This window comes from Aegilops tauschii, chromosome 3 (genome assembly GCF_002575655.3).
Source record: "Aegilops tauschii subsp. strangulata cultivar AL8/78 chromosome 3, Aet v6.0, whole genome shotgun sequence".
Lineage (NCBI taxonomy): Eukaryota > Viridiplantae > Streptophyta > Magnoliopsida > Poales > Poaceae > Aegilops > Aegilops tauschii.
In genome coordinates, this window is record NC_053037.3 from 87707386 (window position 1) to 87773526 (window position 66141).

The 66141-nt window shown below is 46.2% G+C and overlaps 3 protein-coding genes and 1 long non-coding RNA gene across 4 annotated transcripts; 1 reads left to right on the forward strand and 3 right to left on the reverse strand.

Annotated features, from left to right (window-relative positions):
- Positions 1-4065: 4065 nt before the first annotated feature.
- LOC120976505 (uncharacterized) lies at positions 4066-6277 on the forward strand. The gene is made up of 2 exons (XR_005772077.3): positions 4066-4439; positions 6050-6277. It is a non-coding gene; the product is annotated as an uncharacterized lncRNA (long non-coding RNA).
- Positions 6278-33852: 27575 nt separating this feature from the next.
- LOC109787164 (UDP-glycosyltransferase 1) lies at positions 33853-36181 on the reverse strand. Its single transcript, XM_020345717.4, has 2 exons — positions 35421-36181; positions 33853-35094 (listed from the first exon to the last, which is right to left on the reverse strand). Exons 1-2 carry the CDS (start codon positions 35912-35914, stop codon positions 34056-34058), a joined length of 1533 nt encoding a protein of 510 aa, XP_020201306.1. The 5' UTR covers positions 35915-36181; the 3' UTR covers positions 33853-34055.
- A 3852-nt stretch (positions 36182-40033) lies between these two features.
- Positions 40034-54327, reverse strand: LOC109787163 (chloride channel protein CLC-c). Its single transcript, XM_020345716.4, has 8 exons — positions 52805-54327; positions 46069-46359; positions 45396-45596; positions 43686-43863; positions 42548-42810; positions 41920-42189; positions 40684-41815; positions 40034-40498 (listed from the first exon to the last, which is right to left on the reverse strand). The coding sequence occupies exons 2-8, from the start codon at positions 46326-46328 to the stop codon at positions 40385-40387; spliced, it is 2418 nt and encodes an 805-aa protein (XP_020201305.3). The 5' UTR covers positions 46329-46359; positions 52805-54327; the 3' UTR covers positions 40034-40384.
- A 3553-nt stretch (positions 54328-57880) lies between these two features.
- Positions 57881-60681, reverse strand: LOC109787165 (chloride channel protein CLC-c). Its single transcript, XM_020345719.3, has 4 exons — positions 60390-60681; positions 59762-60031; positions 58526-59657; positions 57881-58345 (listed from the first exon to the last, which is right to left on the reverse strand). Exons 1-4 carry the CDS (start codon positions 60593-60595, stop codon positions 58232-58234), a joined length of 1722 nt encoding a protein of 573 aa, XP_020201308.3. The 5' UTR covers positions 60596-60681; the 3' UTR covers positions 57881-58231.
- Between the last annotated feature and the right edge of the window lie 5460 nt (positions 60682-66141).

Sequence of the window (66141 nt, forward strand, 5' to 3'; positions counted from 1 at the left end):
ACCGTATTTGCATCACCGGCACTGATTGTCTCCTGCTTATTAGCATGGCAGAAATTATAAATGTCCCTTGAAAGAACATGCGGTGCCCCCATGTTTGGTTTTGGTAATTGATGACAATCTCTATGGACTAATGGTTGCCTTGAGTTATATTTGAAGGATTTGTCCATAGGCAATTCTTGAAGTCCATGTGTTGGTTTCAAGGAGTTTATGTGGTGACCAAGGTGTTATTAAGGAATTATCCAAAGATTGGTCATGTGAGAGTAGAGCTTATTGCAAGCATGTCTTGAAGAAGAAGATTGTGTGATCATTCATGTTTACCTTCAAGACATCATCCAAATGAAGAGAGTTGGAAAGAGTCAAGGTTGATCAAGACTAAGTCAAGAGTGAATCAAGTTGATCAACACACAAAGCGCACAAGATGTACCGAGAGGGATCAAGCGATCCCATGGTGTGGTAAGCATTGTCAATTACGCTTTGTGTACTAACCCATGATCTTCGTGAGAGTTCTTTGTGGGGTTAGGTTGCGGTGTGCAAGTTCAAGTGAAGTATCATGAAGAGATCAAATGCTTGAAGCTTGCCGTCCATTGTGGTGACAATGGACTTGTGAAGATGTGCGGAAGAGTGGCTCACCCATAGTGGAGTATGGGGGAGCAATCAACTAGTCTTCATCGAGCCAACACAACCAAGAAAGGTGGTCCAACTTGAGGGAGTCAAGATCGTCATCATCTAGCTCAAGTGGACCATGTGCAAGGCAAAGGTTTGCTCTTGATAGGTTTTCTATTTTACCGGTCTCATGATGGTAGTTGGGAGACCGGGTTATAGGATCGATTGCCGTACTATCAAGGGGGGCTCTCGATGAGTAGCTTGATCGTATCGTTCATAGAGAGCTCAAACCATTGCATCCTTGCATCATCTTTGTTGGTTCTTGTTTGGTTCTTCTCTTTGTGAGTTTTGGAGCTTATGGTCATCGTGATGACAAGCTCGAGTTCATCGAAAACGGAGTTCACTCGCATCTTCTATGATGTTTTCGATGTTGGAGGTTATGTCGGTTCTTCTCGGTTGGAGGTTTCACTCCTCTATTTGTTGGCATACCTCCCCTGCCTCTTCTTACTATAACCTTGCTGTGTTGATGCTACTCATCTCGCTGTGTTGATGCTACTCATCGTCTTGTATCCAACAAGCTTGAGGTTGCTCAATTCGGAGCTCATATGAAGAAGTTATGGCAGTTCTGGTTTTCTCCCTGCGGTAGTACCGCGGCCAGAGCGGCAGTACCGCTTATCGCCCCAAGCGGTAGTACCGCTGTCCTCAGCGGTAGTACCGCCTATGGCCATAAGCGGTAGTACGGCTACGGTTCCGCGCTGGTACCGCCTCGATTTTGGGTCTTGCATTTTTCGTGTCGAGTTTTGCAGTAGTTGCACGGCAGTAAGGCACGGCAGTTCCGCCTATAAGCGGTAGTACCGCCCCGATGGGCGGTAGTACCGCCTATAAGTGGTAGTACCGCTCCGGTCGGGCGGTAGTACCGCCCCGGTCGGGCGGTAGTACCGCAACTGCATTTTTGGTCCTGTGTTCTGCTCCTCCAGCGGTAGTACCGCTGGGGTGCGCGGTAGTACCGCTTATAAGCGGTACTACCGCCCCAAGGTTCATGTTTGGTTGCTCCTTTTCCCTGCTTCTTCCGCCAAAGCGGTAGTACCGCTCGTGGAGCGGTAGTACCGCTCGTGTGCGGGCTGAGCACATAACGGTTGGATTTTTCCCCTTCTATAAAAGGGGGTCTTCTTCCCCATTGAACCTTATATCTTGAGCTCGTGTTCTTCCCCCATTGTTGACCTTCTTCGAGCTTGCTAACTCTCAATCCCTCCATGGATTCTTGCTAGTTTTTGAGGGAAAAGAGAGAGGAGATCTAGATCCACATTTCCACCAATCACTTTCTCCTCTATGTGAGGGGAACCCCTTGGATCTAGATCTTGGAGTTCTTGGTGTTCTCCTTCTTGTTCTTCCTCTCATTTTCTTCCCTAGCATTAGTTGCTTCGGTGGGATTTGAGAGAGAAGGACTTGGGCACTCCGTGTGCCCTTGCCATGCATTTGGTGCATCGGTTTGAGTTCTCCACGGTGATACGTGGAAGTTACAAGTTGAGAAGCTTATTACTCTTGGGTGCTTGGTGCCCTTGAGCTTGTTCCTCTTGGGTGCTTGGGCGCCCTAGACGGTTGGTGGTGTTCGGAGCTCAATCATTGTGATGTAAAGCTCCGGGCAAGCGTCGGGGTCTCCAATTAGGTTGTGGAGATCGCCCCGAGCAATTTGACGGGTACCGGTGACCGCCCCCAAGGGTTGCCAAAGTGTACGGGTTCGGTGACCGCCCCCAAGGGTTGCCATTTGTACGGGTTCGGTGACCGCCCTCAAGGGTCCCTTAGTGGAATCACGGCATCTTGCATTGTGCGAGGGCGTGAGGAGATTACGGTGGCCCTAGTGGCTTCTTGGGGAGCATTGTGCCTCCACACCGCTCCAAACAGAGATTAGCATCCGCAAGGGTGTGAACTTCGGGATACATCGTCGTCTCCGCGTGTCTCGGTTATCTCTTACCCGAACCCTTTACATATGCACTTTACTTTGTGATAGCCATATTGTTTCTTGTCATATATCTTGCTATCACTTAGTTGTTTATCTTGCTTAGCATAAGTCGTTGGTGCACATAGGTGAGCCTAGTTGTTGTAGGTTTTGTGCTTGTCAAATTAACCGCTAGGTTTATTCCGCATTTGTTCAAGCCTAAACCGTAATTATTTTAAAACGCCTATTCACACCCCCCCCCTCTAGGCGACATCCACGATCTTTCATCCCTCTTTATGCATCCAACCTTATCAAATCCACCGTATTGAAAGCACAAAATATCCATAATACGGTATTTGCGGATCCCACATTTTTCCATGTCCGCAATGTCCGCTTTCTGCTCATCGCTAATTCGTCTGTGCGAACGCAGCAGACAAGAAAGATCCCGTGGGGCTAGAGGATGGCTGTGCTCATCGATGAAATCCTTGACAAACCACCGACCGGTTTCCTCCTGTCTCGTAATGACCAATTTAGCATTACACCCAACACGAGTTAAACTTCGTGGCCTCCTCTTTCTATCTTCCATCTTTCTTTTCATGTGCTTCTCTTCGCGAAACCCTTGACGACTACACACAATTTTCCTTAAAATTTTGTATTTGTTGGATCCATCCCACTCAACGTAGCTTTTCCTCACACTAAAACCTTTTTCAAGAGCATATTTGTTGTAGAATTCATAGCCTTCAGCCTCACTATCAAACATCTTGCTGACAACATTTAGATACTCGAACATACTCTCATCACTTGCATACGCCATGTCTTCCTGCATATGACATGTGTGGGAAACCAATCATCAACATCTTTCTGTTTATCAATGTTGCAGGTGTAAAATAGCTCATAGGCAAAGAAAAGTGCATGGAAAAGACTTTGCTCGTTTGACATGTGAGGGAAACCAATCATCAACGCCCAACAAGTAGTATCTCATCTTCCTTTAAACTATATTTCATGCACTATGCAAACCTAAAGTGATGATGACTTTAATAAACTAAATTAAGTCAACTATGGAACCAGTATCTCATCTTCCTTTAGTATATCTCATCTCAAACGTCAAGTATGTCACTTTTTTTCTGCGGCACCAAAGGAAGTAAGCAATGCCCTCAACATCTTAGTTAAACTAACATGATGCGATTAGCTCAAGAGAAACTATGCCACGATGAAGCTTTCCATTCGTTGTTCTAGTCCGTACAAATCTCGCATACTGCTAAATTACCCGGATCTTGTGGGGTTGAGGTTGTACTGCATGCACGGTGGAGGGGCGCAACGGCCAAGAGAACGAGCAGAACGCCAAGCCGAATTCATACCTTAAGGATGGTACACGCGAAGAGATGGGATCGCCCGCCGCCGTCGCCGCCGATTCAGCCGGCGCAGATCCGGCCTTCTTCTTCTTCGGTGACGGCGTGGGGGCTGGGGTTGGTTGGGTGGAGGACGAGGAAGATGAATTTATTCCTCTCACCAGGCAGGTCGAGGACGGAGAAGGTCAGGAGCGGCGAGGGGCGACGAATACATCGGAGGAGGATTCTGAACTGGATCGAGTAGACATGGATCTGGTCCTCAGGTGATCGGTTCAAGAAAAGATATTTCCCCTGGACCATTATGCCCTTATCGCAATTAACATATTAAATTTAATCAATTAAAATTCCCCGCAAGATCGGACGGCTAATAAAAATCAGACGTGATCAGACATGTAAGTACTGCTAAGTACTCCAAGTACTAACCCAATCACCGTAAAACAGCTCGTATGTCTTATCTTATGAAATTTTGCTTTTGATTTCTTTAAGGTGTTGGCTCTTCTTCCACCGTTGATCAAGTTAGGAAAGACACTATGAAGCAAGTCAATGATTTGGTACTCTTTTTTATCGTGTATTGCTCGTAGTTTTTGTTATCTTTTTATGTATTTTGAGTTTAAATTCTAAATTTCCGGTGCAATTGAGCCACATTTGGGGCATTCTTTTGAGGTAGCTATAGCGTGATGGACGTTAAGTTTTTCTCTCGCCTCGAAAAAAAAAATTGGGCCCGGGGCTTGCTCCAATCCTGGATCCGCCACTGTATCACCTGATATTTTCCCTACCACCAGGACCGTGCTTGTGGAGTTTAACAGCCACGTGGACATGTGGTACCATGCTTCTGAACTCCAAATGGATATTTGCAACTAGTGGCTTCCCAAACTACTACGTACACAAGATATTTCCTCTCGGCTATTCCGGCATATTTCCTCTGGCGTATTCCGGCGTGCCAACAAAATTTGATAAATACAATAGCAGTTTGCTGAAAATTTGACTGGTTGTTGCTAAAAAAAATCCCTTAGTTCTAAAATAAATACAAAATTGTACTAAATCGATGACGCTTATTTTGGGACGAAGGGAGTAGAAAGCAGACTAGGAAGCAATGCATGACATGACACTTGTTATTCAAGATTAGCCATGTTTAGAAACGTCCGCAAGGCTTCACACGTGATGATTCCAAGCCTTCTCTATTCTTTTATATGAAAAAAGAGGCTAACATACATTGACATCGTTCATCAGACCTCGGAGGATATTACCTAGAGGACTATGGCTTTTGGTATGTTCCCGAGTGTGTAATACGGGGCCGCGAGTAGTAAGTGTTGTGTGGCTGTAACAGGTTATCGTTATGTGTCTCTTCAAAACATATCTTTCTCCACTTAAAGCACATGTAGTTAATTATATGAATTTGTACATTTTTTTTACCATTCCTGCATTTATATGCTACTTAATTTTTGAGAATATGTATATGCTAATTTTACAAAAAAGTTGGGTAGTCAGGGCATCTCCAACGTGGACCTTCAAACGTCCGGACGTAGATTTCCGGATGCAGTCTATGGACCAGTCCGGTTGTCCCAAATCCCCAAAACCGGACGCAAACCAAGGGGACTTTGCGGGCGCCCGGACCACTGCATGTACGCGTCTGCCACCACAGACCCACTCAAAACCCTCTCCGCGCATGAATGTGGTCTGGTTTAAATGAAAATCATCTGGTTTACATGAAAATCGTCTGATTTGTTCAAATCCCTTATGAGGCACACCGGCGGATCTTCGATGGCATCTAGCATCGGAGCAACGGCTCCAACGCTATGGTGGATGATGTAGTGTGACTTGCGCTAGCGTAGAGTGTCAACAACCAGATCCGCGCGAGACACGGGCTCCCCTTGACGGCTATGACTGTGGTTTAAGGTGGGAGTACGTCTGACCAATTTGCTATTGTCTTTCTGGCCTGGCGTGAAGTACTGATAGATGCGACTATAGAATGATACATCGTCAAGATGCTGACTGGTGTCTGCACTGAAAACCCTTTTGTTGACCTTTATTGGTCGGGTTCAACAACGATGAATTTGTGTCGTTAGCTTATTAAGGTGTTGTCTACTTGTTGTTGTGCTGATTTTCATTCGTTAGTCTTGGCAACCATGATGAAAATCCTTGTCTAAGCCGTCTTTGGCAGGATGTGGCACGATGATGCAAGAAAGACGCGACGACGACGATGCAAGGATGTTTATCCCTTCTTGAAGGCGTTAGTAGACTTTGTCGTAGGTATTTAATTGGGAGAGGATTTGTGGCAAGCAGGTCTCACAGCACGCAGTCCCTCGGGCGTGCTTTTATTTCATTTTACTTTCCGATTTTCAAACTTTTATATCTTTAAACAAAAATTCTAAATTAAGTTATGTTTTCATATTCGTGTTTCTCGTGACGAGGGCTTTCAAATAAGATCCATTTTGAATACGTATTGACCAATTTTGAAAATAAATGTTAAGTTTCAACACTTGAAACTTAGTACAGGCAAATAATAAAATCACGTTTTTTCCTACGACCAGCAAAAAAACATCTTAAAATCTTGTCTACAAAACTTGGTAAAAACGACTGAGAAAATCGCAAGTTTCATATAAAAAGTCGTAAGTTTCAATGACTGAAACTTAAAACTTATTGTGCCCTCATGCGGGATCCAACTACTCCGCGGATCACCAGCCAATCGAGTTGCTGGGCAGGGCTTGGCAGGTGCGTGCCCCTGCGAATTCGCAATATTTATTTCATATTTTGTAATTGTTCGATCATGGTTGTCTTGTTGAGTAATTTATAAGAATGTTGATGTGCATCATAATCAGAGGCGGCGGGAGTTTCAACCTCCATATTTTTCGAATACTAAATCAAGTTTGCTACTCAGAAGAAGTGGGCATATCTACACTGGGTTTTATGCAAAGGGCCGTTGAGCAAAATTTATTTTGAACTTGCAATTTTTTTTCCTTTGTGAGCAAGCCAATGCAGAGTTGTACCACGTTATCGTTCTTCTGGGTCAAAGACAGACGGTGGACCCACCGCTAGATGGCCATTGCCCAATAACGTGCAGACACAGCAGATCGAGCTTGGCTTCCTCCCCCCTCCCCTGCCCTTCCCTCTCTCCCTCCCTAGCCATTACCGAGATTCAGATCAAGATGTATGTTGTGTTGAAGCAGCGAAATGATACGGAAAGATATGGTTCGGGGAACGCAAATCAAAACCCACATATACAGGGAACAGAGGAATAGTACTGCTTTATACTACTACTAGCTCAGCCATGAATCTGCAGCAGGGCCTAACAAGGAGAATTTCTAAAGAAAGAAAAGCAATCATAGTCCGACAAGCTCGAACTTAACCGCAAGGATGGATGGATGGATCGCTTACCATAGCTATGAAGAAAATTCGAGCTTGAGCTGCTGACGAGGCCGAGGACTTGCGGTGATCATGCAGAGCACGTAGACGTAGCACGGCAGCTCATCGCCTACTTGACTCGACCCGACCCATCTGTGCTTATATACACAGCTGAGCGGAGCCGGAGCCGGAGCGACATGGGCGTGATGCACAAGTTGCGGATGAGCAACATGGGTGTGATGTTACAGGTTGTGTGGAAGGGACCATTCGGATACGGGAAAAGCCGTGGCTTCTCCACTCCTGTTTTGTCGCTTCACTCCATTTTTTTTCGAGGGTAAAAGGGTTGTATTACTCAAGAGCATAGAAGTTCATCCCTACACAAGCTAGGGATGTTAGCTGGGCCAGAGCGGAGCCAAACCACCGTACGGTCCTCCGTTCTACCAAAATTTGCTAAAACATGGCTTACATTATTTTGCTCTCTAGAGATATGAGTAACACTAGACTCCCTAGAACCCAAAAGAAGCTTGACCTCTGAAACCACCATTGCATGTTCGGATCGGTCTTGTCCCGTCGCCTTGATCAACGATATTGCATGCAGGCAATCGCATTCGAGGGCGATCAGTAGCTCAGTCCACTGTAAGGCCAGTGCGAGTCCTTCCCGTCACCCTTCCAGCTCGGCATGAAGTGGGTTAGGGCACGAACGCAGGGCTCTGCATACAGAGAAGATGATGGCGCCATCATGACCACGTAGAACCATGCCGGAGCCCGCCCTACCATCCTCGTGGGCGAAGGAACCGTCGACATTCAGCTTAGCCCACCCATGCGGCGGTGGGTGCCACTTCCGAGTAAGCTTTGGTCCCGTCGACACATGCGAAGATCGCTGCACCGCCCCTTCATGCTGCAGAACCATCTTCCCCTTATCCCAGTCTCCTGTTGGGTATTGTTGTACACCCAACAGCGAGCAAAACATAGCTCTGTAGGAAGCGTCGAGAAACCTTCATAGGCGGTGGTTTCTTGTCATGTTGGATCTCATTACGTATGAACCAGCACCTCCACATCACCATGATGACTCTGAGACGGTCACCCTCGTCACACTCCGCCATGAGGTTCAAGAACCATTCCAACCCCGTGTTCCGTATGGATGTGACTTCGGGAATTCTCCAGACCTCCGCCATGGTACGCCATAAATCCACAGCCCGTGGACACCTGCAAAACACATGATATGTGTCCTCTCACTCGAGACCACATAGTGGACATATATCAGATACCTCCATATGGCGATCAAATTTGTTAGCCCAAGTAGCAAGTGCATTTGTAGCCACCCGCCAACTAAAGACACGCACCTTCGGAGGAGCAGGGCACCTCCATAAAAATGCCCAGACGGCACGTCACCCGTCCGGTGCCCTGCTCGCCGCGACTGAAGAGGGACGCAACTTGTCCTCGAGCGCCAGCCGGTATGCGCTACGCACGGTGAAGATACCAGTGCGTTCGGCACCCCACGCAATAAAATCATCTCCCAGCCTTGGGGATGCCTTAATCTTCAAAATTTGTTGTACGTCAACCGGCCAGAACACCTGCTGGAGCAACTCAACGCGCCAAGCACCATTGTCATCCAGCAGCTCGCTCACCCTCCTCAACCTGCAGCGCCCTTGTTGAGTGATTGGAGGACGCCCAATGGGGTGGGGGATCCATGAGTCTCTCCAAATGCGAACTGATAGCCCCTTACCAATGCGCCAGACCAAGCCCTTCTTCAATAGATCCAAGCCATGCACTATTGACAGCCAAGTTTGCGAAGCGTTGGTGGAGAAGACTGTGTCCTGTAGTTTGCCATTAGGGTAATAGCGCGCTTTCAAGACCCTGGCACACAAGCTGTCCGTGTTCACCAGCAACCTCCAAGCTTGCCTAGCCAACATCGCTTGATTAAATAGTCTGAAGTCCTTGAATCCCATACCACCAGCAGATTTGGGCCGCAGTAAGTGATCCCAAGCCCTCCAATGCGTTTTCCTCTTATCTCTGTATGCTTCCCACCAGCAGCTGCGGATCATACGTGCAAGGTCGTCACATGTGCTCCTGGGGAACTTGAAAATGCTCATAAGAAACGTCGGTAAGGCCTGCGCTACAGCCTTAATGAGGACCTCCCTTCCTGCCTGCGACATGAACTCCCCCCACTGAATAATTCTCTTGGTAAGCTGTTGTTGCACATTTTTTAGTTTCCCTTTAGATAACCGACCACTAGGGGTAGGAAAGCCAAGGTATTTTTCTTCAAAACTTGCATTCACCACCTCCAGCGTGTGCATAACCTCCTGTTTTTCGCCTCCGGACACCTTGGCCCAAACATAATGGAGCATTTATTTGGGTTAATAATTTGCCCGGTTGCTGTAGCGTACCTCTCCAATGCGTCTCTGACGTGATTAGCTTCTGTAGCATTAGCACGGAAAAACAGTAGTGTGTTGTCCGCAAACAAGAGATGCGAAATTCCCGGTGCTTGAGGACATACTCGCATCGGTGTGATCCTTTGTCCCTCAATTTCCTGTCTTAAAATAGCATCCAAACCATCAGCCACAAAAAGAAACAGAAAGGGTGAAATAGGGTCTCCCTGCCGTAGCCCACAGGCCGGTGCGAACGAATCTGAGAGGGCTCCATTTAATCTAACATTATATCTCACCGAGGTGACACACGCCATTATCCAATTCACCCATCGGCAAGAGAAACCCAACTGTTGCATCATCCGCTCCAGAAATACCCAGTCCACTCTATCATATGCCTTCGACAAGTCCAAATTATACGCACAAAAGCTCTGTTCAGGGTCCTTCTCCTGTTTTATTGCATGGAAGCATTCAAATGCAATTAGTGCGTTGTCCGTAATCAACCTCCCCGGCACAAAGGCACTCTGTACCGGGGAAACGATCTCATCCAAGATGGGGCGCGATCTGTTCACTAAACATTTGGCAATGACCTTATAGATCATATTACAGAGGATAATTGGCTGAAAATCAGAGAGCCTAGTTGGAGAGTCAACCTTTGGAATTAACACAATGGTGGTGTTGTTTACCCCTTCCGGCATTACCCTGGTGGCAAAGAATAGTTTCACTGCAGCAACAATCTCATCCTTCATCACAGACCAATGGCGCTGGAAGAACCTTGCCGGGAAACCGTCCGGTCCCGGCGCTTTCAAGGGACCTATTTGGAACAAAGCATTTGATATTTCATCATCAGTGAACTCCTTACACAAGTCCTCATTCATTGCCGTAGTGACCTTTGGCTCAACTAGCTGTAATACGTCTCCAGGGTCAAGTAGATGGTTAGCGGAAAACAGGTTTTGAAAATAATCATTAGCCAAATGTAACATGGTACTCTGATCGGTGTGAAGCACCCGTTGGTCATCTACCAATCCTTTTATTCTATTTTTCTGGGCTCGCCACACCGCCTTGCGGTGGAACATCTTGGTGTTCCGATCCCCTTCCTTGAGCCACCGAATCCTCGACCGTTGTAGCCATATCATCTCTTCCTTGTATAATAATTCATTCATTTTATCCATCTCCGCTCGTATCTCCCGTCGATCTGCATTCATGTTAGTAAGTTCTTCCAAACGAGACCGAGACTTTTCAAGCTCTCTCGTTACATTGCCAAAGGTTCTGTTGCTCCAAGTATGCAGGTCATGCATTACCTTGGCTAGGGCCTCTCTGACATCACCAAGATTTTGTTTCGTACCTCGGCTCGTCCATGAGTTCGCAATGATGGCTTCCAGCGCCGGTGACCTCTCCCACATCAGCTCATATCGTCGGACATTGTTGGGCTGAAAGATCGTGGATGTCGCCTAGAGGGGGGATGAATAGGTGCTTTAAAATAATTACGGTTTAGGCTTGAACAAATGCGGAATAAACCTAGCGGTTAATTTGACAAGCACAAAACCTACAACAACTAGGCTCACCTATGTGCACCAACAACTTATGCTAAGCAAGATACACAACTAAGTGATAGCAAGATATATGACAAGAAACAATATGGCTATCACAAAGTAAAGTGCATAAGTAAAGGGTTCGGGTAAGAGATAACCGAGGCACGCGGAGACGACGATGTATCCCGAAGTTCACACCCTTGCGGATGCTAATCTCCGTTTGGAGCGGTGTGGAGGCACAATGCTCCCCAAGAAGCCACTAGGGCCACCGTAATCTCCTCACGCCCTCGCACAATGCAAGATGCCGTGATTCCACTAAGGGACCCTTGAGGGCGGTCACCGAACCCGTACAAATGGCAACCCTTGGGGGCGGTCACCGAACCCGTACACTTTGGCAACCCTTGGGGGCGGTCACCGGTACCCGTCAAATTGCTCGGGGCGATCTCCACAACCTAATTGGAGACCCCGACGCTTGCCCGGAGCTTTACACCACAATGATTGAGCTCCGAACACCACCAACCGTCTAGGGTGCCCAAGAACCCAAGAGGAACAAGCTCAAGGGCACCAAGCACCCAAGAGTAATAAGCTTCTCAACTTGTAACTTCCACGTATCACCGTGGAGAACTCAAACCGATGCACCAAATGCAATGGCAAGGGCACACGGAGTGCCCAAGTCCTTCTCTCTCAAATCCCACCGAAGCAACTAATGCTAGGGAAGAAAATGAGAGGAAGAACAAGAAGGAGAACACCAAGAACTCCAAGATCTAGATCCAAGGGGTTCCCCTCACATAGAGGAGAAAGTGATTGGTGGAAATGTGGATCTAGATCTCCTCTCTCTTTTCCCTCAAAAACTAGCAAGGATCCATGGAGGGATTGAGAGTTAGCAAGCTCGAAGAAGGTCAACAATGGGGGAAGAACACGAGCTCAAAGGATAAGGTTCATTGGGGAAGAAGACCCCCTTTTATAGAAGGGGGAAAATCCAACCGTTATGTGCTCAGCCCGCACACGAGCGGTACTACCGCTCCACGAGCGGTACTACCGCTCTGGCGGAAGAAGCAGGGAAAAGGAGCAACCAAACATGAACCTTGGGGCGGTAGTACCGCGCACCCCGGCGGTACTACCGCCGGAGGAGCAGAACACGGGACCAAAAATGCAGTAGCGGTACTACCGCCCGACCGGAGCGGTACTACCGCTTATAGGCGGTACTACCGCCCATCAGGGCGGTACTACCGCTTATAGGTGGAACTGCCGTGCCTTACTGCCGTGCAACTACTGCAAAACTCGACACGAAAAATGCAAGACCCAAAATCGAGGCGGTACCAGCGCGGAACCGTAGCCGTACTACCGCCTATGGCCATAGGCGGTACTACCGCTTTGGACAGCGGTACTACCGCTTGGGGCGATAAGCGGTACTGCCGCTCTGGCCGCGGTACTACCGCAGGGAGAAAACCAGAACTGCCATAACTTCTTCATATGAGCTCCGAATTGAGCAACCTCAAGCTTGTTGGATACAAGACGATGAGTAGCATCAACACAGCGAGATGAGTAGCATCAACACAGCAAGGTTATAGTAAGAAGAGGCAGGGGAGGTATGCCAAAAAAATAGAGGAGTGAAACCTCCAACCGAGAAGAACCGGCATAACCTCCAACATCGAAAACATCATAGAAGATGCGAGTGAACTCCGTTTTCGATGAACTCGAGCTTGTCATCAAGATGACCATAAGCTCCAAAACTCACAAAGAGAAGAACCAAACAAGAACCAACAAAGATGATGCAAGGATGCAATGGTTTGAGCTCTCTATGAACGATACGATCAAGCTACTCATCGAGAGCCCCCCTTGATAGTACGGCAATCGATCCTATAACCCGGTCTCCCAACTACCATCATGAGACCGGTAAAATAGAAAACCTATCAAGAGAAAACCTTTGCCTTGCACATGGTCCACTTGAGCTAGATGATGACAATCTTGACTCCCTCAAGTTGGACCACCTTTCTTGGTTGTGTTGGCTCGATGAAGACTAGTTGATTGCTCCCCCATACTCCACTATGGGTGAGCCACTCTTCCGCACATCTTCACTAGTCCATTGTCACCACGATGGACGGCAAGCTTCAAGCATTTGATCTCTTCATGATGCTTCACTTGAACTTGCGCACCGCAACATCTTCATAAGTCCATTGTCGCCACAATGGACGGCAAGCTTCAAGCATTTGATCTCTTCATGATGCTTCACTTGAACTTGCACACCGCAACCTAACCCCACAAAGAACTCTCACAAAGATCATGGGTTAGTACACAAAGCGTAATCGACAATGCTTACCACACCATGGGATCGCTTGATCCCTCTCGGTACATCTTGTGCGCTTTGTGTGTTGATCAACTTGATTCACTCTTGACTTAGTCTTGATCAACCTAGACTCTTTCCAACTCTCTTCATTTGGATGATGTCTTGAAGGTAAACATGAATGATCACACAATCTTCTTCTTCAAGACATGCTTGCAATAAGCTCTACTCTCACATGACCAATCTTTGGATAATTCCTTAACAACACCTTGGTCACCACATAAACTCCTTGAAACCAACACATGGACTTCAAGAAAAGCCTATGGACAAATCCTTCAAATATAACTCAAGGCAACCATTAGTCCATAGAGATTGTCATCAATTACCAAAACCAAACATGGGGGCACCGCATGTTCTTTCACCGGTCCTCCTCCAGAGAGCATTTGAGTAGTAGAGGGCAGTGGTCCGACGCCGGCGAGACTAAGTGTGTCACCGACGCATGCACGAACATGTCCCTCCAGCCATTTGAAGCCACGGCTCTGTCAAGCCTCACCTGGACATTTGCCCTTCTGCTTCTTCTATTATCATATGTGAAGGGGTGACCTGTAAAACCAATATCAGTCAGTTCACAAGCCTCTAGAGCGTCACGGAAATTAAGCATCTGGCCTGGCGATCTCGGGGTCTCTGATTGGTGCTCGAAGTCCCACATAGCTTCATTAAAATCGCCAATAACAATCCGTGGCAGCGAGCTTTGTGCATGCAGACTCCTGAGTTTGTTCCACATAAGGTGCCGGTTCTCCACACGCGGTTCTCCGTACACAAATGTAGCCCGCCAAAGTGGTGCATCAGCCGAGGCACGAAGGTACACATCAATCGATCTTTCATTGGCTTCCTGAACATCGACGTACATAGACTCATGCCAAAAAAGTGCTAAACCACCACTACGACCATTACAACTGACAGCTTCAAAACCGGACAGACCTAACCTGTTTCTAAGGCGATACATCTTATCTTTATTTTGCCTAGTCTCACACAAGAAAACAAGACTTGGGGAATGCGTCCTAACAAGAGACGCGAGATCACGAACTGTCAAGGGGTTCCCCGCCCCACGACAGTTCCAACTAAGCCAATTCATTGCTCCTGACGGGGCGGCACATCCGACCCCATCAGTTTACCGGCGGCCCCAAGGTCGGTTGCCTCCAGTCCATCCATGCTATCCGAGTCCATCATCTCCTCCTCCTGGTTCTTGCCTTTGCCACTCAGCTGAGTCTTCCCTCGTTTCTGCTTGTTGCCAGCGCCCCTCTTTGCATGCACCACCCACTGGTAGAAAATAGGCCTTTAGTCCCGGTTCGCAAAGGCCATTAATCCCGGCTGTGCAACCGGGACTAAATATGCGCGACTAAAGGCCCCCCCCTTTAGTCGCGCCTCTTACGAACCGCGACTAAAGGCCCGTCCACGTGGGCGCTAGGAGTCCGTCGGGGCGGAGGACCTTTAGTCCCGGTTCTCGTGGCTAACCGGGACTAAAGGCCTCCTCCGCAGGTTTAGGGTTTTAGCCCCCCTAAACCTGGTTTCTTTTTAATTTGTAGTGTTTTATTTCTTTTATATTTTATTTTGTGTTTTATTTTAATTTTGATGAAGTTTCAGTACACATATTCTACGCTACTATATACATGCATATGAAATTTCAAACAAGAAGAATTCAAGAGGAATATATAATATATATTCAATCTCGGGTGACCATATACAACTTCGAACAAGTTTCCATACACAATTAGGATGGATGACCATATACAACTTCGAACAAGTTTCAATCTCGGGTATGCATATAAATTTCTTCGTCCTCGGTATAGTGTTCTCCTTTAGGATTGATGACTTCCCTCATGAAAAATCCTGCTAATTCATCTTGAATTGGTCGGAAGCGAGCTTCTGGACTAAGCCTCCTCCGCAAGTTATCCGTCGCCTTCCGCACGCTATCCGATGCCTTCCGCTCAGAGGTGTGTCTCCGGATGTTCTCACAAACATAGTATCCACATAGATTGGTCCCCGGTGGCTGCTTATCCACATTAACTAACCTTCTAAAATCTAGCTCATGTTTGAATTCACCGACAATTTCTTCTGAGAACCGTCTCCAAACCCTACAGGGCAAAGAAAATTAAATGAACAAGGGAGTTATTAGTTACTTGATATTAGGAAATGAACGAAAGAGACCGATCGATATAGAGCTCAAATGATTGAAAATAATTACTTTTGCAGCATTTTTCTCATGTCGGCCCAACGCTTTGAATCCGAATCCATAGAGTCCATGATTAGAACTCTGGAGGTGTGAAGTTCAATATTTAGCAGAATCCAGTGGAACCTGCGGACACGGCACATGCGGAGTCATGCATAACTCATCGATTAGACATACCATGCATGGAGTAAACAAAAGAGAATGGGCACAAGAGAGAAACACTCACCCAAAATGGTAAGGAAATAGAATATGACTTTTGAGTTGATGCTTTCTAAGAAACTTGTACAAGTCTTTCTCCACGTCTTCGGGGTGATTTTGTAACACATGTCCATTAACGATATGTGGGTCAATGAACCCAACATCATGGATGTTTCTTATTTTGCATTCCCAAATCTTCAATCTGCATAATAGCGTATGCAACAATATAGTTAGGACAATATATATATAGTGCAGGCAATGAAGAACGAGATGAGGTAGAAATAAATCACTTACAGAACGTAGCAACTCAGGATAGATTTGTCGAGCTCGCGCAGATTGAACAGCTGGAAGAATTCACTCATATGAACTTGTACAGAGCACCGTTTGGTGTGATGCTCCTCTGTAACATCCGCATAAACATATTCTTTGCCGGCCCATGTTATGAAATGCTTGTACCAACGTAGCAGATTTCGCATTTGTGGTGCTAGACTCTTTTCCCGCGCGGGCTCAACGAGAGGCCCATTCCGCACATATTGTAATGCTATCTCACATACTGGCGCATCCTCAAGGTCTAACGAGGCACGAAGAGTCAAACCCATCTCGGATGCTTGTTTCATGGCACTCGCTACAGTCAATCCAAGTGCTGCCGCAGCTGCTATGATCTCGGGGTCCTCTTCCGGACCGGCTTTCACTATGAGCGGGGGGATCGATTGTTTATTCTGCATCCCGAGCTGGTCAACTTGTTTCCCGCTTTTTTTACTTTCTTCTTTCTCCTCCTTCAATATTTCTGCTTGCCTACGAAGTTCGTGTCCATAGTTGTCAGGCATATTCAGCTCGGCTTGGGATGGTGTCGTCAAAAAATCCTTAGCCCACTTCTTTTGCTTCTCAGTGAATACTTGCTTGGGCTCAGGCTCTTTTATCGCCTTCATATCCGCCTTCCATTTCTCATAATGAGCAGACGCGGCCAATTTGGCTTCAGCTTCACTAAGTTCCCAAGGCCTTGGGAGGAGAGGCTTCAGTGATGGCTCTGGTACCGTTGTGGTCTTAGGTACATAAGGGTCCGGGTTAATAGTCCAGGAGCGGGTTTCCTTGCTGTCCGCCTGCTTCTGCTTCTTCGCCGGAGGTGGATTGGGGGGCGTCATACCCGCCGGAGGAGGATTGGGGGGCGTCGTACCCGCCGGAGGAGGATTGGGGGGCGGCGGCTGCTTACCCGCCGGAGGTTGTGGATCGGGGGACGGCATCGAATGGCGTGAAGGAGGTGTAGGTGAACCACCACGACCACCACCACCGCCACCACCACCACCACCACCATCGGAGGGGGGTGGACTTGTTAGCCTTGGCGCCTCGCCTGGAAACACTATGTACTTCTTTTTCCATAGAATGATCTGGCGCTTGACATCTCCAAGTCTTGTCTCCCCTTCGGGTGTAGCTTTGTCAATCTCCAGGTCCTCAAACTCTTGGACTATGTCTTCCACCGTGACACGAGCATAGCCATATGCAATGGGGTTGTTGTGGTGGAGTGCTCCAGGTGTACAGGGTAAAGCACTGCCGGTAGCTACCTTCGTGGAAACGTTCCCCACGGGATAATGCAGATCACATTCTTTCATCTCCTTTACATCATCCACGGGGTAGTGAGGCTCCGGTGCACGAATCTCGATCGTCGGTGCATTAGCACCAGGCGGGGCATCCGTGGAAGCCACGCTGCTTCTCCGTTGCTAGCTTCCGCGATCCGCTTCATGATCTTCATGCGGCCCTGCAGCCGATTTTTCTTTTACTAGTTCATGCACGGTCTGCTTCTACTCATGGAGTTCCGATGCAAACTTCGCCAAAAGATCTGCATCCCGGTCCGTCTTTCTCTTACGGCTTCTGTAACAGTACGGGTCATTGTCCTGGGAAAACCCTACTTTCCACGGAATTCTGCCTTTGCCTCGTACATGTCCTCCGTGTTCATCATTCCCGAGGGCTGTTGTCAGTGCGTCTTTCTCTCTGTTGAACTTGATCAAGCCCTCTTGAGCTTGGGTCATTGCGTCAATAAGGGCTTGGGTGGGAGCAAAATTTTTCTTCCGGTGAACACACACCCCTGTCTCCGGGTCTAGCGATCCCCCATGCCCGTACCACCAGCTTTTGGCCCTTGGGTCCCATCCCTCTGTACCTAGAGGGATTCCTCGCACCCTCAGGTCCTCCTCCATCTTCTGCCACTTAGGCTCCGAAAGGCGGTATCCTCCTGGCCCCATAATATGATGGTACTTTGTCTTACTCGCATTATCCTTATTTTTTTCGATATTTCCTTGAAATGCTCCGATTTCTTTTGCCTCACAAATTCTGGCCAATCATCTTTCAGTTTCTCATGTTGTCCATTGAAATCCGGAGTCTTGCCCTTATTGACATAGTCACGGGTTAAATTTTTCTTGAAGTTCCGGAATGCTTCGGCCATCTTCTGAAGAGCGAACTCTTTAACTAGCCTCCTCCTCTCACGTCCACCCGGAACCTCGTTACCGAATTCATCGACTTTGTTGTATTCCGGAGGTAGAATGAAATGTTCCATAAGCTTTCTCCAGCAATCCTTTTTCGTTCTCTTGTCGACAAAACTGAAACCAAGACGTGCCTTCTTTGGCTCCTTCCATTCCTGGACGGTGATCGGGACGTTGTCTCTAACAACGACTCCGCATTGGTTGATAAACTTTGAGGTGTGCTGTAGGGGCTTGCCGGTTTCACTGACAAAATCAATGGTATATGTTTCTCCTGTTTTCATCGCCTTGGATTTGCCACGCTTTGTCGTACTCGATCCGGCCGAGGGCTAAAAAAAGAAAGAGAGTCGCGCGCGTTAATACATATGTATTCACATTTCAGTAAGTTTGTATCACGAGAGGCTCAATGTATATATATACCTCGCCGGAGGTGGTTGCTACTTGCAATTCGAGATCGTTGTTTGTTGACGGTTGACCTCCGTCGACAATGTCCGTTCCTTCACCTTCTTGATCATCGACAATGTCTGTTCCACCGTCAAGGTTCAGAAAAGAAGAGACTACATCCTCTTCTTGCTCATCTTCGGAGCCCGACACATAAGGAATCTCGTTGTTTATGATGCCCATTAAATAACGTTCAGCCTCCGGATCCCTAAGCGGCTCGGCTCCATCGTCCGCCATATGTCACTCCTGCATGTAGTAAAAATTAATTAAGTATAAAGGAATTAAAAAATAAGATTAAGGGGACATAGAGGAGGAGCAGCGACGGTTGAATGATTAAGAGCTATTAATTTTTGCTTTCATTTCAGCCATTTTTGGAAAACAACAAAAACAGAAATACTTTAGATGTCAAACTGCATGTATAAGGTTGAAAACATGTGCCAAATGTTTCACTGAACATTTTGAGGTATTAAACATAATTTTTGGATAATTATTTAATTAGTTATGCCATTTTCTTTTTCCTTTTCTTTTATGACCAGAACAGAAAATTGATGTTTTTTTGGTCAAATTTATACAATTATTCCCAAATAAAATACTATTGTGTATATTTTGTTAAGACAAAATTTTAGAGCTCAAGTTTGCTCAATTTGACTTAACAGAATTCAAGTTATGAATTTTGCAAGTTTCCATTTTTAGTTCCCTTTTCTGTATTTAATTATTTAGTGCAAACATTATTGCAGAAGCATGTTGAACTTTTTCTATAAATAGAAACTTCTCAAGTTCCTGAATGTATAGAAATTTGAATCACTCAAATTGGAGAATTTATGAATTAGTTATGGATTTATGAATCTATAAACAGAAACTGCTCAAGTCCCTTTCTCTCTCTCTGCTCTCTCTCTCTCGCTCGCTGACGGGTGGGCCCCACGACCCCGAGCGCTCTCCTTCTCTCTCTCTCTGCTCTCTTGCTCAATTCTTAGTTTGCCCACGCGGCGGTGACCACCAGCACGGGCACGCACAGTGGCGCCGTTTCCGCACGCGCGCGAGGCTGGCAAGGCGCGCATCCAGTACGCGGCGACGAGGAGGACGGCAGGCGGCGGAGGACGGCGGCGAGAAGACGACGGCGGCGGTCCCCTCTTCTTCTAAGCACGCGAGGAGGACGGCAGGCGGCGGCGGGCACCTACCGGAGACGAGGGCGGCGCGGAGAAGACGAGGGCGGCGGCACGGAGAAGACGAGGGCGGCGCCGCGGAGAAGACGAGGTCCTGGATGCGTTTGGTCCTTAGCGCGGAGAAGACGAGGGCCGCGGAGAATATATAGGGCAAGCCTTTAGTCGCGGTTGGTGTCCCCAACCGGGACTAAAGGGGTACCTTTAGTCGCGGTTGGTGTCACGAACCGCGACTAAAGGTTTTTTCGCGGCGTTTTCGTTCCCGCGCGGAAAGAGCCTTTAGTCGCGGTTCGTGTCACGAACCGCGACTAAAGGTCCTTTTTCAAATACTTTTCATTTTAGAATCTTAAAAATACAAATAATATATCAAAAAATTCAGAAAAATAAAACTAATTCATTTTAAAATCTTAAAAATAGAAATAATATATCAAAAAATTCAAAAAAATAAAACTAATTCATTTGAAAATCTTAAAAATACAAATAATATATCAAAAAATTCAGAAAAATAAAACTAATTCATTTGAAAATCTTAAAAATACAAATAATATATCAAAAAAATCAAAAAATAAAACTAATTCATTTGAAAATCTTAAAAATACAAATAATATATCAAAAAATTCAAAAAATAAAACTAATTCATTTGAAAATCTTAAAAATACAAATAATATATCAAAAAATTCAGAAAAATAAAACTAATTCATTTTAAAATCTTAAAAATACAAATAATATATCAAAAAATCCAGAAAAATAAAAATAATTCATTTTAAAATCTTAAAAATACAAATAATATATCAAAAAATCCAGAAAAATAAAACTAATTCATTTTAAACATTCAGACCGATTGTTTTGTTCTACATCCTCGATCCCTTGAAGGTTTGACAAAAGGTTTGATACATCATTCAGTTCATCGACCAAATACAAATCATCCGGATTCGCCATCATACGTCCTGCCGTGCATTTGGTATGCATATATGCACTCAGTAGCCACGGCAGGGCTGTATGATGGCGATACCGATTGTTTTTTTCTACATCCTCGATCCCTTGAAGGTTTGACAAAAGGTTTGATACATCATTCAGTTCATCGACCAAATACAAATCATCCGGATTCGCCATCGTACGTTTTAATTCACATGATCCATTCAACAAAGTTTGGTACAATAAATTATTACACATCAATTCTTCCCTTGTGTCCCTGCTTGCTTACGATTGTGCCGTATCCATGGAGCATCCTCATCATTTAACTTAATGCTTGGGTCAGTGTTCACTTTGAAGGGCAGAATTTCACCAAACATATTATAATCTTCTGACATGTCTGTCTTGTCCTCCACTCCCACGATGTTTCTTTTCCCTGAAAGAACAATGTGGCGCTTTGGATCATCGCATGATGTACTGATCGTTTTCTTATCTTTCCGTTTCCTCGATTTGCTACTCATGTCCTTCAAATAAAAAACCTGAGCGACATCTTTGGCAAGGACGAATGGTTCGTCAAGGTAACCAAGATTGTTGAAATCCACCATTGTCATTCCGTATTGCTCGTCCACCTTTACCCCACCTCCTGTTAGCTTGAACCATTTGCACCGGAACAAAGGGACCTTAAAGGAGGGTCCATAGTCAAGTTCCCATATCTCCTCTATGTAACCATAATATGTGACCTTTTGCCCATTCTCGGTTGCTGCATCAAAGCGGACACCACTGTTTTGGTTGGTGCTCTTTTTATCTTGGGCGATGGTGTAAAATGTATTCCCATTTATCTCGTACCCTTGGAAAGTCGTTATAGTCGAAGATGGTGTCTTGGCCAACATGTACAGCTGATCTCCAACATCATTGTCATTCATTAAATGTTTTCGCAACCAACTGCCGAAAGTCTCCATGTGGGCCTTTCTCATCCAGGATTCAGGCTTCCCCGGGTTGTCCGAGCGTAAAATATTCTTGTGTTGCTCGAAGTACGGAGCCACCAAGCTGGAATTTTGCAGAACTGTGTGGTGTGCTTCAGTCATAGAATGACCGTCCATACATATCGTTGATTTCCTTCCGATCGTGCCTTTTCCACTTAGTCTCCCCTCGTGCCGCGATTGAGGAATACCAATCGGCTTAAGGTCAGGAACATAGTCAATACAGAACTCAATTACCTCCTCATTTCCATAGCCCTTGACGATGCTTCCTTCTGGCCTAGCACGGTTACGAACATATTTCTTTAATACTCCCATGAACCTCTCAAAGGGGAACATATTGTGTAGAAATACAGGACCGAGAATGGAAATCTCTTCGACTAGGTGGAGCAGGAGGTGCGTCATAATATCGAAGAAGGATGGCGGGAACACCAACTCGAAACTGACAAGGCATTGGACCACATCGTTCTGTAACCGTGGTAGATCTTCTGGATTGATTACCTTCTGAGAGATTGCATTGAGGAATGCACATAGCTTCACAATGGCTACTCGAACATTTTCCGGTAGGAGCCCCCTCAAAGCAATCGGAAGCAATTGCGTCATAATCACGTGGCAGTCGTGAGACTTCAGGTTTTGGAACTTTTTGTCCGCCATGTTTATTATTCCCTTTATATTCGACGAGAAGCCAGACGGGACCTTCATACTGCTCAGGCATTCAAAAAAAATGACCTTCTCTTCTTTGGTAAGAGCGTAGCTGGCACGACCTTGAAACCATTCCGGATGCCGGTCATCTGGGTCTTTCAAAAGTTGCTGGTCCTGCCGTGCTTCCTTTGTATCATTTGTCTTCCCATACACGCTCAAGAAGCTTAGCAGGTTCACGCAAATATTCTTCGTAACATGCATCACGTCGATTGCAGAGCGGACATCTAGGACTTTCCAATATTGTAGCTCCCAAAATATAGATTTCTTCTTCCACATGGGTGCGTGCCCGTCAACTCCCCGCGGAACTGATTGTCCGCCAGGACCCTTTCCAAAGATGACTTTCAAATCCTTGACCATATCAAATATCTCAGCACCAGTACGTTCCGCAGGCTTTGGCCGGTGATCTGCCTTGCCGTTGAAATGCTTGCCTTTCTTTCTTACGTTATGATTTCGGGGAATAAATCGACGATGACCCAGGTACACGTTCTTCTTACAATTACCCAAACGTACACTTTCAGTCACATGTAAGCAGTGCGTGCATGCATTGTATCCCTTATTTGTCTGTCCCGAAAGGTTACTGAGAGCAGGCCAATCGTTGATGGTTACAAAAAGCAACGCTCGTAGGTCAAATTCCTCTTCTTTGTGCTCATCCCAGACACGTACACCAGGTCTGCCCCACAACTGTAAAAGTTCATCAACTAATGGCTTTAGGTACACATCGATGTCGTTGCCGGGTTGCTTTGGACCTTGGATGAGCACTGGCATCATAATGAACTTCCGCTTCATGCACAACCAAGGAGGAAGGTTGTAGATGCATAGAGTCACGGGCCAGGTGCTATGGCTGGAGCTCTGCTCGCCAAAAGGATTCATGCCATCAGTACTTAGACCAAATCTTATGTTCCTTGCGTCAGCTGCAAAATCTTTGAACTCTCTGTCGATCTTTCTCCATTGCGTTCCATCAGCGGGGTGTCTCAACTCCCCGTCGGACTTACGGTCCTCTTTGTGCCATCGCAACAACTTGGCATGCTCTTTGTTCCTGAACAGACGTTTCAACCGTGGTATTATAGGAGCATACCACATCACCTTGGCGGGAACCCTCTTCCTGGGTTTCTCGCCCTCAACATCGTCACCAGGGTCATCGCCTCTGATCTTATAACGCAATGCAGTGCATACAGGGCATTCATTCAAATTCTCGTATTCACCGCGGTAGAGGATGCAGTCGTTAATGCATGCATGTATCTTCAGAACCTCTAAACCTAGAGGGCAGACAACCTTCTTTGCTTCGTACGTACTGGCGGGCAACTCGTTATTCTTCGGAAACATATTCTTCAACATTTTCAGCAAATTTTCAAATGATGAGTCAGCTACACCTTCCCGTGCCTTCCATTTTAGCAAATCCAGTGTGCAGCCTAGCTTTTTCAGACTATTATCGCATCTTGGGTACAACGACTTTTTGTGATCCTCTAACATGCGATCCAAATTCTCCCTCTCCTTGTCAGTTTCGCAGTGTCTCCGTGCATCAGCAATGGTCCGACCAAGATCATCAGCGGGCTCATCATGTGCCTCTTCTTCACCTTCACCTAACCCTTCCCCACCTTCAGCATCATCCTCCATGAAAGTATCACCGAAATGATCATGATAGTTGTCATCGATATCATCCCCTTCTTCATCTTCTTCCATTCTAACCCATCTTTCTCCATGCTTGGTCCAACAATTATAGCTTCGCATGAAACCGTGCCGAAGCAGGTGCATGTGAACGTCTCTTGAGGAGGAGTAACCCTTCTGATTCTTACAGACAGCACATGGACAGATAATAAAACCTCGCTGCTTGTTCGCATTTGCCACTACGAGGAAATCTTTCAAACCCGTAGTGAACTCGCCGGAGAGTCGGGTACCGTACATCCATTGCCGATTCATCTGCATTATTATTATATAAAGTATATAATTAACCATCATGCATTTGTTAAACTAACTAGCTAGAAATAATACAAATTAAACAATGAACTACACACATGCATTTTTATCAATGACACATGAAAGGTTCAAGTTGCTAACCGCGATCGCGGAGGAAAAATAAATGAGAAAGCTCAAGTGTGGCTCGGACACTTCATATCATGTTTGTTTCATGCTCTCGGGCATTTCATCGAACACCTTGTGTGCATAGGAGGAACCAAAAGCAAACCCACCACCCCCCTTCTGAATATTGTGAATAGAAGTGGCACCAATTGTGGCTAAGTGAAGTGAGCTGAGTCCTATATAGGTACGGGCCTTTAGTCCCGGTTGGCCAGGCCAACCGGGACTAAAGCCCCTCCCGTTCGCCAGCTGTCGACCGAGCGCGCTGGGCCCAGATAGTTGGTCGCGGGTCTCCTCCCGAACCGCGACTAAAGACCCCTTTGGTCACGGTTCGATTATTTTGGGGACTAATGGGGGCGTATGGAAGCCTCTTTTTCTACTAGTGACCATAGCTCCCTGTGTAGGGTTCAGGTCATTTCCGCGGGATAATCTATTCCCAAGGACGGAATCAGCCTCCTGCATGTGTTGATCGGACTCGGCTGATGAGAAACCTGAGGTGGCGTCAAGGTTATGCAGGGCCGGGATCATGTCCATGCACCCAAGGCTGCTGTTATGGCTCGCTTCACTCCCAGGTGGCCGAACTGAAAGTGGCAGTGGCGCCGGAATACGACCTCCGAGGAAGACAAATTCTGGAGGTTCAGAAGATGCCCGCACCGTACGGACTCTGCTGGCCTCAGGTCTCTGTCCGGCCAGATGCACACGCATGGCTAATACGCGATCAGAGAGATCCACTTCCACGTTTTGTCCAGAGCTGTTGTGTTCACCAAAGCCATCACGAGCATCAACCCGTACTGGTAGCTCTCTTGTTTGCTGCTGCTGTTGGCTTCCCTTCCCTCTACGCCTCTCTCTCGGCTGTCCAAGGACCTCAGAAGGAGCATTACTAGCAAAGTTCAGCCCCCGTCTTGCTGCAGGCTGTGTTCCGGGCGCCACGAACGCTGATCTATTCTCAAACTTCCTGTACGGGGAGCACCGCAGCCCTTCATCATATGCTCGGGTCGGAACACCCAGTCTTTTCTTCTCGCATTGGTTGTCATCGTGGCCTATGAATCCACACCAGAAGCAGTAATGGGGCACCCTCTCGTACCGGAGTGGGTAGAATACTTGTTTCGCCGGGTCCTTGCCGATGGTGATCTTAGTCTGGAGCCGGCGGCCAAGCGGCAGGTCGACCCGGATACGCAAGAACTCGCGAACCCTGCTCCCATCCGCCTCCGCATCCACCTCCATGACGGTACCCAACAAGCCTCCCAGAAATTCGCCGTATGCAATAGTCTGTTTTCCCCATGGGACATTGTAAACACGGACCCAGATCGGAACCGAGTTGAGTTCAGCCTCAGAAGGCTGCTCTCCATCCTTGAACGGGCCGACGATGAGTGCGTTTCCCTTAAAGATCCAGGGTCCTCCTCGTGCCACAAAGTTGTAATCTCCCTCGGAGAAGAAGGTCACCGCATACCAATTGTTCTTAATCCTTGCAATATTTAGGCCTGTTCGCACCTTCCAGACCTCGCTGAAGTGTTCCGCATGTCGTCAACGTTTGGTCGCCCGATGCTAACGTATCGGCCAAGCAGTCTCCACCGCGGCGGCGCCGCCATTGGCTCCACCACCGGTTCCTCTTCCACCACAACATCGTCATCTAGGTGTACCTCGCCATCTATACTGACCTCCGGACCATCCAGTCCCACGCTTTCCCTCTCATCCCAGTTGCTAGCTAGTGTGATCAAACTCCTCCGCCGGCTCGATCTGGCCTCTGGTTACCTGCGCAGCCACCATCACATCACCACCGAGCGACTTCGGGTGGGTAGGATCCTGGTTTTGGCAATCGGTTGTCCAATTGATGCCGATATTACGTATTGGAACCTCGATTAGTGTGGGGTCGGGGGTCCAATACCCTATTCTGCATGGATTGATGGTCCGGAGCACGACCGTTCGCGGAACGGTTTCGTGCTTTATTCTCGATCTGCACTCGCCCACAGCTTACGGCGGGGGCTGCTTTAGATGACCTAGGCTCTATAGCCTTCCGTCGCATTTTTGGGGCCATTGAATAGGCGCAGTGGGAGGAATTACTTGAGTGCATCGCCTTGCACTCCCCCTCCCTCCAACCTGACGCCCTTTCATGGCACCTCGAGCCAAGTGGCATGTTCTCCAAGAAGTCCTTATATTGGGCCATTGTGGCCACTCCCGGTCCTACCGAACTCACGGTGATATGGGAGATTAAACTACCAATGAAGATTTGTATCTTCCTTTGGCAGTGGGTTTGTGGCCGCCTACCTTCGGGTACGGAGGTGCGCAAGCGTAACGGCCCTGAAGACGGGCTTTGCCCTATATGTGGTGTCCCGGAAGACTCCAACCATATTTTCTTCCATTGTCTGGCAGCTCAATTCCTTTGGAGCTGCTTCTCGGAAGTGGTTGGAGGAAATTGATGCCATGACAATCTCCCGGATATGTTCGGGGAGATCCTTAGTCTCCCCTATTCTAGGCGTGCCTCCCTTTGGGTTGCCATGGGCACCCTTGCGTGGACCCTTTGGAACAGCCGCAATAAATTAGTCATCGAACGCGTCATTCCTTGCCGTGTAACTGACACAATCTACAAAATGTGTGGCTTCTTACAGCTATGGAGACCGCTTAGCAAGCGGCGCGACCAAGATGCCATTGACGCAATCACCACTGGTCTTCGCTCCACTGCATCTGCGTTGGCGCCGCCACCCCCACCACCACCCCGGGAGCCAGATTAGCATCTAGATGTCTCTTCTTTGTTTGGGGCTTGTTATGTTGTACCCCCAGCCACACTTGTTAACTTTTCTTCCCTCTACCTTTTCTTGAACTTAAACCTGGATTGTTGTTGGATGCTTGGTGCCGTTGCTTTATAATATAAAGCGGGAGGAAACCCTTTTTCGTAAAATGCACCCTTGCTTTTATCGCCACCCGATATTGTTGAGACTGTTAAAACTCCAGCCATGTTTGCATATCTACCAGAAAACTAACAAATCATATGGCTTCATACTCCCTCCGTTCTTGAAAGAGTGTATATACTTCCAACTTTGTTGTAAAGTCAAACTTTTTTATGTTTGATTGTATTTATACAATAATAGACCAACATTTATGCCGTCAAATTAGTAGCATTAGATTCATTATGATAAAATATATTTTTTGTCATGTACCTGTTTGATTTCACAAGCATTGACATATTTTTGCACAAACTTGATCAAACTTTGAGATAGTTTGACCCTTCAACAAAGTTGGAAGTACACTCTTTCAAGGACGGAGGGAGTATGTACGAAGAGAGGATATTTCAAAAAAGCAAACCCATTTTTTGAACAGTCCATTTTTTCATGTATTTGTATTTTTTTGTATATCTCACATACAAGCGCGTATATTGATGAAATCTCGCACAACTATACTACACTTCTAGATGTGCATGTACAAAAAATTTCCGAATTTTTTGAGTAATAAACTTTTTTATTTAACTTGAAAAAATGGCTCATAGTGACCATGGTTCAGATGGACTTTTCAGGCTGTAGGGGCTCTTGTAGGATCAAAACAAAAAGAAGTAGATTGCTTAAGAGCATCTCCAACGGCTCACAAAAAAGACAGGAACCACCTATAGGGCTCCAATAACACTTTTCTGGTTATTGGGGATGCACGTTCTAACAGTCCCCAATAAATCTCCCCCAAAATTGATTTTTCTTTAAACTTGTACATAAACTGCATACACATTGGCCATTCTATCAACATAATAATTAAAATAATGATATTTTTAGATTCAAATAATCAAACATCATTTAAAATGCACAATGTATGAAATTAGATTCAAAATTCAAGTTCAAATTCAAATTTGAAACTGTATATGGTCCAATAGATTAGAGTAAACAAAACATATGCTTGAAATCTCAAATAATAGTCCAATTTATTGTCCATGGAGTGTCCACAAATGCTCAATTGTTCATGCCCTATGCGGTTTTCGATTTGTCAATGCACTTCAAGAAATCTCTGCAGTAATTCTTGAAGATGTTCTGCATCGCACAAGGGAGAGCAGAGGTTTGTTCACTGGCACGTGCTCCGGGCCGGGCTCCCCGGCCAGTCCGTTAATTGAATCGTGGGTGCCAACTGATCGATGGAGTTTGTTGCCTCCTTGGCACGTGATCCTAGTCACACATGCCCACACGGCCGGTGATTCAACGAGAAAATTCATTTTGCTCACACACAGACACACACACCAGCTGCTATCTCATTTATCCTCTTGCAATCCTTTCCATCATTTAATTGTCTGTATCCAAACAAGAATATGTAATGAAACAGACCAAGCAGTGGTTGGTTGTTCAATGTATAAGAAATTATATTAACTACCAAGCCTAATATCCAAACAATAATCACAGTGGTAAAGGTGGGTTGAATATCGGCAGATCAACGAGGTAGTTCTCCACTTTCGACTCAGGTATCAACTTCTTGTAGAAGACCGCCAAGACGCAAATCATGTTCACGTTGTCCATGTACATCGGTATTGAAGAGCACACGCAACGGCGGAGCTATGTTGAGGCCAGTGGGGTGGGGGGCGCTGCCCCCCCCCCCCCCCCCCCCCCATCCCCTGCTTTGGAGAAAACTTTGAAGAAATTTTTATTTGAAGGGCCTACATGGGGGGAAATTAACCTTTTGCATACAAGTACTCATCGCGGATATACATCTTCACCATCTTCTTTATGCCATCCACCAGAAAGCTGCACAACACAAAAGTGGAGATGCAAGCAAATATGCCGAATAATTTGTACACTAAAGTACCTTCAAATAATTTGGGAAAATTCATATATTGGTGAATCATATTCATTACCTAAACCAAAATACACACTTGCTTTTTATCGACACCTACTATTGTTGAGACCGTTAAAACAAACTGAAATTCCAGCCATGTTTCTATATCTCTCAGAAAACTACCAAAGCATATGGCTTCTTATGTACGAATAAAGGAGATGTGCAGTGAGGCCATATATACTGATTAAGTAAGCTCTTTTTGTTTTTAGTGCCAGGTTCCTTCATTCTTCAACTGGAGGGGGGGGGGGATTTGTAGCACGCGGGGGCAAAGATATGCAACCCCTTTTTTTCTTTTTGCTTTTGATTTCAATCTTTCTATTGAGTATCATTTGCATATTTGTGTTTCTGATGAGGAGGGCTTTCAAATGAGATTCATTTTGAAGACGTTTTTGATGAGTTTTTAAAACTTCGTTAAGTTTCAACTTTTGAAACCTGGTACGAGAGACCGACAAAATAAAAAAAATTAGAACTTGCGATCGACAAAATTGTAAGTTTTTTAAACTGTCAAGGGGGGTGGGGACTCCCCACCTGGATATATATGAAATAAAAGTTATTTAGGTGAGGCGAGAGGAGAAAAAATCCTGCCACAATCTGGCGTGGATTTTTTGGTTCATCTTTTTAAGACGTTGAGACCAGAGAGTGAGGTCCGAGATTATGGAGGGGGTTACATCATTGGGAGAGAGGTGCTCATAAATAAAACTCGCAGCATTACGAGCTCCAAAATTTTCCACAATATTAACAGAAGAACAAAAGGCCAGACTGATTTGGGCAGCTCTAGATGGCATGAGGAGTTCCACAACTCAGCCAATGGGGATGAGACCGGCAGCAGACCAAAAGCGTCCCAAATAGCGGATGGCGGTGGGCAGAGAAAGAACAGGTGGGCACGGTTTTCCGGAGCTGCGTGGCATCGTGGGCATGACCAAGAGTCAGAGGATGATCTTGCGGTGGAGATTGGCCCGAGTGTTTAGTTGGTCCAAATAGAACAGCCAACCGAACACCCGGACCCTGCTCGGAACTCTGGAGTCCCATATGTGCACAAGGTTGGGGGTCTGATAACTATGCACAAAACGTAAGTCTCAACAACTAAGTTCTAAAACTTGTTGTGTCCTCGTATGGGATCCAACGATTTTGCGGATCACGAGGAAATCAGGGGCCGACATAGTTGGGAAGATGTTGTGTCCTTGCATCTGCGTGCCCCTGCGAGTTTCTAGAGGAGGGGCAGGTTCATGGTATTGGATATTTTGGCTCAGAATTAGTGGGGCGGGGGTCTTCTGGAACTAATCCATGCCAATGTGATTGTGTAATGTCGGACTAGGCTATCGCCGGAGCTAAGCACATTATCCAAGGAGAGTGATTTATTTTGTAATGTTGGACCGGAGGGTCATGCGCCAAAAACCTTGTTCTTCTCCCTTACTTAAACGAGATGGCAAATCTTGTGCCTCCGTTTCACTAGAAATAAAAGACTCGAAACAAAATTAGTAAGGTTGTAGGGTAAAGCGGATTTTCAGCGCATGGGGGCATTGAAGCACGGTTTTTGAAACAACACAAAAAATATGCTTAAAAATTTCAGAAAAGCACTTTATACAAATATGTATGCATGTGCTCTAAGTACCTGTTAATTTTTGCTCAATAATACATTGTGTTATACACCTACAGAAAGAGACAAAACTCCAACCCAAAATCAACAAAAAAAAGAAGATTGTTCGTAACAGGCTCTAGTTCGGCTCCTGATGGTCGACGGAGGGGGTGGAAGCTAATATGGGCATGTGATATCCCTCCGACTGTTCATAACTTTGTATGGAGAGTGGCAGTCGATTCCCTACCTACCTGGCAAAATAAATACAAACGGGGTCTGGAAATTGATGGCAGGTGCCCGCTATGTGTGACTGAAGTGGAAGATAATTTTCATCCTTTTATACGATGCCCTCTTGCTCGAGAGCTGTGGTTCGCAATGGCGGAAGTATGGGCTCTGCCGGAAATAAATGATGTTGTTAACACGGGCAAAGAATGGTTACTGCATGCACTAGAACCCCTCCCAGACATTGAACGGTCAATGTTGCTTATGACCTTATGACGCTGTTGAGACGTTCGTAATGAAGTTGTTCATCATAAAATACCTCCTCCGGCGGAAGCATCTAAAAGATTCCTAGTTAGTTAACTGGACTCTCTCATCGGGCTCAAATCTGATTTATGCGATGATCCTGTTAAAGGAAAAACAATTGTCAAATATATGCAAGCAGAGAGGTCCAAACCACCTAACCTTGCTGCTAGGTGGAGTGTGCCTCCGGATGGTTGGGTAACATTGAATTCGGATGGATCCTTTGATGATGGAGCAGTTGGAGCGGGAATGATCTTGCGGAATGACAAAGGTGCAATCATTTTTTCTGCCTGCAGAGGTCTTTTCTCATGTCACGAAGCTTTGGAAGCGGAGCGCAGGAGGGACTCTCTTTTTCAATTCAAAGGAGTGAACTGCCTATTATAGTGGAGATAGACTCTATGGTGGGCGTGAAGCTGATTTAGTCACATTATGTGGATAGATCGATTTACTATGCTATTGTGAAAGAAATTAGGTATTTGATGAGCCTTCGTAGAACTTGTATTAATCTTGTGAATCGCACTCAAAATAAGGTTAGCGATAGTCTGGCTAGGTTTGCTAGGGTAGAAGGTAGGATTTTGATCTGGATTGGCTTAGGTCCCTCAGACTCCGTAGATTTAACTTGTGCTGATTGTAATCCCCTTCAGGGTAAGAAGGGGTAGAGAAAATGCCTCGAGCCGAGGTCCGAGTATTGTGAGTAATACTTCTTCCGTCCAAAGTTGAGTCACTTATTTTGGGACGAAGGGAGTATAAGTTTATACCCGCAAAAAAAAAACTTTGAGAGATGTCAAAGGCCGAATGGCCGTATGGCTTGGATCGGATCCAGTGGACGATGATGACCTTCCCTTGGAAAAAAAAACTTCGCCATCTTCTTCATTCCCGATCCTTCCTCCCAAAAGAAAATGGAAAAACAGGGGACGAACGCGAGCCTGCTTGCCGCGACCAAAAGCTGCCGGTTGCCGGCCGGCTTGCCGCAGCGCAGCTTGCGACGAGTCCACGTCCGGCGACAGGCTTCCCTCCTGCTCCACCGCGCCGGCGTGCTCCTCCCCTTCCTCTCTCTTCTCCTCTCCTTCCTTGGCCAACCGCCGTCGCTCCTGGACCAGACGCTCGCCAGCCGCCACCGCCTGGACTCCTCTGCTGACCCGTTCCCTGCGCATCGCTGCAACTACCCGCGGCTAATGTTAATGCGACAATCTGCGCGCCCTGCGGCGCACCCGTGGCCCGTTCGACGAAATTCCTCGCCGGGGCGCCTCGCGGCGGTGGCTGCTGGCTGCTGGCGCCGAGGATGCTGTTGCGGGTGTACGTGGGCATCCTGGCGCGCGGAGCCAGGCCCGACGCGTACACGTTCCTGCCATTGCTCAATGCGGCGGGGCGGCGCGCCGTGGAGCAGGCTGTCGGGGACGCCGTTCACGCTCACGTCGTGGCTAAGTCTGGGCTAGAGCTCAACGCCCACTTTCCAAAGCTCACTGCTCCTCACGGCGAGGAGGCTGTCCATATGTGTTGCAGAATGCTCCGGGTGGAGGCACAGTCATCGGTGCATAGTGAAACCAGGTCTGTTCTATTTCCTCCAGCCTGCAGCTTTCCCCTTGCTTAGTTCATATTCGAATTTCTAAGGAACTCAACACATCGGCCTACTTTGAATATAGAACATTTGACCATGCCTGTTCATAATTGCTCAGTAAATCTTGACACTTCCTATGAAACAGTCATCTGTTTATATGCTTTTATTATTACACCATGGTTTCACTGAACTTATTCACTCCTCTTTGTGCCCCCAGTTGCTAGATAAATACTCCTACATACTTCTATCCGTTTAGAAGGCGAAAGTGCAGGTTTAGATTGATTTTGGCAACTAGGAGCATCAGCCAGCACGTTCAAAACAATAGATTTGCTCACTGGCCTTGAGCTTTGACCCTTTAGCCACTTGTCATATAAACAGTACTGTACAAGACAACCTTGTTTTAGGTGATCCTTATCTCTTTTTGTATGGAGAGATCCTTGAAATTTCATGTTTGTCACACTGCTAGGTCAAACATAACTTTCTAAATTCATACTCCCTCCGTCCGAAAATACTTGTCATCAAAATGGATAAAAAGGGATGTATCTAGAACTAAAATACGTCTAGATACATCCCCTTTTATTCATTTTGATGGCAAGTATTTCCGGACGGAGGGAGTATGTGCTTTATGTGGGTTTCACTTCCTTATCTTTCTTTGGATTATTCACCTTGAATCATCGCTTGCTTTTAGTCTTAGTTTTGATAATGTGCATACATTTTATTTCATTTTTTCTCCTTTCTGAACTCTTATCAACTCTGATGAGTAAGTGGTAGCAAAATGAAAAGTAGAGCATGCCACTTGGAGAAGTAGACAGTGTAATCATTATGAAACTACTGAACTTCTGAATTGTTTTTAATAAATATGAGTGTGTGGATCAGTATGATGCAGAGGCCGGGGATATCCCCTTTCCCCAAAAAATATGAAACCTGCGCAACAGAATAGATAGTGATCCTGATACAAGCTACTGGTTATTTGTAAAAGAAATCCTTTATAACGATAAATATGCTATAGGCTCTTTTACTTTTTGTTTACACCAAAAAAGAGAGCTTATTACCATCTCTATCAACCACTGAACCACATGCATTCGTCTTGATTTCCATTTCTTGAATTAATAGCCTTATGTTGTCATACGAAGAACCTCCCTCATCGAAAGCCCTCCTTGCCTTAATGGCGCAGTCTTTTGCTCTCACCCTCATCTCTTCTGCAGCCGCGCCCTCATCCATCAGGGTGTTCACAGCTTTCTGCACCTCATCTCTTGTAACCATAACCTCCTGGTTTTCACTTCCCCACTGTGTAACTCCTTTCACTCCAACCTCCATCCCGATTTTCAGCACATCCACCAGCAGCTTCTCATTCAAAAACTGCTCCCCAAAGTGCGGCCATGTGATCATGGGCACACCTGCACAGATGCCCTCTATTGTTGAGTTCCACCCGCAGTGCGTCACGAATCCTCCAACGGCTTGGTGCTGCAGGATCATGAGCTGTGGCGCCCAACCCCTTATGACCATGCCTCTATTTTTGACACGCTCCTCGAACTCGTCTGCGAGCCATTCCTCGACTTCTGGAAGCTTAGCTCCTGCTTTGATCACCCAAATAAACGGTTTCCTGGAGGTTTCAAGTCCCAGTCCCAGCTCAACAAGCTGTTGAGGTGTAGTGCAAGCGAGGCTGCCAAAGCTGACAAAGACCACTGAGCCTGGCTTCATTGAATCAAGCCATTGCAAGCACTGTGCTTCATCCATTGACGCCTTGTTTCCTCTTGCGGCCATAGTGTTGTTGTCTCGGTGACAGAGGCACATTGGTCCGACCGCCCAGACCTTCTTCTTTGTCGTCTGCTCAAAGGATTCAATGTACAATGTCTCCAGCTCCTGGAAGCTGTTAATTACCTCACCATCACTTTTCAGCTCCTCTTCAAGGAACTTCTTACGGATTTGCTCCATACCAGGAATACAAAAATTTCCAGGGCATTTAGCCTTTGTCAGCTCTAGTGGCGTAGGGAACCCTGTGATTGTGATGAGCTCATTTTCGTCTTTGACATTTTGAAATACATTGTTGTGATAAGTGATGTACCTGCAAGATGGTTGTAGTTGTTTCAAATACGTATAAGAGCAGACTTCTTCGACAAACGTCAACCAGATATAGCTGCCCTAAAAACTTGCCCATGAAAACCTTTGCTGTCTGTGTTTCCTTATGGAGTGTAAATTACATATTTCATCACACAAACAAGTATTCCTTTCAGGTGTAGCCTTTTATATGTTCAATGCTTTCTTCTCTCTGGAGGCAATTTACAATAGTTCTCCGTCCACTGATGAAGTAAAGCACTTAATTGTAGCAGCAATAATATGCATAGTACAAAATTAATTACTCACAAGATTTGCCTCTTATTATGATTGTACCTGATGAGGGACGAGAAGCCACAAAAGCCACTAAAGGTCAGCCTCGGGATACCAAGCTCCCTTGCGATGTCACCAGTCCACCAGTGAACCAGGTCAGATATGATGCAGCTCGGAGGCGAGCGCTGCTGCTCACGGAGGTACGCCATGAGCGGCTCCTGCAGCGCGGCACAGGCCTTCATGAAGTTCAAGAACAAATTCTTTGATTGGATCATGTCGAGGTTCTCGCACCCGTCCGGTAGGCCGAACTCCGCTGCCGGGAAGTGGAGCTCCACGAGCTGAACCGCCAGGCCTGCCGCCTTCACGTCAGCGGCGAAGCCCTCCAACCTAGCGGCGTTGACCGCCGTGGTGATGAAGCTGACCTGCGCGCCATGCTCTGCCAGCAGGCGTGCCATGTCGGTCATGGGGATGGTATGGCCCTGAGCCATCATCGGTACCAGCACGAAGTGCGCCCTCTTGGAGCCCCTCTCCCCATAGCCGCTTCCTGCGAAGGTCATGGTTGATCGGCCGTGGCAGCAAAAGTGCTAGTGGAGTCTGTCAAGCTGGGAGGACTTGGAAGCGGTGCAATGGCAGCTGTAGTGTGTCTATAGCGCCTGGTCCTGGTGCTATATATCTTCCTAAGTTGAGTTGACGAGCTGACGTTGGAACGGGTGCAGCGTATCAACTTGGTCACCTCTTGCTAGTGACGCATGCTCTAACATCAGCCATGGACTCATGGAGTCGGCCATGTGGATGAATGAATCTTCTCAAGTTCTGAACCTCCAGGAAGGCGGCGTCCAGGGCTCCAGGCGGTCCGATGGGACATCGGATGGCGCAGATTAATCCCTGGCACCCGGATTCGATGCACTGAATTTGGCTGCCCGGATGATGTTCAACTCTGATGCTGACTTGCCGTATATGCGTGGTGCTACTCAACTCTCAAGCCTGTGGCCTGTGGAAGGCAGAGCCAGCTGGCTCTGCCAATAATATGACAGGAGTGCATTATTTTCCATGTGGAGATTCAGTGTACTGTGACAGCGTGTGGAATTTTCTTGCCTGTTTTTCGACCATATTAGTCTAGTCAAAGATTACTCTGTATGGTCTGTATCCTCATAGGCGGTCCCTCATAGGCCTTTGGAAGTGAGAAGCTTCTGCAGAGAAAAGCACTCCATCGATTTGGGAAATACGAGTCCATTTTTGGAGCGACGCTGGTGGAGGCAGTGCATCCTATTTCAACACTGATATGGACTTACTGCCGCAAAGAGGTACGACGGCAACGCCTCCTCCTTTTCCGTTTTGTAGAACTCCTGTAACTAGATAACATCCCGCGCGTTGCTGCGGGAAATTTTTAGCACGCATGGGTTTAACTTAAATTCGAGAAACTCATGCGGTTTACTTGTTCAATAGTAGTAATAATAACCCAAAAAGAAATAGTAGAAATAAATTTAACTATAAAAAATGGAAATAAACCAATCAACAATGGTGAAATCTGACAAAAAGAAATTCAGATAGGCAAGAATTTTACACATTGGTCTAAACTTTTAATGTACTCTGTTTAGAGTATAGGAATTGGGATTGTAGATAGATTGGTCTGATATGTGTCTCTTAGCAAGGATCCATTGGATTCGTATGTAGGGTAATTAGCAAGGAAGTGATCGCTGCGCAAAAAAAAAGCAAGGAAGTAATCATGCTTGCCTGCATGCATACGTGCGCACGCCAGTCAGTACCAGCGACGGCATGCACACAGCCGTAACAGCAGCAACATGCACACACCCGCGGCGCTCTCGCTGGTGAGGCAGCCGAAGGACGTCACGTCGCGGGGGCGGGGGCAGATGAGATGACAGGTGAGGGGCCCGGAAGTGCACACGCTGGTGAGGCTCCGGAGGACGTCGTACTGGAGATCCTGGCACACCTGCACGGCGTCGCTGACCTTTTCCGGTGCGCCGATGTGCGCACGGCGCCTCACTGCTCCTCCCTCGTCGGCTTGCTCGCGATGAGCCGTGCCACTGCAGGGAAGGTCTGCCGGTCTCGAGCTTCATCCCGGTGCGGCGGTGCCGCGGTCGGTCCTCAGCCTAGGACGTCCGCTGCTCGGCTCCTTAGTCCCGGACGTCGCTGGCCTCTTCGACGATTGCGTCGTACCGCATAATCAGAGGGGGATATGAAGGGGGATCGATGGAGAAGAAGAGGGGCCATGCAGGGGGATTAGTGGTTTCCGGACGAGACTTGCCTGCTCCCTTCCCATGCTCCCATCCGTGCTCCCGCATACGTGGCTTGATTTGATTGGAAGAAAATAAGGCACGGCCCCACCCCTGAAAATCGGGGGGGATGATTAGATTAGAAAAGAAAAAGGGAAAAGAACAGCCGTAGAATGAAGTGGGAGCACGGATGGGAGCATGGAGAGGGAGCAGGCAAGCCGGATCCGTGGTTTCCGTGGTTGAGATTGGAAACAACAGGAAAGAAATCTTATAGGAAGGGAAGAAATAATGGTTGCCTTTCTTGAATGGATGCTCTTCGGTTAGACGTGCGACACGCACTCACGCTATTGAAAGCCTCAAACTAAACGGCAGATACACCATTCAAGTAAACTGAACGATTTAAGAAAAAATTGTTGACATGGCCCATTCGGTGAATGCATGAGGTGGGCAAAGTTTGTCTGATGTGGCTCTTTGCTGACGTGGACATGGTGCATGTTAAGATAAATAGATAGTGGGGGTGAACTTTTTAAGTATATAGATTGAGTTAGTGGGTTGCTCCTCTTTAGTATTGATGATGTGGCATGATGATGATGTGGATAGCGTGCATGTTGAGAGAATAGGTAGAAGTGGGGAGCAACTTCTTAAGAATGTTAGATTTGGTTGATTACCTACCTCACTGGATTTTTTTACACCACACTAGGAAAAACGCGAAACTGTGGACACAAAAAAAGAGCACAAGACATGCATAATGTATGCTTTCATGTAGTATTTTTTTTGGGTTTAAATGGATACCTCATTTTTTGTAAGATGTTTGGACAAAAGTAAACTTCATGACTCGTTCTTCTGTTCCATAGGAATGGCTTCTTTTTCCAAAGCTTAATACCAACGTCCTTGCACTCGTCTTAACGGATCCAGTGGAAAAATTAAGGCCCTGCCAACGACAAACCGTTTAACAAATCGATAGGATTCCCTCAAAAAAAAAAACAAATCGATAGGAGTTCTGTCAACGAGCCGTGCCTTTGGAAATGAAAAAAAACGAGTTTTTTGTTTTTTCTTTCTTTCGTGAAAGGCACGGTTTTGCTTCCGCGAGAGATCCGGTTGTGCTTTCGCGAGGCGTGCCTTCGGAAACGAAAAAAAGACGAGTTTTCCTTTTTTTTCTTTCACGAGAGGCACGGTTGTGATTTTGCGAGAGGCATGGGCGTGCCTCCTTTGGAAAGGGAAAAAACACGTGCTCCTGGTTCGGTTTTTTTGTCCGTTTTTTCATGAAAAAAAGTTCGTCAAAATCTATCAACATGGGATATAGTTTTGATGATCTCAACGCGAGGAAACCAACGGTGAAAATAGTTCGAGATTTGTACGCACGGTTTAAGAAATAAAATATTTTGAATAAACAGATTTACGAAAAAAGAGAAAACTCACAGGTTGCGACAAGTGGCGCACATGCAGCGCGCCACTTGCCGGCTTGCATGCTCCCTCCCCATGCTCCCATCCGTGCTCCCACTTAATCCTAAGGCTGTTTTTTTTCCTTTTTCCTTCCTAATCTAATCATCCCCTGATTTTAACGGGATGGGCCCGGACCTTATTTTGTTACAATCAAATCAAGCCACGTACGCGGGGGCATGGATGGGCGCACGCACGGGGCGCAGGCAAATCTCGTCCATCTTTGTAATGAGTACTCTCAATTAGTGATTTCGGGTTCTGTAAGTATCCGTGAAATTTCATTAAATAATACAATTATTTGCAAGCTACACAAAAAGACAAAAATCTGGCCTAAAGACTTCAAAGAAAAAGCCCAATTAATCTATGATAATAATCGCAACTACGGGCGCCGGCTCGGACTCTCAACTATTCTTGCCTTACACTACAAGTTCTACCATGATAATAATCGCAACTACGGGCCTTAAGCCGTATCCGGGTCTTAAGCCCATCTCTGGCCCACCGTCTTTAAGCTTAGCGCCGGGCTTCTGGCAATGACCATATGAGTAACCCGGCCCCTTCTGGCGGGTGACTCTAAGGTCTATATCCTCAACATTAGGCCCCAGATTGATTTGAGCCGGCTCATGTCAATCTTCCATTCCTTCGACAGAAAACCTCCGGCTTACAATTGTGTGAAGGCCGTAACCCGGCGTGACGTCATCCTCTGAACTCCGGATAATCCGCCGTGACGTCATCTTCCATTAAGCCCGTTTTTTACTCCGCCAGATCCGCAACGGATCTTTACGTTTACTGTCATCCCGAAAATCGAGGCGTTTCGTGGGGAGATAACCACGCCATGGTCTGCTTGATTCTCGCGCCCACTTATGAGCTGGCCCTTATATTGATACGTGGATGTGATGCAAGGCAGTTAGCACCCACAACAAGTCACAATACACTACGATGAGATGCAAATGTGAATGGTCGGAGAGCAATTGAAAGGCAAATAGAGTCAAGAGGCCAAGCAAATACTTGCAAATGAGAACCATACTTGTTTAAATATTGTCAGAAGTTCAATGTAACTAAAATCTCATACTCAAACATGCTTTGTAGAAACTTTAGCATGTATGTTTATCTTTCGAGTTCCAGGGTTTTGAATGTTTAATCTATAGTTGGCACAATGATTCCTGTCATAGGCTCACAATAGAAAACTAGGGTTGGCAGCTTCCCTGTCATCAGTTCACCAACTTCCTTGACCTTCTGGCAATAGGCAGACGTCCAACCATCTGGCCACATTATTATTACAAAAGCGCAATCTGATTGATGTACATAAGACTTATATGATTTTTGTAAATGAGAAGAAACAAAAAAAATTCACAATCAACCTCCCATTGAGGCTGAATGAAAGTTGTGAGGATTGAGACTTGGGAATAGGTCATGGATATGTTCCGCCACAAAATCATGCCTTGTGAGAATTCCAACAATGGGAGGCCTCTGCATTCAACATATGAAATATGTCATCAGCGGTGGACACCTTTACAAATAAAAGGAACTATCCATAGTGGGAACGGTTGGTACAAAATCATATTATAATGAGTGAGAAAATGCATCACGCGTGAAAAAAAAAACACACACACACACATAATATATATAGTGAGAGAGAGAGTGAGAACCCTTACGTATGGGGTCTTTGGAACAACCAAGAGATGTCTCAATCCTAGTTCTCGGAATAGGAGTGCAGCTTTTGCTAGTGACATTGTCTCAACCACTGTATATGGCGAGGTGTTTGCAATTGCATGGAGATCTACATACATTTGCATCTCCTCATCAGTGAAATGCAGATCCTCAATTTTTAAACCCTTCCCTGACCCTGCCTTAGCAAAATCAAAGGCACCAAATCTTTCCATAACAAAGCTACCGCTCATTTTCACTGGCTCCTTCATGAACATCTTGCCTTTCAGCAAAACCAATAGATGTGACCTGATCACAAGCCCAACCAACTCAGGCACTTCTGTTAGAGGTGGCTCGTCAACCACTGGAAATCCATTGTGGCCCGTGATCCTCAACGCAGTAACAATGTCGCCTACCTTCTCAACACCTGAAAAGGTGATTAGTGGGCCAGTCACAACATCACCAGCAACCAAATGTCTCATGTACGGTTCAGCATGAGCCTCCATGTACGGCAAACCTTTCATTACCACTATCTGATCATAAACCCCTTTGTTAAAGCTATCCGCTATGGTCTTCGATATTAGAAGAACAAGCATGACCAAAGGGAGCATTTGCAGATCATTGGTGAGTTCTAGAAGGATCACGCAGACTGACACAGTCATTCTCATTGTTCCGCCGAGAAAAGACGCCGCACCAAGAAGCGCAAAAAGTCCAGGGTCAAGACTTGATATGGATCCCAAGAGTGTGCCCACTATTCGACCGTATGTGGCTCCAGCAAGGATAACAGGGATGAAGAGACCAGATGGGACGGCAATTCCGTAAGTCACAAGTCCAAGGCAATAGATTGCGACGAAGAAGATGAAAAGACTAGACATGTGGTACTCAGTCGCTGTTCCAGTGCTGAAAAGATTGCGTATGGCATCATCATTTGTATTGAAGAAAAGTGATGCCATACCATTGTAATACCCTGGTGGGCACTGAAAGTTCTTATAGTTGCCAGAGCGACCAACGGTAGGACATTGCTCCACGGCATCTTCGGGGCATTGAGTGCACGAAGCAAGCCAAGGGAGGCCATAGGAGCACATTGATGTGATAACTGATACTATTATAGTGAGGAGGATCTTGGATGGAGCACCTCTCCTACGGCAGATGAAGAACGTCAGATGATATCACGTCATAAACTAGGTATCGAAAATAGAAAAATTATGCAATCACATTTATTACAATTCATCCTCGGTACTTACTCATTGATAATACTGTAAATACGAAGAATTTTATCCAAGAGAAAGTTAAAGAGGCCTCCGAATATACCACCAATTATTCCAAGGAGAATTATTGCAAGTAGATCCGGACTACTATAGGTTGCAACTGTTGAACTTAGATCAAACATAATCAATCCACCTTGCCCAAAGAGACCACACTTTCCACTGCGACAGAACTCAATCAGAGTCCTCAACACGACAGCAACAACAGCAGTTGTAAAGAATGCTCTCCATAAAAGAGCACTTCGCCACCTGTAAAATGAAGTTGAAACGATAAAACACATTAACATGTATTCTCGTGGCTGGCAGTTTAAGTTTTTCAAAAATAAACTAACATTTTGAAGATAAACATGTAGGTTAACAGTACATAACTATGGCAGTACTACTTTGGCTCTGCATATTTATCGGTTGGCCTAATCACTTTAACTACATATCCAACTAATGATTCTTGTCAAACACTATATATGAAATACACTTCATGTCAATATTAGACAAGGAAATATGAATTCTAGAACCTCATGGCTAATGTGGTTGTGATTTGTAGAAACCTACAAAAGATAATGAATGCCCCAAAGTAACAGATGATAATTTGACATGAAAAGGTTATTACCATGATGCTGCTTCCTCAAGAGCAAACAGGACGCCACCAACAGGTGCGCGGAAGGCAGCGGCCACTCCAGCTGCGCACCCACACGTAATCAAATCCCGCCTATCCCTGTCGTTCTTGAAATATCTTAGCCAATTGCATGTAAGATGGTACTTGCGTGACCCTCCCTGACCAAGTAAGTTTGCAATGCACGCCCCCGTATGTACCATTGGACCTTCCTTTCCAAGTACAAATCCAGCTGAAACTCCAAGTATTGAACCAAATATCTACAAATCAGTAGAAGATTTCATGAGAAAAAAGGGTTATGCGATAACATAGAAGAGTAGAATGCACAACGTGGCACTGGTAGAACATGTTTTCAACTGTCAGTGCAGAATGATATGCCAAAGGAAGACAGCTTATCAAAAAATTATATAAAAAATCTTTTGCAGTTTTTTTACAAAAGGTATCGAGGTAATATGTTGCTGTTTACTAGCATAAGAAATCTTAGTACAGTCAAGTGTAGGCATTAATAGTAGTAGTTAGTACTACCACCAGTGTAAAAGTTTGCACACTTAGAAAATGTCAAATGATGTCTCACTTGTTTGTCTTAAGGCATCACAGCTCATGGATTTGTGAAGTCACGAACTTTGCAGAGTATTTTATTATTTCCAATGAAAATAAATTAATAAGATTGCCCTGTTGTAGATGAAGCTTTAAATTTGTTCATAATTATTACTCCATCCGTTTCAAAATACAGGGTGTATTACTTTTTTCAAAAGTCGAACGTCTGCATGTTTGACCAAGTTTTTAGAAAAAACTGTGAATATCTACAATACCAATTTTGTATCATTAGATCATTATGAAAAATAGTTTTATAATTTATTTATTTTGTATTCGCATGTTCATATTTTATTCTATAATATTGGTCAAACATGCATATGTTTGGCCTTCACGAAATCCTTTATATTGTGGAGCAGAGGGAGTTTTTTTTTTCAAAAGAAGCCCAAACTATTACTGAAGATTCTTTAGCTTGTAGTTCATGGGTCATGATGATGGAGAAGATAGAGCACAGTTGAGCTAAGCGATACTATATGAAGAATGCACGAAAAGTAAGAGAGAACATATTTGTGTACGAATGCGTTTGTAAGTTAGGACTCACCTTTACAAAGAGTGTGCTAGGAGCAAGTATAGAATAAGCATCAACTCCATTAAGATATGCTTTAACTTCAGGAATACCAGATCCAGCAGCTGCAGGTGCAATGTAAGCACATATTGCTGCAGCTGCTGCTGCCAAGACTAGATTGGAACCTCCATATGCCAAAAATGCAGTGAAATACCTGCACTGGAAGCACAACACTATTGGTCATTTCAAATAATCCAGCAATTGTAAGCCAATACTGAATCAACCCTCTTGTTAAATCTTGTAAAAATATAAACCTAACTATCGATCGCTTTCATGAACTTAGCACCATTCCAGAAATTATGACATGAAAATGTGTAGAGATCTGACCATTAACATAATCTCACTCGATGGAAGGCATGGGCCAATTGCCATTAGCAAGCAATGGAAGGTATGGGCCAATGGCCATTAACAAATGGCACAAAGTCGATGGAAGGTACTCTCTTCGTCCAAAAAAACTTATCCCAAGGTTGTGAGTAAATAGCATAAAACTACTACTTTACAGGCTAGGGTTTCATAAAACTACCGAATTTTTTTCCGCTGATAACTACCAAATCAGGGGTCGGCTGTTTCAAAAAACTCTAATTGTCCAGTGCTTTACAATTGATCATGATTATGACAGTTGGAGCCTGTTTGTAAGAAAACTGATTGTTTTGACCGTTTGTTTGACCGTTAAATGACAACTGAGGCCCACATGTCAGTGTCCCTGCAAACTTAAAAAATCAATCAGGTCCCTGTAAACTTTTAAAAACGCAATCGGGTCCTACAAACAAACTGAAAAAAGCGATCGGGTCCCTCCCCGCCGTGCTCGCCGCGGAGCTCCCTCCCGTCGATGTGCTCATCGCGGAGCTCCCTCCCGTCGCGGCGTCCTGTGCGCCTAGCTCCCTTCCAGCGCCGCGCACAGCCCCCTCCCGTCGTCCGTCGCCCGCCCAGTGCGCTCCGGTGCGGAGCTTCCTTCCAACGTGTGTGCGGGTTGCCGTCTCCTCCTGCCGGCGAGCTGCGCCTGCAACCGCTGTGAGCTCCCCGGCGTGCGTCCTCTCACTCTCCCTCTTTCCAGGGCCCGGCGGCCCAAGCCCTTGGCCATGGCGCTCGGCTGGCGGCAGCCCATGCCCCTGGGCGCGGCGGCCCGAGTCCCTGCCCCCGGCCATGGCGCGTGGTTGGCGGTGGCCCGTGCTCCTGGGTGTCGTCTGCTCCTCGCGTGGTGCTCCTTCCCGGAGTCGGCCCTGGCTTGGCGTGCGGCGGGGTGGCGGAGGTGGTGGAGAAGGGAGAAGGGAGAGAAGAAAAAGATAAGAGGAAGAAGAAGGAACTTACGTGTGGGTCCCACTGTAAGATAACGGTCAAACAAAACAGTCAGACAAATAGAATGTTTAGGAGTGGGTCCGACCTGTCAGAATATGGTTTAAACTGCTAGTGACGAGCGTTTTGGGTTTTTTGAAACAGCCGACCCATGTTTTGGTAGTTCTCAGCGAAAAAAAATATTTTATAGTTTTTTGGAACCCTAGCCTGTAAAGTAGTAGTTTTATGCTATTTACTCCAAGGTTGTTCCTCAAATGGATGTATCTAGCTCTCATTTGATGCTAGATACATCCATTTGAGGGATAAGCTTTCTCGGACGGAGGGGGTATGAGCCAATGGCCATTAGCAGGCAAAGGATGGAAAATTAACAAATGGCACAAAGTAAAACTTCACCTTTCTTTGAGCATAAGATCACTTGTGATTAGCAATTTTAATCCAGCAATGTTTTCGACTGCAAGGTTATTGAAGAAGCCAACAAGTCCAGTCAATAGGCCGATTAGAAGCACCAAAGTCCACTTCATAATGATGTACTGAAATATATGCTTCTTCTTTCTTGACCGCCAGTCTTGCTTGAAAAGGTTATTCTCCACAACTCTGGAACAAGCAAATATTCAGCATTGTAATAAAACTGACCGTAATGTCCAGTGTGGATTTATGAAAGTCGCATAATCTTTACATGTACAAATTCAATCTCTTTAGAACTCGGAAATAGACCAGGCAGACTGTTTATGCAAAACTAGCCATACTCAAAATTAAAACTTCACTTTGAATTCTAATCTTAGTGGTAGCAGGTTTTCACCCTGTAGTGAGATTTTCAATAGCGAGCTCTCACAGCCGGCATGCATTTGCTCTTTCCCATCCCCTCTGGTTTTGCTTTGTGAACTGAGCTGATTATCTCTGTGGAGCAATTAATGGAAAGGGGCTTGCTAGATTAAAAAAAAGAACATTTCACTCCGAATTCTAAGATATGAAGACGTGCACATCTAAGAACCAAAAATAAGTCTGGTTGACATGCCAGCAACACCAATAAGAAGACAGAAGGATTGTGGGGCACGGGAATGCGTACTCGTAGTCGAGGCTCTCGATGGGGCAAATGTTGGCGCCAACAATGGCGATCTGGGAGGTGGTGTTGATGGTGCGCTTCCGCATGAGCGGCTCGCATATGCTCCCGCGGTCGTCATACCGGAGCAGCGCATTAGAAGAACTGTTCTGCCACCAATCCCCTTCTGCTGCACCGTCCATGCCCTCAATGTCGTGGTTGTTGTTCCCCTCCCGCTCCGGCATGCGGTGGTGCTGCTGAGGCCGCGGCGACTGGCCTCCGTCCATTTCTCCCCGCCTCTTGTCGTCCTCTTGGCAACTGCAACATACGAGCATCAATTGATTATGGTTTCATTTTGCAAAAACAAAGAGATTATGGTTGCAACAATCGTTCATTAGAATTTTTCAACTAAATTTTCACAGGGTCAAGGCGTTTACCAACAAAAAAATTAAAGTTTAACAGGAACAATTTGATTCTTTTTTCCGAAAGAGAATAATTTGGTTCTAAGTCTATGATTTTGGTGAAAATGCTCGGACGAAGTCTTATTAGATATCTAGAAATATCATTTGATATGAGCGGTTAGCTATCTTAAACCAATAATCAATAAAAAATAAATATCCGGAGAGTGGTGAAAAAAATGAAAGATGCGGCTCAGGACTAAGGAGGAATGGCTCATGAATGGGGAGATAGGCATACCACCCAGGACCATGCTCGTGGATTTTAACAGCCACGTGGACACGTGGTGCCATGCTCCTGAACTTCATATGGATATTATTATTTTTACCTTTTTTCAGGCAGCTTACCACATGGCCATGTGATACTTTTTTCCATGCTAATACGTATTTCACTTATATCATAAGTTACATAATACATGTCACATACAGTGACGGAGCTACGTGTTAGCTGTGGGGTCAGCCGACCCCACAGCTTTTCAGCAAAATAGCCTAAAAATATTGTACAGTCACTGTTCAATGTGAAGAAAAACATTCAGAAAATTAACGATGAACCCACAAATTTTTTAGGCGGGCTTCGCCGCTGGTCACGTACACATTAGGCAAAACTGAAAATATAGTAGACCGCTAGCCTTTACACACAAAAACAACAGTCAAATAGTAAAATTACAAATAAGACCGAATAAACCTCTCAACTTGACACTAACGCCCGTCAGCTGCCTTTGGCACCACCACAGTAGCCATCAAAGAAAAAAAAATAACAGATCACCTCCACACCCGAGCTGGACGCGACTCCATCGCTGATATGCAGCTTTATGGACCTCCAAAGTGGCTCGCCAAAGGTGAAACCGTTGAATGAATCAGACCGGAGCAACACCCCGGAGACGTCATCGAACTTCAGATCTGGCACCCCCACAAGACTAAACGTCGGAGGAGGAAACCATACATGCCATCCACCTACCATGAACCCAGCACACGATCCACCATCTTCCAGATGCTGCCGATGCAGATCACAATCTACATCCGCTCCTGCATTACCTCCCAAGCTCCCCGCTAGGGCTGGAGCAAATGCCGTCGCAACGGGCGAGCCCGATGACACATGTCCACCACGAGGATGCCGCCGCCACACCATCCTTGCTTGAACAGACTGGATTCCGGATCCATCCACGACCATAGGACCGACCGCCTTGCGAAGTAGGATCTGAAGAAACTTTATTCAGCGCCATCACTGACGCCGAAGCAAAGACGATGAACAGCCTAAAAAACTAAGCTACTTTAGCCTAAAGCTATCCACACGCGTGGATCCGACGACCCCTCTCAGCACCGACGACCAAGGTCATCCACGGAGGAGAGCCACTGGAGGACGGTGCTGGAAGGCTGGCCTCTTCTAGCGGCTAGGCTTCCAATCGAGAGGGAAAGAGCGCTTTGCATGCTGTCCCCAAGCCGTCATTTCCAAATGGATATTTGGAACTAGTGCTTCTCAAACTGCTACGTACACAAGATATTTCCTCTCGGCTATTTCACCGTATTTCCTCTCGGGTATTCCGGCATGCCAGCAAAATTTGAGCGGCGTCGAGCCGATGCCCCTGCCCACGTCGGTCCATGTCGGCTTCACCATGGAGCAGGCGCACTTTGATGCCGTCATGGCGGAGGAGCAGTCAGTGTCGGTGTTCCAGCAAGCGTAGGATGAGCAACGCTACAACCTCGCCCTCCTCGCGCATCATTGGTTGGCGGAGGGCTAAATCTACAGCGAGTTCGCGAGCGAGGAGGCCGTGGCGGCCATAGCCGCAGAGAACCTGAACTTTGTCGAGGAGCAACACGCGCTCTATGAGGTCGCGTGCAACGCTCGCGCGACGACGGCGGATGCACAAGTGGTCATGGACGTGAACGCCGACAATTGCAGTTGTTCGCACCAACAGTTGCGCTCCATTGGCACCATTACGACCACCAGGACGGCCGTCCACATCCATCGGCGGTCTCACCTCTACCGACGAAGGCCAGGATGCGGACTCCGACGAGGAAGAGTAGGACATGGCGGCGCCTCGTGTCCCATGTGGGCCAACCGTGTCCCATTTCTTACTCTTCCTCGTTGGCGACCCGGAACTGTTGGGAAACGTAGCATGCAGTTTCAAAAAAATTCCTACGCTCACGCAAGATCTATCTAGGAGATGCATAACAATGAGAGTGGAGAGTATGTCTACGTACCCTCGTAGACTGAAAGCGGAAGTGTTTGACAACGCGGTTGATGTAGTCAAACTTCTTCTCGTTCCAATCGATCAAGCACCGAACGTACGACACCTCCGAGTTCTACACACGTTCAGCTCGATGACGTCCCTCAAACTCTTGATCCAGCAGAGTACCGAGGAAGTAGATGAGTTCCGTCAGCACGACAGTGTGGTGACGGTGGTGGTGAAGTGATCCGCGCAGGGCTTCGCCTAAGCACCGCGAGAATATGACCGAGGGTGTAATCTGTGGAGGGGGGGCGCCGCACACGGCTAACAGATGTTGGTGTGTGTTCTAGGCGCCTCCCCTCATATATATAGGTGGGAGGGAGAGGGAGCAGCCAAGAGAGGCGCCCCAAGTAGGAGGAATCCTACTTGGAGTCCCTCCCAAGCCACGCGCCCCCTGCCATATATAACCGAGGTGGAAGGAAAGAGGGGGGGGAGAGGGAAGGAAGTAGGAATCCTAATCCACACTTTCCTTGCCCTCCACTCTTTCCTTCTCCTCCTCATAGGGCTGGCCTCTATAGGGGCGCACCAGGGCTGGTGTGTTCCCTCACTTGGCCCATAAGGCCCATATCTTTGCCGGGGGTGCCCGAAACTCCTTTCAGGTGTCCCGATAAGTACCCGGTATCCTCCAGAACAGTTCTGGTGTCCAAATACCATCGCCCTATATATCAATCTTTACCTCTCAGCCATTTTGAGACTCCTCGTCATGTCTGTGATCTCATCCGGGACTCCGAACAACATTCGGTCACCAAATCACATAACTCATATAATACAAAATCATCATCGAACGTTAAGCGTGCGGACCCTACAGGTTCGAGAACTATGTAGACATGACCGAGATACCTCTCCGGTCAATAACCAATAGCGGAACCTGGATGCTCATATTGGTTCTACACATTCTACGAAGCTCTTTATTGGTCGAACCGCTATGACAACATACGTTATTCCCTTTGTCCATCGGTATGTTACTTGCCCGAGATTCGATCGTCGGTATCCATATACCTATTTCAATCTCGTTACCGACAAGTATCTTTACTCGTTTCGTAATACATCATCTTGTAACTAACTCATTAGTCACTTTGTTTGAGGGCCCAGAGATACCTCTCCGATACTCGGAGTGACAAATCATAATCTCGATCTATGCCAACCCAACAAACACCTTCAGAGATACCTGTAGAGCATCTTTATAATCACCGAGTTATGTTGTGACGTTTGATAGCACACAAGGTATTCCTCCGGTCTCCGGGAGTTGCATAATCTCAGAGTCGAAGGAATATGTATTTGACATGAAGAAAGCAATAGCAATAAAACTGAACGATCAATATGCTAAGCTAACGAATGAGTCTTGTTCATCACATCATTCTCCTAATGATGTGATCCCGTTATGAAATGACAACTCATATGCATGGTTAGGAAACCTTAACCATCTTTGATCAACGAGCTAGTCAAGTAGAGGCTCACTAGGGACACAGTGTTTGTCTATGTATTCACACATGTATTTAGGTTTCCGGTCAATACAATTCTAGCATGAATGATTACATTTATTATGAATAAGGAAATATAAAATAACAACTTTATTATTGCCTCTAGGGCATATTTCCTTCAGGAACTTCACTTCTTGGGGCTCACATCCGCCGGACATGGACACAGAGGGGAACAACAAGGACTTGGAGCACAGACGCCGGGCAAAGATAGGTTAACTTCTAGACGCTTTTGTTTAGTGAAATATGTCAAAAATATAATGAATATGGTCTTATTTAAATGTTCGATTTGTTCAAATCCCTTTTGAAATGTATGTGGACATGGTTGGATGTGTGGATCCCTATCGTTGTCTGCAAATGCGTCTGCGGACGAAACCGTGCCCGTTTTAGGGGCCACGGTGGAGATACCCTCAATTAACTACCCAACTAGTCCATGCAACACTGCTGTCTCTTGCTCAGAAAAAGTAAGTTGTTTGGTTGCCAATATGTCATGGTATGTGGATTAATACAAAAGCCAATAACAAATGAATTTGTAAATAAGTTGTTTGGTTGTAGCATAGGAAGGATATGAACATTCTTACATATTAGGTATCTGGCATGGCCTCCATACAAACAAGATTTTTTTTGACATAAGATCCTTCAAAATCCCAGTGAACTTTTCAAAGAGAGCAACCTTCAGTTCTCACAAGATTTTTATTTTTTTTGAAGAAAACAGTGTACCATGGAGTTTTAGCTATCTCTTTTGGTAGGGAGTAAATCCTTACGACAATTGAAAGATTCAGTTACCCTCTTGACTCTCTTGATGGGATCATTTGTCTAATTTGTACTCATGTTATATCTATATCTATCTATACCTAAGAAGGAATATTTCTTGCTGGTGGCCGAAAGGAGATCTTTGTCTAGCGCAAGGACAACGACAAATCAGACGAGTAGGTTCATAGCGCCAGCCGCAGTGCTCGACGGCGATGAGTTTGGGGCACACTGACAATCTCCACTGGCATCTAGCACCGGAGCAGCGGCTCCAACCTATGGTGGATGATGTAGTGTGACTTGCGCTAGCGTAGAGTGTCAAAAACCAGATCCGCATGAGACATGGGCGCCCCTTGACGGCCGTGCCGGTGGTTTAAGGTGGGAGTACGTTTGACCAATCTGCTAGTGTCTTTCTGGCCTGGCCGGGCGTGAAGTATTGATAGATGCGACTATAGAATGATACATCGCTAAGATGCTGACTGAAACATTGTTCGATGTCTGGAGTGAAAACCTTTTTGTTGACCTTTATTGGCCGGGTTCAACAACGACGAATTTGTGTCATTATCTTATTGAGGTGTTGTCTACTTCTTGTTGTGCTGATTTTCATTCGTTGGTCTTGGCAACCATGATAAAGATCCTTGTCTAAGCCGTCTTTGGCCGGATGTGGCGCGATGATGCAAGAAAGACGTGACGACGATGATGCAAGGATGTTTACCCCTTCTTCAAGGCGTTAGTCAACTTAGTCGTAGGTATTTATTTGGGAGAGGATTTATGGCACGCAGTCCCTTGGGCGTGCTTTTATTTTTATTTTTTCAAACTTTCATACCTTTTAAATCAAAAGTCTAAATTAAGTTATGTTTTTATATTCGTGTTTTTCGCGGCGAGACTTTTTGATGAATTTTGAAAATAAATGTTAAGTTTCAACACTCGAAACTTAGTACACGCAAATAATAAAATCACAATTTTTTTTTTCCTATGACCGGCAAGAAAACATCTTAAAATTTTGTCTATAAAACTTGGTAAAAACAAGTGAGAAAATCGCAAGTTTCACATAAAAAGTCGTAAGTTTCAACGACTGAAACTTACAACTTATTGTGCCCTCGTGCGGGATTCAGCTACTTCATGAATCGCCAGCCAATCGAGCTACTGGGCATGGCTTGGCAGGCGCGTGCCCCTGCGAATTCGCGATATTTATTTCATATTTTGTAATTGTTCGATCATGGTTGTCTTGCTGAGTACTCCCTCCGTCCCGTAATATAAGAAGTGTAGTTCTTATATTATGGGACGGAGGGAGTAGTTTATAAGAATGTTGATGCGCATCATAATCCGAGGCTCGGGAGTTTCAACCTCCATCTTTTTTGAATAATAAATCAAGTTTGGTAGCTCAGAAGAATTGGGCATATATATCTGCACTGGATTTTATGCAAGGGCCGATGAGCAATTCTTGTCTGAACTTGCACTTTTTTTCATTTGTGAGCAAGCCAATGCAGAGTTGTGTACGCTTAGAATTTGCACCATGCTCTGGGTCAAAGACAGACGGTGGACCCACTGCTAGATGGCCATTACCCAATAACGTGCAGACACAACAGATTCCTCTCTCCTAGCCATTTCCCAGATTCAGATCAAGATGTATGTTGGAGCGGCGAAATGATACAGAAAGATCTGGCTCGCGGAACACAAATCAAAACCCACATAGGAATAGTACTGCTTGATACCACTAGTTCAGCTATGAAAATCTGCAGCAGGGCCTAACAAGGAGATTTTTTTCTAATCTAAAGAAAGAAAAGCAAACATAGTCCGACGGGACTCGAACTTAGCTGCAACTGCAAGGATGGATGGATGGATCGCTTACCTTAGCTATGAAGAAAACTCGAGCTTGAGGTTGAGCTGACGAGGCCGAGGACTTGCGGCTATCATCCAGAGCACGTACGGTATCTCATCGCCGATCGGTGTGTGCTTTTGTCCCTGCCCGACTGGACTCAATGCCCCCTTGTGCCCCTCTATATCTCTGCTTATATACACAGCTGAGCAGAGCCGGAGCCGGAGCAACATGGTTGTGATGCACAAGTTGCGGATGAGCAACATGGGTGTGATGTTACAGGTTGTGTGGAAGGGACCATTCGGATACGGGAAAAGCCGTAGTTTCTCCACTCCTGTTTTGTGGCTTCACTCCATTGCCCATGAGTATTCTATATGCAGCAGCAGCGGCAGCAGGGATATGTTCATACACTGATCCTGATCCATCGTTATGTATGTATGTATGTATGTATGTACTCCTATAGGAGTATGTGTGTAAGGCGTACACTCATGAGCCGTAGGTTGCGTGCTTTCTTGGACGAAAGCGACCCGGTGCATCACCGCGGGCGATTCCATGCTTAATAAATTGGAGTGAATTGCAGAAAACATCGACATTGAAGGCTAGGGTTACAGAAATCACACTTCTATAGTTTTGTGCCCAAAACCACTAATTCCGAGACTAATTTTTTGCAAAAAACACTAGTCGACGGCTTAGCTCGTTTTGAGCACGATTATGACAACTGGATCCCACTAGACAGGGTCACTTGGCAAAAGAAATTGTCAATTACATCCCGATACATTTTTGTTTTGCCAAAGGACCCCTCGAAAAAAGCAATCGGGTCCTCTCCGTGAGATCGTGACCTTCATCTCCCACCGCCCCGGTGGTGGACGCCGGCAGCAGGGCATAGGGGAGGTCCGGCGTGGTCTAGGACAGGCAAGAGGGCGTGGATCCAACGGCGGTGTCGGTTAGGACGGCGAGGCAACGGAGCTCCAGCGGCAGCTTGAGCATCAGCGGCCATGGATGAGCTCCGGCTGATCCAGCTTGGGCATCAAGCAGCCATGATTGAGCTCCGGCGCCATCGGCTTGAGCATCAGGCACGCATCAGAGAGAGATGGGAGAGATTGGGGAAGGCACCGACGCTCAGAGAGAGATGGGAGAGATAGGGGAAGGCACCGCCGGCAGCGGAGCTCACGGTCGAGGGACATGGACCGCACCTCCATGCCCACCGTCAGTGGATTTGCCTCGTTGACGCGCAGCTCCGGCCGGAGCTCATCCATGGCCGCCGTTGTCGCGCCTCCTCTTCACACCCTCACTTGTACGCCTACGCGGGCCGCCGTCGCGCGTCCTCTTCACCTCGCCGGAGCCGATGCAGGTGAGCAACAAGGGGAGGCCGAGGCCGGGGAGTGGGAGGAAGGTGGAGGCAGGGGAATAGAGGAGGAGGAGGAGAAGGAGGCGAGGCGTCGCGGAGCCGTCGTCCATGCCGAGCTCGCCGGTCGGGAGTTCGTGCGCACGCCTGAGGAGAGAAACGAGGAGCCAGATCTTATCCTCTTATACCATTTTACAGTTTAGTCTATGTTATTCTATCTATTTGCAATTTGTTATATCATGCCATGTCAACCTGTCCAGTGGGACCCAGCTGTAATAATCATTCTCAAAAGGCCGGTGCTAGGCGTAGGTCGGATGATTCTCTCAATTTATAAACCGCCTCCATGACCGTTAGATGCAATTCATCACAGCCATCCTTTTCTCCTCCACAGATTCCGCATAGCACTTCCGCGGCCTCGCTCCATCATCGGTGGCCGGTGCTGCTACTGCCCGCTGTCTGTGAGCCTGTCTCCTGTCGCTCCACTGCAGCGCCGGCAGCCCAGAGATGCTCCGTCGCAGCTCCAACGACCTCGGCGGTGCTCCAATGAAACCTCATCGCAGCATGGCCAGGCACGATGGTGCTCTGTCGCGGCTCCATTGCAGCGCCGACGACCTCGGTAGTGCTCCATTGAAACCTCATTGCAGCACGGACGGCACGACGGTGCTCCGTCGCGGCTCCATTGCAGCGCCGACGACCCCCGGCGTCCCGGCGAAGCTCCATTGTCGCCCCCGCCGTGCTCCATTGCAGCCGCGGCGGAGCTTCATTGCAGCCACCGGCTTGCGACGTTCCGACGAAGCTCCATTGCAGCCAACGCGGAGCTCCATTGCAGCCACCGGCGCGCGGCGTTTCCGACGAAGCTCCATTGCATCCCCGGCCGCGCCCCACTGCAGCCGCGGCGGAGCTCCATTGCATCCCCGGTCGCGCTCCACTGCAGCCGCGGCGGAGCTCCATTGCAGCTGGCGTGGTCCATTGCAGCCCCCTGGCACGCTCCATTGCAACCCGGCCGGCGGCGGCGGGAGCTGCGATGCAGCTCCGCTGGCACTTCAATGCAACCGCGGCGAAGCTTCAACAACCTCGCTCCCTTGCGGCGGCGATGGCGGGCGCTACGACGTAACGCACGGCGATGACGGCGGAAGCTGCGATGCAGCTCCGGTGGCGCTTCAACGCAGCCACGGCAGACCTTCGACAACCTCGCTCGCGCTCTACTACAGCCCCGGCGGGGTGAGGATGAATCAGGCTGCTCCTGTTGCCTCTCCTCTGCCATTGAACGAGAAAAGGGGGAAAAAGAAGGAAGAAGATGAGAAGTGGAATGAGCGGAGGAGAGAGCATCCGAGGGGATAAGGTGGCGATGGAAGCGGTGGTTGAGTGGGGCACGTGGCACGCGTACGAGGCGGCTTACGAAATCCATCGGTTGGAAGGAAGCGTTTTCCTTCTCAAAACCACCTAAGCCGCCGACTAGTGTTTTTTGCAAAAAATTAGGCTCAGAATTAGTGAATTTTGGCACAAAACCATATAATTATGATTTCTGCAACCCTAGCCTTTAATGTCGATGTTTTCTGCAATTCACTATAATAAATTGACCTGAAAGGCCACCCGGCTCTTTTCTATTCGCGTGATGCAGACCAGAGGCCGTCGTACATCGAAATTTAATTTTGCAGTCCGTGTCCAGCGGATCTCTCCCTGTCTGGATTAATGGAGTCGGCACGAAGCGTGGAGGACTCAGCGCCCCACCACTGCTACGATGCTCCCCAGCTAGCTCGTAAACGCCACGATGGCCATGCATGATGGCCTGTCGACCGAGCTGGCCGGTCCAAATGGACGTCCCTCTCCAGCTCAGTACGGCACCTACCCTGCGTTTGTGCATCGCGCGAGAGAGGGAGAGGGGAGGTTTGTTCGCTGGCACGTGCGCCGGGCCGGGCTCCCCGGCCAGTCCGCTCATTGAATCGTGGGTGCCAACGGATTGACGGAGTTTGTTGCCCCCTTGGCACGTGATCCTAGTCACACAGGCCCACGCGGCCATGATTCAACAAGAAAATTCATTTTGCCCACACACACACACCAACTGCTTTCTCATTTATCCTCTTGCGCTCCTTATCTTTTTTGTCCAATAGATGCCTCGTTGCCACAAATGACGCAATGGGCTGACCGTGACCGTGACCGTGAAGTGCATGCTGAATAATTTGTACACTAAAGTGTCCTCAAATATTTTGAAATAATAATTCATATATGGGGGAATCATACAAATACCTAAACCGAAAACGCACCCTTGCTTTTATGGCCACCGGCTATTGTTGAGACTGTTCAAACAAACTGAAACTCCAGCCATGTTTGCGTATCTACCAGAAAACTAACAAATCATATGGCCTCTTATGTACGAAGAAAGGATATTTCAAAAAAGCAAGCCCATTTTTTCAACAGTCCATTTTCTTTTCATGTATTTGTATTTTATTTGTATATCTCACATACAAGCGCGTATATTGATGAAATTTTGTACAACTATACTACATTTCTAGATGTGCATGTACAAAAAGTTTCCAAAGTTTTTGAGTCATAAAACTCTTTTTATTTAACTTGAAAAAATGGCTCATATTGACCGTGGTTCAAATGGACTTTTCAGGCTGTAGGGGCTCTTGTAGGATCAAAACAAGAAGAAGGAGGTTGATTAAGAGCATCTCCAACAGCTCACAAAAAAGACAGTAACCACCTATAGGGCCCCAATAACACTTTTCTGGTTATTGGGGATGCATGTTCTAACAGTCCCCAACAAATCCCTCCCCCCCTCCCCCTCAAATTGATTTTTCTTTAAACTTGCATGTAAACTGCATACACATTGTGTCGTGGAGTTGTCACGGCAGATGTCCTCGAGCTAGGACTTAGTCGTGGAGCCATCGCAGCTAGGAAGCTTGAAGGGGTTAATGCGGGACAAGGAACACGATGGTTTATACTGGTTCGGCCCCTTACGGTGAAGGTAAAAGCCTACGTCCAGTTTGAGGTGGTATTGATCAGGGTTACGATCACCAGGGAGCTAAACTGCTATGCCCGGCTCTCGATAAGATTGTTCTCGTCCCCAAACCGCTGCCGGGTCGTCCCTTTATATAGGGAGGCTGACGCCCAGCAGCTCTGAGAGTCCCGGCCGGCTCATAAGAGTGTCCGGCTCGGACTCTCAACTATTCTTGCCTTACACTACAAGTTCTACCATGATAATAAGCGCAACTACGGGCCTTAAGCCGTATCCGGGTCTTAAGCCCATCTCTGGCCCACCGTCTTTAAGCTTAGCGCCGGGCTTCTGGCAATGACCATATGAGTAACCCGGCCCCTTCTGGCGGGTGACTCTAAGGTCTATATCCTCAACATTAGGCCCCAGATTGATTTGAGCCGGCTCATGTCAATCTTCCATTCCTTCGACAGAAAACCTCCGGCTTACAATTGTGTGAAGGCCATAACCCGGCGTGACGTCATCCTCTGGACTCCGGATAATCCGCCGTGACGTCATCTTCCATTAAGCCCGTTTTTTACTCCGCCAGATCCGCAACGGATCTTTACCTTTACTGTCATCCCGAAAATCGAGGCGTTTCGTGGGGAGATAACCACGCCGTGGTCTCCTTGATTCTCGCGCCCACTTATGAGCTGGCCCTTATATTGATACGTGGATGTGATGCAAGGCAGTTAGCACCCACAACAAGTCACAATACACTACGATGAGATGCAAATGTGAATGGTCGGAGAGCAATTGAAAGGCAAATAGAGTCAAGAGGCCAAGCAAATACTTGCAAATGAGAACCATACTTGTTTAAATATTGTCAGAAGTTCAATGTAACTAAAATCTCATACTCAAACATGCTTTGTAGAAACTTTAGCATGTATGTTTATCTTTCGAGTTCCAGGGTTTTGAATGTTTAATCTATAGTTGGCACAATGATTCCTGTCATAGGCTCACAATAGAAAACTAGGGTTGGCAGCTTCCCTGTCATCAGTTCACCAACTTCCTTGACCTTCTGGCAATAGGCAGACGTCCAACCATCTGGCCACATTATTATTACAAAAGCGCAATCTGATTGATGTACATAAGACTTATATGATTTTTGTAAATGAGAAGAAACAAAAAAAATTCACAATCAACCTCCCATTGAGGCTGAATGAAAGTTGTGAGGATTGAGACTTGGGAATAGGTCATGGATATGTTCCGCCACAAAATCATGCCTTGTGAGAATTCCAACAATGGGAGGCCTCTGCATTCAACATATGAAATATGTCATCAGCGGTGGACACCTTTACAAATAAAAGGAACTATCCATAGTGGGAACGGTTGGTACAAAATCATATTATAATGAGTGAGAAAATGCATCACGCGTGAAAAAAACACACACACACATAATATATATAGTGAGAGAGAGAATGAGAACCCTTACGTATGGGGTCTTTGGAACAACCAAGAGATGTCTCAATCCTAGTTCTCGGAATAGGAGTGCAGCTTTTGCTAGTGACATTGTCTCAACCACTGTATATGGCGAGGTGTTTGCAATTGCATGGAGATCTACATACATTTGCATCTCCTCATCAGTGAAATGCAGATCCTCAATTTTTAAACCCTTCCCTGACCCTGCCTTAGCAAAATCAAAGGCACCAAATCTTTCCATAACAAAGCTACCACTCATTTTCACTGGCTCCTTCATGAACATCTTGCCTTTCAGCAAAACCAATAGATGTGACCTGATCACAAGCCCAACCAACTCAGGCACTTCTGTTAGAGGTGGCTCGTCAACCACTGGAAATCCATTGTGGCCCGTGATCCTCAACGCAGTAACAATGTCGCCTACCTTCTCAACACCTGAAAAGGTGATTAGTGGGCCAGTCACAACATCACCAGCAACCAAATGTCTCATGTACGGTTCAGCATGAGCCTCCATGTACGGCAAACCTTTCATTACCACTATCTGATCATAAACCCCTTTGTTAAAGCTATCCGCTATGGTCTTCGATATTAGAAGAACAAGCATGACCAAAGGGAGCATTTGCAGATCATTGGTGAGTTCTAGAAGGATCACGCAGACTGACACAGTCATTCTCATTGTTCCGCCGAGAAAAGACGCCGCACCAAGAAGCGCAAAAAGTCCAGGGTCAAGACTTGATATGGATCCCAAGAGTGTGCCCACTATTCGACCGTATGTGGCTCCAGCAAGGATAACAGGGATGAAGAGACCAGATGGGACGGCAATTCCGTAAGTCACAAGTCTAAGGCAATAGATTGCGACGAAGAAGATGAAAAGACTAGACATGTGGTACTCAGTCGCTGTTCCAGTGCTGAAAAGATTGCGTATGGCATCATCATTTGTATTGAAGAAAAGTGATGCCATACCATTGTAATACCCTGGTGGGCACTGAAAGTTCTTATAGTTGCCAGAGCGACCAACGGTAGGACATTGCTCCACGGCATCTTCGGGGCATTGAGTGCACGAAGCAAGCCAAGGGAGGCCATAGGAGCACGTTGATGTGATAACTGATACTATTATAGTGAGGAGGATCTTGGATGGAGCACCTCTCCTACGGCAGATGAAGAACGTCAGATGATATCACGTCATAAACTAGGTATCGAAAATAGAAAAATTATGCAATCACATTTATTACAATTCATCCTCGGTACTTACTCGTTGATAATACTGTAAATACGAAGAATTTTATCCAAGAGAAAGTTAAAGAGGCCTCCGAATATACCACCAATTATTCCAAGGAGAATTATTGCAAGTAGATCCGGACTACTATAGGTTGCAACTGTTGAACTTAGATCAAACATAATCAATCCACCTTGCCCAAAGAGACCACACTTTCCACTGCGACAGAACTCAATCAGAGTCCTCAACACGACAGCAACAACAGCAGTTGTAAAGAATGCTCTCCATAAAAGAGCACTTCGCCACCTGTAAAATGAAGTTGAAACGATAAAACACATTAACATGTATTCTCGTGGCTGGCAGTTTAAGTTTTTCAAAAATAAACTAACATTTTGAAGATAAACATGTAGGTTAACAGTACATAACTATGGCAGTACTACTTTGGCTCTGCATATTTATCGGTTGGCCTAATCACTTTAACTACATATCCAACTAATGATTCTTGTCAAACACTATATATGAAATACACTTCATGTCAATATTAGACAAGGAAATATGAATTCTAGAACCTCATGGCTAATGTGGTTGTGATTTGTAGAAACCTACAAAAGATAATGAATGCCCCAAAGTAACAGATGATAATTTGACATGAAAAGGTTATTACCATGATGCTGCTTCCTCAAGAGCAAACAGGACGCCACCAACAGGTGCGCGGAAGGCAGCGGCCACTCCAGCTGCGCACCCACACGTAATCAAATCCCGCCTATCCCTGTCGTTCTTGAAATATCTTAGCCAATTGCATGTAAGATGGTACTTGCGTGACCCTCCCTGACCAAGTAAGTTTGCAATGCACGCCCCCGTATGTACCATTGGACCTTCCTTTCCAAGTACAAATCCAGCTGAAACTCCAAGTATTGAACCAAATATCTACAAATCAGTAGAAGATTTCATGAGAAAAAAGGGTTATGCGATAACATAGAAGAGTAGAATGCACAACGTGGCACTGGTAGAACATGTTTTCAACTGTCAGTGCAGAATGATATGCCAAAGGAAGACAGCTTATCAAAAAATTATATAAAAAATCTTTTGCAGTTTTTTTACAAAAGGTATCGAGGTAATATGTTGCTGTTTACTAGCATAAGAAATCTTAGGTACAGTCAAGTGTAGGCATTAATAGTAGTAGTTAGTACTACCACCAGTGTAATTTCTTCAAAACCACGTCCGTTCCTTTAAACATTGAGCCCATGCTCGCCGCCTCCATGGCTACGACACTCGCCACCTCAGTCGCCTCCTTCTCGCAAAAATACCTCGGCCTTCCTCTGTCCCTGCATAAACTCCCTCCTTCTGTGTTCCAACCAGTTATTGATCGTTGTGATATCTCCTTAGCAGGATGGCGCGCTCTTCTGCTCTCTCGTGGGGGTCGTCTCATTCTTCTACGTGCCGTCCTGGACAGCCTACACACGTACTTTATGATGTATTTTTCTCTTCCAATAAGTGTTCTGGAAGAAATTAACAAGTGTCGACGAATCTTCTTCTGGTCGAACGACGATACCTTTTATGGGGCCAAGTGCCTGGTTGCATGGGATAGGGTATGTATGCCTAAGCAGGCAGGTGGTATAGGAGTTAAAAACTTATGAGCACATTTTTTTTGCCTTATGTTGAAAATTGCTTTCAAATTCTTCACTCACCTCTTCTTCCTTGGAAGGACTGGATTATTAACCACTCTCCACTACATATAGGTCTAGGTAAAAGTGCCTCATTCCTTGGCAAGGCTATTTTTAGACACCTTAACACCCTCAGAGAGATCTCACAGGTTCATATAGGTAATGTCTCATCCACCTTTTTTGGGTTAGATCGTTGGCTGCTTCCAGAACCCCTTTCCACTGCTTTCCCGGCCTTGTTCTCGCATCACACTAAGCCAAATGCTCTTGTTAAAAATTTAGTTATTGATGGGATTGATATGGGCCTATGTAGCCGGCTAACCTTAACTGCCAATGAATTGGCTGCCTTGAGACTTTTGCTGCAGGATGTGAACCTCTCGGAAGTGCCGGACGAACGATCTCTGCTCAACGGGGCTCCCTTCTCCACCCAGGGTGCATATGATGCTCTTGCCTCCCATCTTTCAGGTCCGTACCTTGCTCACATTTGGGACTCCAATGTGCCTAGTAGGGACCGAATCTTTGGATGGATTTTCTACATGGACAGGCTAAACACTCGAGCTAACTTGCACCGCAAGACGATTATCGACTCTGCATCTTGCCCACGTTGCAATGCAGCTCAGGAGGACCGCGCCCCCACATGTTCTTCTCTTGCCCCGCTTAGACTGCCATATGGGCAGCACTCGGTCTTCAGCCCTGCTCCTCTCCGCTCTCTGAGCTATGGAACAAGCCATGCCACCCTACCCTTCCGCATGCTATCTGGCCCTTTATCCTGCTGCTAGTACTATGGAAAATTTGGGATGATAGAAAGGCTAGGACTTTTAGAGGAATTATACAATCACCAGTTGATGTAATTCGGATTGTAATCTCTGACCTCACCCTTTGGTCTCACTGCCTACGAAAGGCGGATCTAAAAATCCATGCTGGAACGTGGCGGGATTTTTTCTCCTCTCGTCTCTCCTAAACATGTGTTGATATTTTTTAGTTGAAATATATTCATGTGGGGAGCCTCCCCCACCCCCGGTGACAGTTTCAAAAAAAATTCAACAATGCATGAAATTAGAGTCAAAATTCAAATTCAAATTTGAAATTGTACATGGTCCAATTGATTAAAGGTAAACATAGCATATGCTTGAAATCTCAAATAATGGTCCAATTTATTGCCCATGGAGTGTCCACAAATGTTCAATTGTTCATGCCCTGCGCAATTTTCGATTTGTCAATGCACTTCAAGAAATCTCTACAGTAACTCTTCATTCCTCTGTGGTTGAATAGGCGGTATATAAATTTTGTTCCCTTCATTCTGATAGCAGGAGTCTTGCGGCTTGTCCCGCCCATCCTCTATGATCATGTTATGTAGGATAACACATGTGGTCATGATGTGCCACAAATCCGTTTGATGCCAGAATCTTGCAAGGCCACGAACAATTGCAAAACTAGCTTGCAACACCCCAAATGCCTGCTCGACATCCTTTCTACATGCTTCTTGATGCCTCACAAAGTGAATTCTCTTGTTACCTGTAGGGTTGGGTATTGTCTTGACAAAAGCAGACCAGAAAGAATATATGCCATCAGCAAGATAGTATCCCATGTTGTATTGACGCACATTGATTTCGAAGTTCACTGTAGATTCCTCCCCAACAACAAGCCTTAAGAACAAATGAGACTTCGTAGAAAATTCAGGTCGTTGTGAGATATTGACAAACAATGAATGCCACATCCAAAGGTCATTTGATGCCACAACTTCAAAAATTATGGTTGCATCTTTTTTACGTCCTTTGAATTGTCCATGCAATGTTGTATGGAAATTCTTCGAATTCCAATGCATGAAATCGATGCTTCCAAGAATACAAGGGAGACCCTATGATGCACCCATCTCAATTAGTCTAGTAGTGTCCTCTGCATAGGGAGCTCCAAGATATTCCTCACGCGAGATTTGAATGACGGCCTTCACAAATATTATCAAACTTTTTATGCAAATGCTCTCATCCATTCCAATTCAATCATCAATAGAATCAGTTGGACAACCATATGCAAGCATGCACACCGCCACCGCAACATTCTTCAAAGCATTGTGACCTAGTTGATCAACTTCATTTATTTTCTGCACAATATGGGCACAAGCTTCCACAACATGTGCAATGCGCAAGAACAAATCTCTCGATATTCAGAACCTTCCTATGAAAGTTTTTATGCTTGAACACCCGATTCTCCAAAGTATTCCACCATAAGCTTAGCATGACCGACTTGCTTGTCCTGACGAAGTACATGCCCGAGCACTGAACCTTCATGCTTCGGCCTCTTATTTTCCAACATGTCTGCATTTAAAGCCAACACCATATCAATGTCGTCGTCATCATCCGGTTACGAGTCATCAAACTACACGTCGACAAGAGAGTTGATCTGCATAGTATGAAACTTCCAATTAAATGGTATGAAACAAACATAGGTCATTTCGTCCAAAAAAATTGGTTCAGAAATTTCAGAAAACACCAGTCAAGATTGAGTGGCTTCTTTTTCCTCGGAGTTGTTGTGTATGAGCCGACAATCGGGGAAGCTTTTTTGGGCTGAAGGACAACCAACGAGGAGTGGTCTGAAGGCTTGAAGATATTACGAACTGATTTTGATGCGGAAGCAACAGATACATGATATATAGTAAGGAAATTAATCGAGAATAGGGAAAACTCCAACTGTAACAAAAGGTAAAGAAAATGGCAAGATAAAAAAAGACTCCCATATGAGCTTTATGCGTCTTACATGGAAGGCTTATAAAATATCCTTGTGCAAGAACCGTTGCCGGTATTATAAAAAATCCCCACTTATTCTAAATTCTTAAAGGATATCCTTAACCAAAAGAGGAGTATAGTTCCCAGATAGCGAGTGGCTACAATAAGTAGCTACCCCTTCAACGAGAAAATCTTGATAAACTTGAAGATCGAGGTATACTAACAATTTCTTGTTCTATCGGCAAGATGGATATTCAAAAATGTTCTATGTGATCACGGAGCAGGGGTAAGCATTATGCCACTTTTGCTTTTAAGTTGAATTTAAGGAGCATATGTTGCATGCTCGGAGAGAAATGATGATTACTCTTGGAGGCAACCTCCACGATGGTCTTGCTCTAATCGGCGTGTATGGTAGCCACTTCAGCCGGTGGTGCCCTATGTGTTCTCGGGTGTATTTTAACAATTTTAATTCTTTTTTCAATAATTAGCTGGATAACACTGAGTGGGCATTTTGGAGACCGAGCTCCATGAAGGCATTTATTCTTAAAAATTAAAAAAAACTAAAAAAGTACACGCATATGCAAGGATGTAATGTGTATGTGTGAAAAAATTGAGGATGAATTACGAGCTGCACGAAAAATACAAAATCATGAACTTTGAGGATGAACCATACATATGCTAAAAAGGCTCAGATTTGTCGTTTTTTTGTAGCTCTCATTTTAACGGATTTCAAAATTTACGCACATGTACGTTATGTATCTAGGTATGTACGTATTTGTTTTCAGGATTTTTGAAACTAAAAAGTTCAAAATTTGAAGTTTTCAATACATCCATGGAGCTCGGTCACCATTTGGCATTTTCGGACAATACTCCCCTTCTCTACTAGAAATAGATCGAGTTCAAAAATTTTGGACTAGAATAAAATTGGTACTAAAATAAAAAATATATTAAAATTGCTTCCAAATGTTCTGTACATGGGCACCGCTAATTTCGGTTGCCAGCCGACCTGCCGCAGCGCAGCCTGCCACGAGTCCACGTCCAGCGACAGGCTTCGCTCCTGCTCCACTGCGCCGGCCTTGTCCGCCCCCTCCCCTCTCTCCTTGCTTGGCCAATCCTCTGTGGCTGCTGCCGCTGTAGCCGTGAACCAGACGCGAGCCGCCGCCTCAACTCCCGTGGCCTCGTGCCCCCGCGGCCTGTTTGACGGAATTCCCCGCCGGGGCGCCTCTACGTGGGCCGTGGAGCCAGGCCTTGCTCAAGGCAGCACCATGGAGCTGGCTGTCATGGGACGCCGTTCAGGTGCAGAGTTCGGGCTGGAGCTCAACGCCCACCGGCCCACATGGCAAGTTTCGCTGGTCCTCACGGTGAGGAGACTATCCATATGTTTTACAGAATGCTCCAGTGACATTCATTGCACTGGTGTTTTCACTGTTGGTTTGATTAACCAAGGGTTGCTTTCTCGATGCCTGCAGAATTTCCACTATGGATGCATAATCCACCTCCTTGGTCGAGCTGGGAAGCTAATAAAAGCACTGGAGAGAATATCTGTAATGCACATGAGATTAGACCCAACTCTGCAATTTGGGGGATCCCTGCTAGCAAGCAGTCTGTATGGTTCACGGCAGTAGTAAGTTTCTCTGCTTATCTGAGTGTTCTGCCAGAATCTTATTTTGAGAGAGGTACGGCTCGATTCTTATATTTTTAAGCCGAAAGGAATATGCCCGGTCTTCACTCATTGGCTTTGCAGTAAGTTTCAATGAGGAAAGTCTTTCAGTATTGATTCTGACCGGAAGCTCATAGTCATCGCCATAATATGTAGGATGCAGAGCCATCATTTGAGCATAGAGGTTGCCTAATGTATGCAAAACTATATTAATTGTCTGTATCCAAACATGAATATATAATGAAACAGACCAAGCAGTGGTTGATTGCTCAATGTATGAGAAATTATATTAACTACTCCCTCCGTCCCAAAATGTACTACTATCAGAAAACGTCTTACATTTTGGGACGGAGAAAGTACTATACACATTGA

What these genes read in the sequence shown, in the direction of transcription:
- LOC109787164 (XM_020345717.4), bottom strand. Translation starts at nt 35,914, where the DNA reads ATGACCTTCGCAGGAAGCGGCTATGGGGAGAGGGGCTCCAAGAGGGCG. An exon ending in GGCTTCTCGTCCCTCATCAG is followed by an intron (nt 35,095 to 35,420) that starts GTACAATCATAA and finishes ACCATCTTGCAG; the next exon opens with GTACATCACTTATCACAACA.
- LOC109787163 (XM_020345716.4), bottom strand. Translation starts at nt 46,328, where the DNA reads ATGGACGGAGGCCAGTCGCCGCGGCCTCAGCAGCACCACCGCATGCCG. An exon ending in ATCGAGAGCCTCGACTACGA is followed by an intron (nt 45,597 to 46,068) that starts GTACGCATTCCC and finishes TGCTTGTTCCAG; the next exon opens with AGTTGTGGAGAATAACCTTT. An exon ending in ATTTACAGTATTATCAATGA is followed by an intron (nt 41,816 to 41,919) that starts GTAAGTACCGAG and finishes CATCTGCCGTAG; the next exon opens with GAGAGGTGCTCCATCCAAGA.
- LOC109787165 (XM_020345719.3), bottom strand. Translation starts at nt 60,595, where the DNA reads ATGGTACATACGGGGGCGTGCATTGCAAACTTACTTGGTCAGGGAGGG. An exon ending in CTTGAGGAAGCAGCATCATG is followed by an intron (nt 60,032 to 60,389) that starts GTAATAACCTTT and finishes TTCATTTTACAG; the next exon opens with GTGGCGAAGTGCTCTTTTAT. An exon ending in ATTTACAGTATTATCAACGA is followed by an intron (nt 59,658 to 59,761) that starts GTAAGTACCGAG and finishes CATCTGCCGTAG; the next exon opens with GAGAGGTGCTCCATCCAAGA.